Raw genomic sequence first — 72089 nt, 5'->3', positions numbered from 1 at the left:
CTTGAGTGGCATCTGGGATCAGGTTCTATGTAACACCTTGGGGTGGGGTGATGTGGGGATTCCACCGTGCTCGCCTGCCCTGACTGGTGCCTGGGCCTCGCAGGTCCTGTGGGGTCAGCCGCTGCTACTCTGCACCTGCTGATGGTGTCATTTCCTCACAGCCTTCAGTTTTCAGGATACCACCATCTGTGTCAGCCATGACCTTTCTTTCAGTCTACTGTTAATTTCCATGCCTCTCTTGGGAACTGAGAATTGTTAGATGCTTGGCCTTGTGGCTTTAGTTCTGCAGGAGACTTGGGGGACGAATCAGGCCCACCTTCCTTCTCTACCTCTGCTACACCCATTGCTCCTCCACCCTCTTGTAGTGCTGGGATCCGGGGCTTCTCTCGGAGGTTTGCAGTCTCTTTGTGCTAAACCCTGGGCAGGGAAGCTGTATCCCTTGCACCCTAGGATTCCTCTAAACTGGTCTGCCACCTGAGAGCAGGATGCGGTGGAGGAGTGCTGCAGAGGCTTGGGTGTCTGGCAGGCACACCTAACTCTTTTGCTTTACTTTTTGAGTTCTTGCCGAATCCCCTCTTCCTCCATAGCCGTAAGAGGCTTTAATCGCCTGTTAGGATGTTAAGAAAGCTGTTCTTGTGCCATCACATGTTCTTCCCTGCTTGCTGTTTTGATTTTTCCAGGTGTTGCTTTTAATCAACAGAGACATACTTTTAGAATTTCCTCAAGTCCATCAGCAACTTCCCACAGAAAAACCAAGCCACATACAAACTATATGCTCTTTCAATTGCCTGTCTCTTGTAATGGAAAGCCACTGCTTTCAAGACTATTTTGGAACAGAAATTCCCAAATTTGACACTTTTTTTCTTACTGAATTGCTATATCTTCTCTCTTCGAGGGCAATAAACCTCAGCTTTATGGTCTATGTTTTTTGTCTTGTTTTAAGCAATTTTGACATTGAACCACAACAAACATACAGAAGAGTTAAAAAAAAGCATACTTTTGCTTATTGGCTTATTACAAAATGATTATCAGTGGTCCCACCACCTATATCAAGAAATAGAACATGACTAGCACCCCAGGAACACAGCCCCCTCCCAGGGACAATTCCACCTTCAAAGTTAACCACTGATCCAACCTCTAATACTACAGACTAATTTTGCCAGTTTTCAAATTTTATGTAAATGAAATCATGGAGGAGGCATTGTTTGTGTCTGACATGTTTAGCTCAAAGTTACATCTATGAGAGTTACTCCTATTGCTGTGAATAGCAGCAGTTTGTTCATTTTCATTGCTGAATGTTCCAAATGGTGAGTATATCCCACAGGACGTTTATCAATTTCATTGTTGATGGATATTTAAGTTGTTTCCAGTGTTGCTGGCTATTGAAAACAACACTTCTAAAATCATACTTGTAAATTTCACGTGCGCTCACGGCCTGCATTCCTGTCGGGTGAATTATTTGAAGTGACAGTCTTCATCTTTTAATTGGAGTGTTGAGTCTAGATATGTTATTATTATTTTAATAGCGTCTTATCTTGTCTTCCTGCCTTCTTCTAATGCCTTCCCTGTATTATAGAGTCCTCTTTCTAAAAATCCACCAGATCCTGTCATTTATGTCTTTTAACCACTTCAATTGTATCCTGTCGCTCTGGGAATAATTTATAGACTCTTCACAAGGCCCGCAGGGCCTTCTAGGATTGGGCCCCCACTTCCTGCACCCTTCAGTCTGCTCTAGTCAACCTCACTCACCACTCCTAAATGTGCTCTTTCACGAACTGATTCCTCTGCTTTAACCCACTTTTCTGTCACCCCTTGTCCATCCCCCTCCCTACCCCTCGCCTTGATTTCATCTGGCTAACTCCTACGTATTTCTTAAGTCACAGTGTGTAATTTCTGAGATAGCACTGAGGATTGAACCGTCTGAATTGTTGAATTCAGAGCACACAGGCACTTATGACATTCAAAGGAAACATGGAAAAGTCTGAGCCCCTAAACACGACCCAAGCCTGTTCTGCTCACGTTAGATGCATCCTAGGACGTGTGACGCTCTCAGCGGTGCTTGAATGATACGCACGAAGGGAGCCTTTTCATTTATGGAACCATCTTTATATACTCCATTCATGCAGAGCTTAAGTGACATTTTCTAGTGATGTATAAATTCCACGTCTAGTTACAAGGAGCAAACTAGACAGACCATAGTTGGACCATCTCTTAGAAATGAATCCTCCCGTCCCCACTAGAAAACAACATTAGGTCTCACATTTACAAAGGGACTCGACCGTGGAAGCCCTCACTTGTATCCCCGAGAGGAAGGAAACAGGTCTCAGACTTGCCGCTGAGTCTTTCCTTTCCTGCTTCCTAGTGTAAGCGTTTCTGACCCCCTACATCCGGACAAGTGTCTCCATTAATGTTTTCATGGCTTCTTGTGTTTCTCCCATCTAAGTAATTTCTGACGTATTATAACTTCTCAGTAACTTGTTGCCTGTAACCCTCTCAATACTTTGAACTCCATTAAAGTAGGGATTATGCATATTCTGTTTACTGTTGTATGTCTGATGTCTGGCACCATTGCTGGGACATAGTAAGGTCACAACAACATTTGTGAATTGTTAACTTGTTTAAAGATATCTGCTCTTTTAAGATAAGGATTTTTGTTTACTCAGTTTGACATTGTTGGTTTTTAAGTTTGTTTGAATTAAGTTTATATATAGTTAACTTTGATGAATGATTCTGGCATAGCAGGAAGAAAAAGATTCATGGGTTTCTTCTGCAAAACTTGTCATAATAATTAAATTTTATATTCTCATCAAATATAAGGCATAATATGTCTTTGACCTTTCCAGAGATATATTATTTATTTCCAGATATATTTCCACTGACTTTGTTTTGTTTGTCTTCCTTTTTTTTGGTCATTTTCTCACTCTTCTCCATTTTTCTCCTATTTTCCATCCTAATCTGTTTCTGATTCACATTTCCTTTTTGTCTTTCTTTAAATTCTATTCCATGTCATTAGTTTTTGTCACCTCATAGAATTAAAAAAAATTAAACTTCCCTTGTATTTGAATTTAAGATGGAAATAGTAAACTTCCTGTTTGTATAATTAGTGGTTTTGATCTACCTTTGTTCTGCAAAGGTTGACCTCCCATTTATCCGCAGGTTAACTGATAAGATTATGATAAGATGGATAAGACTGAAAAGATTATAGATTCTGGCTGTTTCTTAGTTGTGCCAAAATATCTCAGTGAAAAGGCATCTATTCACTCATTTACCTGGATTCAAACAATACCTCACTTTCACATCATATATAACAATAATATTGAGTTTATGTGACAACTGACATTTTCCTGAAACTAAGGCACCATTCATGAAGAGACTGTTGTACTGACTGCTCCTGAGTTCTTTTGAATTTGACACGGGTATACTTTCTTGTGCCATGAATTGTTCAACTGTGCCAGTTCTTTTTCGCAAGCACATTTCTCTATTCAAATTACTGCCAAATCTCTATTCAAATAGCATTTATAATTCCTTTTGGTCTTCACTGAATAAGAATACATCATTTGTGCATTTAGACCACCTCTGCTCTTATCCCATTAGCCAGTGCTATTAGCTGCCACTAAAGTCATACTGCTTGGTGTTGATGTGATTATAATCATAAATGTAGATACGGGCACCGACATTACATAGCAACAGTCAGCAGTAAGGTGGTTATCTAGGGGTTTTAGAGTAAGTTTATATTAATTTATTTCAGATAACTATCAAAATAGAGACACAAAATTTAAAAATTTTATAGAGGGCTCCTGGGCTCTTGAGACTGTTTTTTGATCCCCAGATGTCCACATCTTTGAGAAATCATAGCTTCCTCATTTAATTCTTAGACCAATGGCTCCAAAATCTATCTGCAAACCAATAGCATCGTATCACCCAAGAGTTCACAGAAATGCCATTGCTGGGCTTTACCCGGAACTACTAAATCAGCAGTTTTGAACGTGGGGCCCAGAAACCTGTGATTCAGCCTTTCAAGTGATTCTGATGCAAAGTTTGAGATCACTGTCACAGACTGTGAGGAGATGCTATTTGCCCCAGGAGAGGAAGTAAAAGTAAGGCAGTGTGGCTGGGTGTGTTCTAGAACATGCCTGTGACTCGATGTACATGGAGTGACTCATTTAAGGAATAGAGTTCAATGTCAATTCTGTAGTGGGGCAAGGTTCTTATAAGTTTAATGCACTAATAGGGCAGTAATGAAAATAAAATAAAGTTATTCCTGTCTTCCCTGTAAGATAGGGAGCTAATACTCATCTAAGAAGAGCAAACTGAGCCAGGAGGGAGTGGAGGTTGGACAGTGTGTGTCACAGGGGAAAAATGTGAAATCCAAAGATTAGGAGTTCAAAATCAGTGTCTATGAACAAACCCAACTTAGGTTCTACACCAGTGGGAGATAATAATTGATGGACTCTCTGCTGCAGTATAGAGTTATCTGGACCAAATAAGACCCTGTTGCTGTGAAGGGCATATCTCTGCTATCCTTAAAGCTTTGGTGTCTTGACAATCGTGGTTTAGAGAGATACTTTCATACTGTAGCTGAATGCATGACTGTCACAATTAACTCTCGTTGAAAGAAAGGTGTTCATTTGTGCTAGCCTTCATTCTCCTAATAAACATTGGAAACCAAGTGTATGCCAGATGCTGTGTCAAAAGCTGGAGATACACAAGTGGATAGAACTTGGTGTCTGCACTTCTGTAATTCATGGTCTACAGTTTGGCCTACATGTAACAAACGACTGCAGAGCTGTGAGATAAAGGCTGAAGAAAGATGCGGCGGTGACAATCACAGTCTGGGCTGGAGAGTGAGGAGGAAAGTATATTATCTTTTTATTTGCGAGAGCTGTATGGACTGAGCTCCCTCTCAACAAATAATGTGTAAGTGTGTTCTACAGAGTGATGAAGTAGAGCCATGCTGAAAAGTCTCCCTGAGGACTAAAGTAAATGTATTGACCCCTTGGATGACCACCTGCTTATGGCCATGAACTTCCTTTCACATTTAGAGTGGGGTGCACCAAGTCAGCGGACAAAGCTATTTAAGATTCCCGAGTCCAGGTTAAAAAATTATCTTTTCCCTCAGTCACACGGAAGCTCTGCATACTCTGTAGGTGCCATATGCCCCAGAGAGAATTCCCCAGAAGGGGGAAGCTGGCGAGGATACAGGTTTGGGGGTTACTGACTCTCTTTCTGAGCTTTACAAGTGAAATTTTATACAAGTTATAGTCCTACCTATGTATATTCATGCCTCTGTATATTCCAGCCAATTTGTACGTACTACAACAGGAAAATAAAAAGAAATGAAAACAAAAAGCAATAAACAAAGACACATTCAGGTGTATCAAGGGATAAGTTACAGTAAACAAAACATCATGGTATTGACACAAAAAACAGACATATGGATCAATGGAACAGAATAGAGAGCCCAAAAATAAACCCACACACCTATGGTCAATTAATCTTCAACAAAGGAGGCAAGAATATACAACGGAGAAAAGACGGTGTCTTCAGCAAGTGATGTTGGGAAAGCAGGACAACCACAGGTAAATCAATGAAGTTAGAACACTCCCTCATACCATATACAAAGATAAACACAAAATGGCTAAATGTCCAAAATATACAAGCAGCTCATACAACTCAATAACAACAAATAAACAAACAACCCAATCAAAAAGTGGGCAGAACACCTAAATAGACATTTCTTCAAAGAAGATATACAGATCGCCAACTGGCACATGAAAAGATGCTCAACATCACTAATTATCAGAGAAGTGTAAATCAAAACTACAACGAGGTATCACCTCACACTGGTCAGAATGGCCATCATTAAAAAAAAAATCTACAAATAACAAACACTGGAGAGGGTATGGAGAAAAGGGAACCCTCTTACACTGAGTGGGAATGTAAATTGGTGCAGCCACAATGGAAAACAGTATGAAGTTTTCTTTAAAAACTAAAAATACAGTTACCATGTGATCTAGCAATCTCATTCTTGGGCATATATTCAGAGGAAACTATAATTCAGAAAGATACATACATCCCAAGGTTCATAGGAGTGCTATTTACAATAGTCAAGACATGGAAGAAACCTAATTTTCCATTGACAGATGAATGGATAAAGAAGGTATGGTATAAATATACAATGGAATACTACTCAGCCATAAAAAAGAATGAAACAATGCCATTTGCAGCAACATGGGTAGACCTAGAGATTATTATACTAACTGAAGTTAAGTTAGACAGAAAAAGAAAATACCATATGATATCATTTATATGTGGAATCTAAAATATGATACAAATGAACTTATTTACAAAACAGAAACAGACTCACAGATATAGAAAACAGACTTATGGTTACCAAAGGGGAAAGAGGGTTGGGGAGGGATAAATTAGGAGTTTGAGATTAGCAGATACAAACCACCATATACAAAATAGATAAACAACAAGGTCTTACTGTATAATTGTATAGCACAGGAAACTATATTCAATATCATGTAATTAACCATAATGGAAAAGAATATGAAAAATATATGCATATACATGTAAAATGGAGTCACTTTGCTGTACACCAGAAAGTAACACAAAATTTTAAATCAAATATACTTCAATGAAAAAAAAGAAAAGAAAAGTAAAAAAATCACCAAGAAAAAAATCCCAATGCCTGAGCCCCACTCTACATCAATTAAGTCAGAATGCTGGAAGCTGAAACCAGAGATTCTTCTCATTTTTTAAAAGTTCTATAAATGAGTCATACATGGAACAAAGTTGAGAAACAGTACTTTGATTTTCTAGATGACTTCTAGTGGTCTAGGACAGTTTTTGCCTCTGTGGCCTATATTACATTGGTGAGGGAAACTTGTTTATGGTATAAATTTCTATTGCAAGAGAATTAACATATATTCTCCAAGATTGAATCATGTCTATTACCATGCCGCACACACTGAATGCCCACTGATATAGCTGAGTGATGACCAGCCCTGAAGTCAGACGATAGGAAATTTACTCTTAATCTGTAAAATGGGGCTTTAAATAATACCTATGTCATACAGTTGTTATGAGAATTAAACGAGATAGTTTATATTAAATGCTCCAGAGAAAGCCAGATACGTAATAGGTATTCAATAAATGTAAGTTATCAATAATGTTACCATGCCAACAGGTTGTTTTGGCTTGATTAGTAACAGGATCCTTTGATGACCTAAAAGACTCCTATCACGAGAACATGCAACATCAAGGTGCTTGTTTCAGAGTTCATGCTTAGCTATTCTTTCCTGTGTATATGGAGTTTAGTCTGAGGAAATGCAGTGGATTGAGGCCAGCCACATCACAGCGTATAGAGGCAAGTTGTGAATAGTTTACTCATCCTGCCAAGCTGTCAAGACTGATGAAGAGTCTTCCAAAGCACCATCTGACTCAGTTTCTCAGACCCTCCCCTGTCAAGGAAGACGTGGCTAATTGGAAGAGAAAAAAGTTCCACAACCCTCATGCCCTGTGCACATCAACACACGCCATCTGTCACTCCTCTCCTCTCAGTCCCCACCTCGGCCAGCAAAACCTCTCCATCATCCATTGCTGTACTTACATTTGTTCCTTGGTTAGTGATCATTATTTTTTGTTGTTGTTCTGATGTCCTTCAGTTTTGATAGTAGGAAGACAGAATGGATGCTGCAGTTCATTCTTTGAGCCTCGGGTACCGCTATGATGCAGATGGATAGGTTTTTAAGCCTTAGAGGGGGATGAGGACAAAAAGAAATACAGGTATTGTTTTAAGGCATAAACAAACCATAAACTTACAGCCTTAATTTTGCAGTTTGAAATTTTAATTTCCCATTTTCCTCCAGTTGAGGGATTACTTGGCATTTTGCTAGTACCACAGAGGGGGAAAATGTTATGAATGCCTTTTGGTGGAGAATTACAAAGAACTGTGTAAATACTAATTTAATTAGAATTCAGCATGAAAGCCCAAAGCCAGAAATGATTTATCTGCCCGACACTTGGTTGACATGTTCACTTGGCACAGTGGTTCTTAACCTGGCAGTATTTCAGGATCACTTGGTGAGCTTCAATGAAATCACACTGAAACTCTGGCCCCACTTTTGACCAGTTAAATCTGAATCTTTGGGGATGGGGTCTGGGCATCATCTTTTTTCCTTTTAAATAGACTTTATTTTTTTAAAACAGTTTCAGATTCACAGCAAAACTGAGCAGAAAGTACAGAGAGTCTCCACACACCCTCTGGCCCCACCCATACAAGCTACTTCCACTCTCAACATCCTGTACCGCAGAGGTCTGGGTTTTTGTTATCACTGATGAACCTCTACTGATACATCATTATCACTTGAAGTCCACAGTTTACATTACAGTTCATTCTGTGCAATGGTGGTGTACGTTCTGTGATTTGGACAAATGTTTAATGACATGCATCCAACGTTGCAGAATCGTACATCACTGCCCTAAAAGTCCTCAGTGCTCTGATTATTTATCCCTCTCTCCCCACTATCCCCCGGCAACCGCTGATCTGCTTGCTGTCTCCATAGTTTTGCCTTTTCCAAATGTAATATAGTTGGAATCATACCATATGTAGCCTTTTCAGTTTGGCTTCTCTCACTTAGTAATATGCATTTAGAGTTTAGAACCCATTTGCATCCTCTGGGGCCCCCATCTGACCCCTGTTCACTTCTGAAACAAGAGCCCCCTAAATTACGAAGGCAGCTCTTCAGGTCAACACTATAAGGCGAGTGACTTATAAAGGAAGAGAGGGAAGGGGAACAGACAGAGGTAGAAATGTTTAATTGATAACCACCTAGAGTGAGCTATCTAGTATGAATAATCTGGATTGAGCCTGTGTGAGGTCTCTTCCTGACCCAGTAACCAGTGATCCTTAGTTACTTAAGTCAGATCACCTCACCCCTCTTCTCAGAAATCTCCAGTGGTCTCCCAGTTCACTAAGAAGAAAGTTCAAAGACCTTATCGTGGTCTCCAAGGCTGTATGGGATCTGAACCCCATTGGGTCTGCAACACCATTGCCTGCTGCTCACTGAGCTTCAACTGCATTGGCCTCCTGCTTGTTCCTGGGATGCATCAAGTGCCTTAGTTTTGTACCTGCTGTTCCCTGGGTCTGTGAGGCTCTTCTGGTGGTTGGCACGGTTCCTCCCTTCCTTAAGGGAGAGACAAGCTGACTCTTCCTTTTTACCCCTACCAGCCTCTCCCTCTCTCCTTACCCTGCTTTGTATTTCTTCTTAGTACTAATAACCACTTGACACATCATAGAGTTTTTGTTTATTGTCTTTCTCTAGAGCAGAGGCTTTGACTTGTCCATGGCTGCATTCCCAGTGCCTCGATTGGGGATTATTAGATCCACACTGGTGTCAAGTAAAGTTTCAGAACATGAGGGAAGAGATCTTTCAAATGACACCCCTTAGCAGAGATATTTTCCAGAATGCTAAGGACAGCTATTCAGCATTTCCACCTGAAATGTCTCAGCATGTTAAAAGATAGTAAGCCACAGCAGAGCAAGGACTCTGTTGTTCTGTCCACCAGTGTCTCCCTAGCATCCAAGACAATGTGAGTCTTATAGCCTGTGCTCAATATATATTTGTCAGATGAATGTCCAAAATTGATCACTCTGCCACCAGCCCAGCCACAAACCTGAGAGGCAGCCTTGACTTCTCCCTATTCTTCACCTCGTACATGAAATCATGTATCAGTCATTGTGGATTGTATCCCATTTACATCTATGAAATATATAGATCTCTCTCTAATCCTATGGTAATTAGTCTGGGCTTTGCAAATCTCTTATTTTTACATTATTATAAAGGCCTCCTATCTAATTTCTCCACCCCTAGTCTAGCTTGCCTCTAATTCACTCTTTAGTCTGCAGGTAGATTTTTTTTTTTAAGCAGTTCGGATGATATCTTTTTAAAAAATGTTTAAAATTGTTAGTGACTTCACATTGTGCTCAAGATACAGTCCAAACTCTTTACTATGACTGGCATGAGTTGCATGATTAGATCCCTGCTTTCCTCTTTCATGTCAAACCCTGCATTCCAGACATACTGGCCCCAGGCTGTGTGCCTGCCCAAAGAGGCTGCTGCTTCCACCCTTTCTGAAAGTCCTCTTGGAGTCGCTTGTGCTGTCGTTGTCTCCAAGTAGGTCTGGCAAATGAATTAATGGCTCATTGGATGGCATGATACGTTAACCTCCTGTATGAAATGACAGTTTATTTTGATGAGTGTCAGTGTCTGGTGGATCTACCTGCTACAGCAAGATCAGGGATCATCTCGTGAACTAGTTAAGGAAGATTAACATTTGCAGTCTACACACGAGTGATGATTAAGTGGCAGAATAAGGGTTCACACCCATGTCATAGAATCTCAATCCTTTTCTTTATTGATTCCCACACCACTGATCCATTCCTTTCCTGAAATCAACTTAGCGATTTTTCTGCCCATTAACATTCTTTGACATTTTCATGCTTGTTCATCTTTTGTGCTTTGCCCATAAAATTCCCTTTTCCTAAAAATGCATTTATTTAGTTTTTTTTCTCTACCTCAAGATTTTACCTATTTTAAGGACCTTCCTTAAATGTTGCCTCCTTTGTATAAGCTGTCCTGATATCTTCCGAAAGAATTTACCATGTATTCGGTCTGATTCCTAAAAACTTTGCAGACCTCTAGGTTTGCAAGCTTATTTCATTGTAGTTGTACATCTGTCAATTCACAGTTGAGGATGGGGGTGGCCATGGCCTTGCAGAGTGCCTGGCAAATTGTAGGTGCTTAATAAAAAATGATCATTTAATAAATGAGCTTTCATTATTTATATAATTCACAGGCTCCAACTGGCATGGGTCGATGACTTGGAGGCTGTGTAGTCTTAAGCTAAGTCTCAGAGGCTAACACTCGTGGACAGCTGCTGTCTAAAGGATGTATAAACTCAAGTCACTGCCTTAGATCACAAAGTCTGATTTGAAAGACTGGCCTGTGGAGTTCAACAAGCTATGCTTTAATCAGATCGCATGAATTCTTCCATTTGGAGGGATGGATTTTAGCTTGAACAATCATTTATTCAGCTCTCTGCAAAGCACAGCTTAGACCAAGATCTATGCAGGCTATTCGGTCCTCCAGGTTTAATTCTACATTTGATGCTGGAGGCTGCTGACATAGCAGAGTCCTGAATAGAAACTCAGACTGTGCACCCCTGGGGGGTTCAGGATCTCAGGCACATTCAGCTGTGTTTGAATGGCTAACAGGGTGGAATTACCGGCAATTGCTTTTCTGGAGGTGACCTAAAAGCCCCATTGTGAGCAGCTCACCCACAAAGAAGGAAAAGTTAAGGAATGAATATTGGTGTGATTACAATGGGTGAATTTGAATTGAAAAGACTGTGACTTCGGCCCAACCCTCCTGGCATCCATTAAGTTATCTGTGAACTCAGATCATAACTATTTTTCTTTTTCATGCTACTTGCATACTGATGACAAAAATAAACTTAGACTTAGAAAGTTGCTCTTCCAAGTCGCTCAAAATCTAGAGATGCCCCTGCTATTTTCTAAGTGTGTAAGCTACTTCCAGGTGGTTCTTGGTCCTTAGTTCCTCTCTTCCCTACACCCACTTCCTCAGAAAAACCATCTCCCAACATGACAGTGAAGCCGAGGACTGACAGCTAGCTGCCTGACATCCATCACCCTTTTCTCCTTCCTACCATCCTGATTTTGCTCAGGTATCTCTCCCTGCACCACAGAGCCTACACAATGAAGAGGAAACTGACACAATCCCCAGTACCAAGGGGGATAATAATTAGCCGAGAGGAATCATCATGCGGAATTCTCTTTGCAACTGTTACTGTTGCAAGAGTGGGCTTCTCACTTTATTGACTCAATCAGACTAAAGTGAAAGACTTACATTCCTTCCTTGGCAGTAATTTCTCTCTCTCTCTCTATCCTTCTAGATGTGAACAAGAGGCCGCCTTGTTATAATTGCTCCTGGCAGCCATCTTAGGACCAAACAAGAAGGACACGGGATAAAGCAAACAGTCTAGATAGCAGAGCAGAAAGATAAAAAAATCTGGATCTCTGATGTCGTAGTTTGAGCCCATGAATCAAATCACCCTGCGGTTCACTGCTGTACTTCTTGCTTTGTGAAATAAAACACAGTTCCTTATTGTTGAAGCCTGGATGAGTCATGGCTTCTGCTACTGCCATTGAAACCATACCAACAGATATATTATAGAAACAGCCAATTATGAAACTGAGAACACAAAATTGTGTGCTGTACTCAAACAAAACTTAAAGTTAACCTGACTCATTTTAGTGATTTACATAATTGTTACCACACTGCACAATAATTAGATATAAATTTTAAACAATGCACACAAGGGACTAATTTTCCAGGGAGGTGGTGGGAGATGGTGACATAGAGCAATAAAAGGCCTACCTTGTTCAGAACTGTGGATGGAAATCTTCTGTTCAGAACTGTGGATGGAAGTCTACCTACCTGCTTCTTTTTTGGGGAGGGGTCTTTTTATTCTTTTAATTCATTTTCAATTTTATTTTTTAATCAGTCTTTTTTAGGAGGGTGTAATTACGTTTTTATTTATTTATTTTAATGGAGGTAGTGGGGACTGAACCCAGGACCTCCTGCACATTAAGCATGCGCTCTACTACTGAGCTATACCCTCCCCCTCCCCTGCTTACTTCTAAGAAAAGGAGCTACACATACATTTGTGATTAATAATCAGCTCCCAATCGGGAAGGGCTGTTGCTTTACTGAGTACTTACTGGAAGCCAAGTACTGTCCTAGGCTTTTTATATAGTCGGAGTCGCGCAGTCACGATGAGCAGTAGACGTCGAATCACTCAGAAATGTTTCTGTTGGTGCAAGCCCTGCTGGATCCAGAAAAACTGAATTGAAAAAGCTGATGGGGCACGTGTCTTCCCTACTTTGCTTCATCCAGATTCTACACATGGATTCCCAAGACTACTGTTCTCTTAGTGAAATCACTCTCCACGGTGCATAGCCACTATGCCCCGTGGGGCTGCCGGTTCCAGAGGAACTTCCGAAATCAGCCACGTACAATGTCAGAATCAGCCTTTCCACATATACTCTAAGGCTGTGGTGTTAAGGCTCGCTCAAAAGCTGAACTAGCTACCCTTTTGGTCAGGATGAATTTATTTCAGGTGCCGCTTTGCTACTTCTTGTCAATAAAACCTGATTGGAGCAATCCCAGAAAGCCGCATCGGGTCTCCCTGATCTCCCAGAAGTCCCCTGGGTTCCTAGGCAAATCTTTTGAGATCACGACCTGATCAAGTTTCAAAAGTTCTGTTTCATACTAATCTAAAAGTGTTTGCTTTCCTACACTCGAACAAACAAGGGGGCTGCACAAATGATTCTTCACTTGATAAAGAGAAAGGATTGTTAAAATTTACATAAAACAACATATATTCAAATTACACACATACTATGTATATAAAAATCAGATCGTTACACAAATGTTCTTGCTTCTCAATGGTCCTGTGGAATTCCATCTATAAGAATATCATAATTTACTAAATCAATCTCTTCTAATGCTGAACTTTTAGGTTGTTTCTAATTTTTCTCTACTATAAATGTTTCCTCACAATGAACACCAAATACATAAGTTTAAATGTTCCTGGTAACATATTGAAAGAACTTTCCAAACTGAAAGACTGACATCAGGGAAATCCAAGGTTGTCGTGAAATGAATCTGGGGATGACTGTGGAACGTGTCACTACGTCTACGAGGGAGATTATGAGCTAGAACCATACAGTTGCTCCTCTTCAGGGCGAACACTCCCCATGTAATGGGCCCGCATTCCTCTTCCTTGACTGTTTCTTTGCCTTGTCATGTTGGGCTCCATTTGCCACTCACATTTCCTTCCTCAGTCTTGCGTCTCCTCATTGCTTCCCCCAGGTGACCCTTGACCAAGGCCTTGCTCCATTTCTGCCATCCAGGCACTGGAGTGCTTCAGAGAGCCCAGGCCACTGCCTCTCTGCCTTCTTCTTCAGCTTTTAAATTTTTATTTTATTTTTTATTGACGTATACAATTTACAGTGTTGTGTTTGTTTCTGGTGAACAGCAAAGCGGTTTCAGTTATACATATATAGATCCTTTTTCATATTCTTTTCCGTTATATTTTATTATAGGATATTGAATATAGTTCCCTGTGCTACTGCAGGACCTTGTTGTTTACCTATTTTATATATAGTAGTTTGTATCTGCTAATCCCAAACTCCCAATTTGTCTCTTCTTTTTTCTTTCTTCTTTGGTAACCATAAGTTTGTTTTCTATGTTTGAGAGTCTATTTCTGTTTTGTAAATAAGTTCATTTATATCATTTTTTAGATTCTACACAAGTGATATCATATAATATTCATCTGTCTGACTCACTTAGTATGATCATCTGTGGGTCCATCTATGATGCTGCAAATGGCATGACTTCATTCTTTTTTATGGCTGTCCTCAGCCTTTTTTTAGAATTGACAGCTTGCACCAGCCATGCCGTCTGTGAAGCATGACGAGGTGAACACAAGAGGGTTTTAAATTGTTACAAGTAGGGCAGGAGTTACGGGAAGGCCAGGCAGATGAAAACTTGGGGAAAACCCACTTTCAGAGCCCAGACCCCACCCTTCCCCTAGGTGCCTTTTGGCCATGATAGTCGATACTCTCCTTTACTTGCTTGTTCTGACCCAGGCTAATGTTTCAGAAACTGCACCTGAGCTGCAGGTTTCATTTATTTTTATCTTCCATTTGCAAGCGTCTGGGCTCCTATGTTTTGAGATGCATTGCTTCTGACTCTGGTTATTAGTCCTTCTAGCCCTTCTTGGAGCTCCTGGAGACCCAGGTGCTTCCCCGCATCCGCTCTGTTGGTAATGAAGAGGCTGTGCTGCTCAGTCATTTAGTCATTCATTCATATTCATAGAAGAGCATAAAGACAATTTGCTTAATTACAATACTTGATGCTGCGATGCGTCTTCCAATCTTCCGCGTGTGGCTTCATCTGTAACAGGCGCACTGCATGAATTCAACACCTTTAATTGCTGGGGAGCTTTCTCCAGAAGAAGTAATATGCAGACAGGGAAACTGACTTCCAGGATTCCATTTAAAAAAATGTTCATTTGACTCTGGCCTCATTACTGGCTTCAGGGGGCCTGGCTGAGCTGCTGCTTTGTGATCTGCATGAACAAGCAGAAATTAAGCTTCTGGTTTGCATTCCTCACTTGCTAATGAAAGTTCTGTTTTGTGTTTACCTGCAGGTGAAGATTTAGGCCTCATTCTCTCCTGAGAGCACCGTGAAAGAAGGGAATGAATCATTGGAGGGTCTCTAAAACGGGGAGAGCAGTGCTGCAGCCTTCACCATAAAATTGAATTTTGTGGAATCTATCAGTTAATGTTTACGGATTGTGGGGCAGTAGAGTGTAGACTCTGTGGCTTCCCTCCAAATGCACTGAACAAACCCAGCCGGTCTTGGTTTCTTGGGCAGAACGCTTTGTGATCTCAGTGCAGTCTATAGGATTTCAAAACAGCAGCTGAAGAGTAGAATAAACACCACGAATACATTTACTTTTAGCATACTAGCTAGATCTTCCTGTTTGATTTCAAAATTCCACTTCTATCAGATGGCCTTTGGTCAAACTAAGCAGATTTTTTCTTTCTAGTCATTTACAGTCTAATGACAGACAAATGTGTTTCATTCTGGCTTGGCCCTCACTCATCCCATCTGAATGCTCGAGGCAACTGCTGGCTGAGATGTGATCTGAAGCCATGAATGCTCGTGTCTGAAGCTGATATTCGTAATCCTTGTTTGGGTAGGATTGAACTAAGACTTGAAGTAAGCTAAGGCTCCCTTGAGTTTTTCTTCCTTTAGCATTTGTTCCTACAAAGTTCCAGAAAGAAGAAATAAACTAGCACATCGATTTTGTTCCTCAAACGGAATCTGCTTCCAGTTTGACTGTAATTTTTACTGCCCCTAAACTGGGATTTAGTCTCTGCCCTGGTGGGCCCATGTCCTTCATTATTTACACACACGAGCTGATTTGTATTAAAGGAGAAAAAGACGCCAGAGGTGGAAAGTTTTGTGATGAAGGTCTGCAAGGAGAGGTGGGGAGAGGCAGAGAATATTACGGTGCTTTCTCTTAGCCGGGCACCTGGGCTGAATCTGATCTTCCAGCCAGAGGACGTTCCCAGGTGGAGCTGAGAGCTTACTTGTATAGAAATCTTTGCTGTGCACAGAGCAGCTGCAGTGGTATACAAAACCAGGGTTATTTCAAAACACAGTATGAAATAGGGGAAAGAATGATATTTTACATGGAGCAGGGAGAGAAGTTCAGGTTTTTTAAGGTTTTTTTGTTTTGTTTTTTGGCAACTCAAAAACGTTTCATCTTTTCAAGTCACAAGAGGCATTTCCTTGGGCAAATCTACATTGTCATGATGAGAACTGGCAGCCGTGTCAGAGGGGAGATGCTTTCCTCTGGTTGTCTTGCATCAATGAAGAGACTGAAGTTGAAGACAAATTAGGACAAGTCCTGAGTAAAGTGACACACCCTCAGGCCTGCAAGAAATAACCAAAGGGGAGTCTGAGGCCTTCTTGTTAGGCAGGTGGGTTGACCATCCAGTCACATTACGTACTGATGTTACTGTGATTTCATTTATGGCCATTGACTGGTGAAGCCCGGCAAAATCCTGAATACATTTGCTTCAATTTTAGACACAAATACCTACTTGGGACACCAGATTTCAATTTACTGGGAAACAGAGGCACTGCACTCTTGCCTTAGGGCCCTCTGAGCTAATGTCAGATTATTGGCAGACAGGATCATACTTTTTGGGGCATTTCCATTAGTTCAGAATATTTGCATTTGATGTCTTTTTCTAAAATCTGATGAGAAGGATTTTTCTATTTGTGATGTGTCGTATCAAAAATAAGAGATGGTAGAAAGTGGCCTCCTCCTAGGGGTGATAAAAACAAATAGGGAAACTGCCTCTTGGCAGAGGACAGTGTATGGAATGAGCTAGTTGCCTTTTGCTAACAGAGGGCTGAGAATGGAGGATGTGGGAAGGGCAACAGATAGGAGTTTGATGAGACTTCTAGATCATGAACTTGCAATGAGAACAGTAAGAGGACAGAGTGTAACAAGAGTAACCTTAACAATTTTAAAGAAAGGATTTAAGTCACCCATTAGCAACTTCAATATTTAAATAGCTGCCTGTCTGTATGGCTGAGACAGCTATCATCTGTCCATCTATTCACCAGTACCCATCCATTCATCCATCCATCTTCCTTAAATATATGATGTCAATCCTTAGCAGAATAAGGATATTTTCCTCAGTTTATAGTACTAGAAACAGAGAAACTACAGCTTTATGTGTTTTTTATTTTAAAAGTTGTGTATTTAATTTCTGACTTATATTGCTTTTCTTTTTGGTAAAACGGTGATAAATTGAACACACTCTTAGGATCTCTTCTGGGAAATAGTCCCTCATCAGGGCCAGAAGAGTCTCATCCATGAACTCTTGCACCACACTGATGTTTTAGCACCCTGGCCTTAATCATGCTCTGTGAAGGACGACGAGGAGAATGAATGGGGAGAAAATAAGACTGAAAAGGAGAAAGAGATGGTACAGAAGGAGGCAGAGAAGAAGGAGAAGAAAGCTCGCAAGCCAGTTTTAAGCTTCGTTAACCCAGTCATTTTCAGAAGGCTTACAGATCCTGGGAGAGTTTAATGTAGCAGCTTGTCCCGGTAGTTTTGGAGCAGAGTTTGACTCAATCTGAAGAAAAAACAATCAGTAAATGACCAGTAATTTTTATTACCAAGCAATGCATGACACACACATCCATCTTTGAGTTTCATCTCTTTGAATTGTTTTCTGGGCATGAGGAGGGGGCTGGGATTGTTTGGAAGAGGAGAGAGAAACTTAAGATGGAGGGGAGGAAAAGAGTGCCTGTTAGCCACCTCATCTAGAGCAACACATAAAACCAAGAGAGAACTGCTTACTGCTTTGCTAGTCTCAAAATGCATTATCCATCACTGTTAAGCAAAGATGCTGCTTGATCTCAGAGAATGTCTTGGAATCACAAACAGTCTTCATCTCAAAAAACTTTGATTGTGACACTGGTCATACTCATTTACTTATAACCAATAAAAAGATTGGTAATAACTAGAAATTTTAATTTTGTGTTTGATAATCTCATTGGGTGATGGACAAATCTGCTATTTGTAGGCTTTTAAACTATGCTAATCTCAATTTACTAGTCACATATTAGACACTGAGGGAGGAGGAAGGGAAAAAGAAAGATACTGGACTCCAGTGTAGCTCTTGTGATTATTCCTAGACTATATAGGAAATCATCAAGTACATATCTTAATAATTCATAAATAATATACATGCATTCTATTTCTAATTCTAGTGCTCCATCCCTACTAGGTGATGGGACAGGTGGAGCAGTCATCACCAGCTGCTACACAAAGTCTAGATGAATTTTTAAGAGTTCTTTCCATCGTATTAAAATCGTACCTTCCAAACCATACGTAGTCCACAAGGGAATGACGGTTTCAGGTATGGTTTCTTACTGTCATCACCCACTTTCTTAAAGGGCATGAGCCATCTGACCTCAGCTTTTGAGGCTACTCTTCATGGTTGTCCCTCTCGGGGGCACTAGAGAACCAAAATTACCTCCTCTTTTGAATGCTGTATTCCTGTCAACCATTCCGTTCCCTTCGCCTTTTCTTTTTTAACTCAGCTGCTGGTGCCCTGGTGGACATGCTGCCTCAAAGGAAGGCAAGGTGGAAGCCTTGATGTTACTGGGGGTTTATCTGCAGGACCACCAGACTTTGAATTCTGTAAAGATAGATTTTTTTTAAGTTTATTTTGTACACCCCAAATTAGAGTTTTGATATCAGAACCGCTCCCCCCCAAATTATTTTAACTTCAGCATACATGGAAGTTTAGTTTTATCATCTAGTGTTGTTTTCACTTTGAATGACATGTGTACACGTGGAGGAAACGCTATACTCTAGTGCTCGGTGTTGCTAAAGGTTATAATGTGACCCTGGAGTCCAACTAGTCTGAGTTAGGTCCTGTCTCTGCTTCTGTGCTCAGAGCCCTTGGACACGCTGCACACAGTGTAGGCTCCTTCCTGAATGGGGATCTGAAGTCAGACTGTTGATGTGAATGATAGGTTAACTCTTGGCAAGCTGTGTGACCTTAACAAATGTACCCATATCTCTGAGCTTATGTTTTCTTATTTTTAAATGAAGGATAATGGTAAGACTTCACAGAATGGTACTGGGGATCCAAAGGACAATCCACACAAAGCCCTCAGCACAGCACCTAGCACATAATAAGTTCTCAGTTTTTTTTTCTATAATGGAATTTCTTCATTTATAAAAGAAAATATATAGTACCTATCTCCTGGGAATCTTGTGAGAATTAAGAGATAATGTGTGTAAAATACTTGGCATGATGCCTGGGATAAGATAGAAATTCAAGAAATGTTATTAATTCTCACTACTGCACATTCTTAAAACTGGGAGCTTCTTTTTGCTAATGTGTCTAAATAGAAGGCAAATAAAGAGTTTCATAAATTTCTGGTTTGGAGACAGGAGATAATGTAATTTATGAAAACATTACTGGTGAAAGGAAGTTTCTCAAATGAGTATCAGTGAATTTTCATTTGGGAGCTGTCTTTAGGGCCCTCATAACTCTCCATCCAATTCCTCTTCCCCTAAACTAAGACTATTTTCCATCAATGTGCACTGCCTGTATTATCTGACCAGCAGTGTAAATCTTCCCAGAATGTCAGGAGATCCTTAAAAGCCAGGAAAAGCAGAAAGAGCAATGAGAGAGGTGACTGCTCATTTTATTTACAAATGTTAAGTGTAATGATGATGATGATGATGATGATGATAATGGCCTACGCTGTGCCACTTACTTTCTATAGCTGATCGCTACTCTTCACAGCAGCCCTGCATGATAGATGTTATAGTCTGCACTTTCTAAATGAGGAAACTGAGCTCAGTAATTTGCTGAGGATACCCAGGTAGTAAGTGGCAGAGGGGAAATTCAAACCCAAGTGTAACTGACTCTCACTTTGCTATTGAGTGAATATTTGTGTCTCCTAAACATTCCTGTGTTAAAATCCTAACCTAATGGTAGGATTAGGTGGTATGGATTTCAACTTGTGCCCCACGGTCCAGACCTCGAATATCACATCTTGTCTTCAGCTATTATGGCAATACCTGATGGTATTAGAAGGTGGGGTGTTTGGGAGGTGACTAGCACATGAGGATGGAGCCCTCATGAATGGGATTGGTGCCCTTACAAAAGAGGTCCCAGAGAGCTCCTCCATTCCTTCTTCCATGTGAGGACACAGGGAGAAGGCTGCTCACCACCAGCCAGGAAGTGGTCCTCATCAGACGCCAGATCTGCTGGTGCCTTTATCTTGGACTTCTCTGCCTCCAGAATGGTGATAAATAAATGTTTGTTGGGCCACCTCAACTTCCTTGTCACAGTGCTTGCTACATGCAGGAAGCAGCTTTAATGTGGGGTCCCAATATCTCTGGATCTTCTAAGTGTCACTCCATTGACCATATCATGCTGGTAATAAGACATGGCCATATTAATTTTCAAAAAATACTAAATGTGTAACTGATGTAAGAAATTAAAGGATAGCAATTCATGTAAATCATGTCCATTGTTGTTTCTGGTCAGCAAGCAGAAGTACAGTCTGAGGTGTAGCCTAGATGAACAAGATGTGATGTGGGTAAACTTAGCAAATGCTCACTTTGAAAAGAAGCTGTAGTTCACTATTTGGCTATGAAAATAAGTGTTTCCACATCCTTCATATCTTAGCATTAAGAAGAATGTGTTCAATGTTCCAAGCAAAGGCCATGATTCTTCAGCTATCTCAAATCCTTCTGGTAGCCAATTACAATCTTCCCAGAGAAAATGACTGACTGAGAATGAAGTAACAGTGGTTATATTAAATACTGAATGTTAAACTCTGAAAGAACTTCTTTCAATAAATCCAACACAGAATATGATCTTTGGAAAAGTTATTTCCATTAATCATTGTTTTTTTCCCCCTTTTTGTTGTTGTTCTTATTTTTCTTCCCTTCATCTGACTTGTTGGGATAATGTCTCAAGATATTTCTGTACAACTCTGTCCAATCACAGCTAACAGGACTAAGAAGCAAAACAACCAACCAAATGTTCTGACTGTTGTAATTATAACTTATTTTTCAGCTGTTTTTTTTTCAGCTCAAGAGTTAGTCTTAGACCTTAGAAATTGCCACGTGCATGTCATTTGCCATAACAGCTGAAGACAAGATGTGATATTCGAGGTCTGGACTGTGGGGCACAAGCTGAAACCCTGTTTTAGTCATCAATGCTGGAGTTTCTCTGAGGGTAATGGCAGAGTCATTAGACACTTCTTGGAGTCAACTAGTGTCCGTTTTATAATACCTGAGAATGAGAGAAGTCATGCAGTAGCTGCGTGGTGTATTTTAATTAATGAATAGTTACGTGGATGGAGTGAAGAAAGATGTCTCTGGCTTTTAAATGATTTTATACTTCTATAAATTCTGTAATCTGAGAGTGTTTGTATGGGTGTATTTGGGGTCAGGACAGGGCTTTTCTGGTTTACACTGCTATATACCAGAAGATGAAGCTAACTGACTCAGGTGAGAGACATTCAAAAAGCTCCTTGCAAAAGAAAAAAAAAATCCCTGCACTTGAATTATTTGATAGTTATGACTTTTGCTAGTGATTTTGATAAGAAAGTTTGCCTAATTTTGCCATTTGACTAATGAAAGAAAAATATCTTAATGTCAAAATAATTTTGGGGTTTATAGGAGAAACATTCTAGATCATATTGCTGTCCTCTTGAACTTCTATTATAAACATTTTAAAAAGTAAAGTTATTATTTTGGAATAATCTAAATTTATAGACAGATTCAAAGATAATACTACTATTCTACTTACATTCTACTTATTCTAAACCAGAAACCAGCTAAGCAAAATAGGATTTGTCTTGTCTGTTTGGACCACTTTAACAGAATACCATAGATTGGGTGCTTTATAAACAAGAGAAATTGATTTCTTACAATTCTGGAGACCGGGAAGTCCAGGACCAAGGCACTGACAGATTCCAAGTCTGGTATCCAGGCAGCAGTCTGCTGGGTCCTAACATGGCAGAAGGAGAGGGGGAGCCTCTGCGGGTCTCTTTTCATAAGAGCATTAATCTCTCTCATGGAGGCTCTGTTCTCATGAGCTAATCTTCTCCCAAAGGCTTCACCTCTGAATCCCATCACCTTGGGAGTTAAGATTTCAATGCATGAATTTCTGGGAAACACAAGCATTTAATCCATAACATTATTATTATTTTCATGCCTAACCTTTTCAGGAAAATATTCTTAGTTTGACAGTAAAACACAGCCCAACTACGGGCTTTTTCAATGAGCATGACCTGAATTCAGGCTGTTACCCTGCTCTTGATATTCTACTGTAAACAGTTTTCCACAGTTTCTATCACACTCCTCTGTCTCCACACATCTTATCCCTTCTCATTTGTTGAGACATTTTTTTTTGAATGCCTTTCTCTCTGTCTACTCCCCTGCATGCCTTCTCTGCTCTTTCATATCTTACTACTATTTAACATTCTGCTCACATTCTACTGCTTCTTTAAGGTCTCATCTTGCTGGTGTAGACTGGAGTGACTTCCCTCCCTTCTGAACTTTCTTGGCAATTACTGTTTGTGTTAATAATAGGGGAACTCACCATGCACTTCCTTCTTTTCTTCTCTGGCTTCTTGAACTGCTAGTTAAATCTTGTACTGTTACCCAAAATTGTTTGTATTTGATGTCTTCAGTCAGACTGTAAGATTCCTGAGGACAATTCTTATTATCTTCTTTGGCTGATTCCAGCATCTAGCAAAGTACCTTGCACAGCATTTCTCAATATTTGTGACTTGATATGGTTGAAATTCCTCGTCTTTTGTCTGATGAATAATCGTTAGAGAATGTTAAGTGGGCTGTGTCTTGTAATTACTTGTATGTGTAATTTAATTTAATCCTCACAGTTCATGCATGGATTAGATATTTCTATCTGCATTTTACAGATGCAGTGATTATATGCTGAGTCAAATATTTATAAATCACTTAAGAGAAATTGAGGAGACAAAAAGATGAATTGAAATGACAGGATCCTACATGGAAGTATCGAGAAAAAAACTTGTTTTCTGTGATTCATCAAGTTTGTGCTATATTAGAAGAGTAATAACATATATAAATATGTGATGTCAGTTCTTTGAGACTTAGAAGGCAATCTCTGACCGGAAATACAATGAGATCTATTCTTGGCATTATTTTCTGATGATGACATTTCTGATCCACCACTGATTTACCTAAAAAGCTTGTGGACTTATGAGACTGAACATACTTTAAGATTAATATGAATAAGTACCTGGTGTTTGAGATTGAGGTCTAAGAATTTTAGTGTCTGCTTGCAGTCTAGACCCTTAGTAGTTATTATCTGTGGTAAAAAAATGCCATTCATTAAATTTAATTTTTTAATAAGCACATTCATTTACATCCATTAACAGATATTTTGAAGGGTTCATTATGTTCCAGGCAGAGTGCTAGTCACTGCACTTTCTGACCATGGTGAGCAAAAATGTGTCATCATTGGTTTTTACAGCATTTTTAGGAGATCTGGGAAAGAGTTTAATGCTATTTGGTAAAATCCCACTAAACTAATTACCTATGAGTATTGAGGAAAATTTACATTGCTGGAGGTGCTACACAGCATAATGTGAGACAAAAATGTTTTGGAAGGTAGACAGGGTTAGTGGTGGCAAGGTTGTTTTATTTTTGAATAAAGAGGATTCAAAGAATACACTCTTGTTCACTCAGTGCTGCAGTGCTTCAAATGTTACATATTTTTATTCAAGAAAAGCATTTTGTTTTACATGGCAAGATGAACTTTTATCAGATAGAGTCTGTGTACTAGAGCAGTGGCCCCAGGAATGAGCCAAAACCCCACTTACCAAGAGCTGAACTTTACAGTCTGTGTATTTTTGCTCTGCCTATTCCAGGTAAATTGGAGATTACTAGGCACTACAAAGATAATGGAGCAATTTGCTTTGCAATGATACACACAAGCATTTGGGTTTACTTTGCTGTTGTTCAAAAAGGGGCAGAGACACTTGAAATAATTACTTCAGTGTTGTCCAAACTTCAGCCACTTATCTAACCCTTACAGTTTTTTGCATATCTAATATCAACATTAAAGGAACTCATAAATACAACTGACATCATGAATTTTATGAGTCATATTTGCTCCAATACACATTAAATTTATTATTAAAATGAAAAATGTCTATCTCTGTGTTATTTATTATCATCTCAAAAAACCACAGTGGTACATGTTGGGTGCCACTGGATTAAAATGAAATGCTTCTGGGCAAGTAGTTTAGGGTCAAATTGTACCAAAAGTGAAATAATTTGGAAGACAAAGAAAACTAAAGAGCCGGTTCTTTCAGTTTGATGCTTTATTACTCACAATACACATACTGGAACAGACACAGTTTTCCACAGCAGAGCACAGAATATTGTACTTTCTTAAGGAAGAGTCCTTGTCCTACAAGGATATAGCAATTAATTCCCAAGTGATGAAATGAGTCAGCATAAAACTTTCTAAAACTGGTGGAAAGAAGCCAGCATATTCAGAAGCACATCAAAAGCAACATGCAAGTCCATGATGTTGTCACAAGGAATCTGGAGCGAATCACTACGTGCTTCCCAATTCATATTTAATCTTGAAGCTTAACTTCATGAAGGTCCCTGAGCTAGCTCTGATTTCTATGGTGAGCATAAACTGGATAAATCCAGAGTTGTTAAGGACCCCTGAATAATATACACAGGTATAAATACTTTAAAATATGTGATGATGATATAATATAGAAACAAGGATATTTATGTATACACATACACGTATTTTTCACTTCAAAAATTAAGACTATAAGAATACTTTTAGAATGATAACACTTAAGACAATCGGATACTATATTTTCTATATATAGTAAGTGAAATGTTTAGAAAATAAACATAGGTGACCTGTACTCTTTTTAACTCTCTATTCTAGTGTGTGGGTGAGTATTTCCTCTCCAAACGTTAAGTACAGGTAGGTCCTTGACTTCACTTACTTTTCCTTTGCTTGGGGTTTAATTGGCGATGACAAATATTAAAGGACTAGCTGACTTCCTTAATCTCTCATGAAATGGACTTACTTTGGACATACAGCCTTAATGTCCAGAGTCCTGCTCTAAGGTTTATTTGTGTCTCCTTGCCCTCACTTCTCTTATTTCTCCCATACACAGTGTTTTTTCTTTAACGATCTAAATCAAATGCATCCTTGGAAGAAGCCCCATATTCTCTACAAACTCCTCCTTAATAACTCCAGGTCCTAGAAATGCTCCCCTTCCTCTGAAGAGCTCAGTTGTTTACAGCCTGGAATCACACAATTTGGCTTCTAATTATGTCTTCTGTAGTTCTTGTTTCTGTGTCAGTGTTATCACTAGGTTGTAATCTCCTTGAGGGCAGAGGTGGTGTGTTAGTCTTCTTTATTTCTCATGAACAAATTAGGATGTGGCAGTGCTACTGGCATTGTCAGGCACTGTGCATATGTGAGCAATTGTTGTGACCAACACCTGGCACACTTAATGCAGTGCCTTTCGCTGAGCTGGGAGAACTGTTTAAAAAAATAAAAACCAGATAGAACTAGTTATCTTATGGTGCAGACAGATCTAGACATCATCAGATGTGCATATCAGACATCATCAGAAAATTTAAAAATGTATTCCTTAGCTTGAAATTCATCCATTTACTCCTTCATTTAACCGATACTTAGGAACATCATCCAGGTTTAGATAATTTGTGGAATACTAAGATGAAATGGACTTACTCCCAAGGAGTAAGTTTGATTATTAAGAATTACATGATGATTAAGAGCCTGCAGGCCCTACATCGGGGACCATGACTCAGTGGTTTTCAAGCTGTGGTCAGAGGGCTACAGGCATAAGCTTCCTGGTAATTCTTACGTACAGCAAAGTGGGAGTGGTTTATTATTCCTGGTTAAGGAGTAAACATTTAGCCTCCTTACTGGGGCATTTTTGCCATTTCAGGAATACAGAAACTGCTCTTATGGCTTCTGAATTCAGACCTGCGGTTAAGCAGAATCTTTTTCTACTGCCATATTTTATGTAATTTTCTTTTCTGGAAAATCTCCATCTTTATCAGTATCAGTCCATAACGTTTTTGAGAAAGTTCATACTCTCTTTTTTGCAAGTCAGAGGACAGCCATAGGCACAAACATTAAGTCCATTATCCTGTGAGGAATGACGTAATCACTTATCAGTGTTGCTTTGAGGCTCAAATAAGTCGCAACTCCATTGTTTATTCCCATTCTTTTAACTTCTGTAATTTTCAAAGTGCTTTCATTTCCAGTATTTCAGCTGAGAGCCTGTAGTATGGACTTGACCCAGATGCTCCTCCCTGAGGAGGTACAGGCAATCATTGTGTGGATTTGCTGTTTATTGGCCATAAAACTGTCTTTTGTTTTCTTGCGGGATCCAGATTTGACAGTTCTGACAATGTTCTGTCCCAGCAGTACTATTTCATCCAGCCTTTTCATTTTCTCAGACGTAATTTCCAAAATGTACATCAATCACCTCTTTTTGCATTTGCCATAAATGTACTTGGTGGAGAAAAATGTAAACAAGTCTGACAACATTGTCTACAAACATTCTCGGCAATTCTTTTCAAAGAGATTATTCGAATATTAACATCAGAACCATGTAGAATTTAGTTTATATTAGCATAGTCCATTTGGTTCTAACCACCTCACGAACAAAACTATTCCCCGATGGGCACTCTTGTAAATAAGCTTTTCTGCTGAGTGATTTGAGATTATACATAGAGACCAAACATAAAAACAAAAATACTACAGGGCTTTATTTGACCTTTTTTCCTCTGAGTGATCAATGAAGAATTAATCAATATTTCTAATTATAGTTCATAAAATAGAATGATAATACATAAATGATCTTAACTGCTTTAACACATTTCTGATGTCTCTAATTCATGTTCTAAATACTGCCAAACTGTTATATCCTGAGGTAATATCATATTGGTTTTATTTTTCTTCATTGGATTGTGAAATGCTTAAGAATGAGAAGAGACTTATTTTCTTAAACAAATTTCTGCAGTCTTTCACATATGGAGTATTATTCTTTTACTACTTTCTCAGTGAAGCTCTGAAACACCAGACCTCTACTTCATTCTGTGTGGAAAAAAAACCATATTGAGCAGCTCAACTCTACACATGACTTACCCACCATGGAAATAGGGACATAACTTAAATAGAAATTTTAGAAGCATCAGTTCTTCCACAGTTTGAACACAGTTTTATGAAAACATAAGTGTTCAGAATAACAAAATGTTTCCATATATACATACATATATTTTTATACTTAAGATAGTTCATGTCCAGGTTTAGTCTTGAAAGAAGTCAGATAATAAAACTGGCTGATCTGAGGAAAACTATGTTTGTGCAGGGAAAGGAGTTTTATGGGGGAGGTGGGGAAGGAGAGAAAAATCCATTTAATTCTACAAAGCGCTGTAAGACTTTATCATGTGTTTTACTCTAAAAACTTACAGTCACTCAGCCAAATCTTGGTTTTGATGGTTATTTACATCTGTAGTGAACAACTACAGATAAACAGAAAATCAGTTGCTAGAGATGTTCATTCTCTGCTTCTTCCAAGGAAAACATGTGATTCCAGACATCTGAAATAAATGTTCTTTGAACCTGGATTGACTGGTTGTAGATGTTCTCTCATCACATCCAGTTGTCTTACTCCATGAACAAATATTCCAACTTCTTTGTGAGTTGCAGTTGAGAGACATAAATAATGTTGAATATATTATGTATAGAATTCACAGAGCCATGGGTAAACTATTTAAAATCTCCTTTTCCTCCAAGGAATTGATCTTTCCTGTATTCCGTTATGTTTATGGATTTAACATGTTTTAGAGTGATGTAATTCTCTTCTTTAAGAGCAGTTCTCAGCTTTACTAAGACATATTGTTATTATTTTTCCAACACATGCTTCTGAAAATGAAACAATTCAAGTATCCGTTTAAGACAAAGTTACACTAACCTAAGTTTTATGGCTATAGTTTTCCTTTGATTTAACTAGATGTTTAGCTCAAATCAGCCATTTATTTTGGTCTGTTGTCAAGGGGTATTGTTTTGTGTATTTAACCTGTTTAAGAATGATTGTAGAGTTTACATTTTTCTCATTTCTCTTCAGCATTTAGAATATTTGTGTTGGAGTGAAGCTCTAGAAATATACTCATAATACTGAGGGAGAAATCTTAAGAGCAAATTTATGTTTGCTTGTTTTATTCATGATCTGTGCCCGTTACCTAATTACCTCAGGTGCAAGATCTAACTAAAGACACTCAGCAATTAATGAAATTGGAAGTAATAAAATAACTCAAGGAATTTTTTTAAGGGAGACCTTAATAACGTTACTTCACTGTGTCAGCAATTTTTAACCTAGCTCTTTCTTTTTCATTTGATGGTTTGTTTTGATTATTTGTGGCAATATTTTGTGATTTAGTACAGTGTGATAAAAAAAACCTTAAAAAGTTATATCTCTGCTGTGTAAACTCAAATATCTACTGGATATTGAATGGGAACTTTTAATTTCATAATGGCATTTGCTTTAGAGTTGAAATACTATGGACTATGTTCTTTTGAATTTCCCATGTGGTCTAAAACTAAAAGATTATTAGCAAACAACTTTTCAAACATTAAAACAGAAAAACTGAACCCACATATTAAATTTCCAAAGGTGGGAGGAGTATATTGTGCTCTGTGTTTATCATGTAAAACTGATCGTACTTTTTTCCAACATCTGATTTTGCCACTCCGGGAAGTATGTATTTTTTTTTTTTATCATTTAGCCATCTGTTGCAAGAATTTTAATTAGCATGCTGGCTTAAAAAAAAGAAAAAGAAAAAAGTGACATTTCTTCATTTTCTCTCACCAATATCCACACAATTTAGGGACTTAATCCCTGATCCCTGGTGTTATCAGAAGAGAAATGATAGCTGCAGTGAGACTGTGATGAAGATGATGTTGATTCAATATCTAACAGCAAGTCCAAGACAATGGTATCAGTTCTTTCCCTAACAAAGAAAATCTAATATAGTCCAATTCTGTTTGTTAAGCAATTTATGCACCTGTGTGTGTGTGTTTGTATGCTCCTGCCCACAGACGTGTGTGATTCAGGGTTGGGTCACTCTAGTGCTCTGTCTATATGGTTCCAAAATTAATATTTAATCCAGGATGAAAAGTCAGTTAAAATAGATTTCTTAGTGTCATGCATATAGACTTTTAGGGTATTTCCTGTAAGTATCTGCTTGAATTTGTTTGACAGGATAAGAATGTCTTCATGGAGTCAATGAGGCCAAATTTCAGCAAAGTGTTTCTGGACCGAGGTTCTGGATGGCAGAGTCTCCATGAAGCAGCAGTTAAAAACTGAAGTTTCCAAAATAGAGTGACATTTTCTTCAAAGAGAGGTTTGTGTGGGGGTACTTATCATTACCAATCAGGTTTTAGAAAAAATCTGCAAGATAAGGATATACCCCGGAGAGGGAAACTGCCAGTCTGTGGGGCACTTAAAAGTACCCAGCACTTTCTGACCTAGTCATTAAAAATCAGCTATTACTGAACCATGACCAAGGGTGGTTTTCACACTGGGAGGTACCGATCAGCCAAATCTTAGTAGATGAGTCAACCGAAAGAGATGAAAGTAGGACCTGACAGATTCACATTCACACCTCTCTAATAATCACTGGAATAGAATAGCAGCTCTAAGTCATAACGAAAAGAGATATTGAAAATGAGATAAAATCAGTTTTAGCTCTACTGAAAATAAAGCCAACAGAATTTTGCATCGCTTTGGTTTAGAATATGTAAACAAAATACTGCTAGCACTTGGAAAAAAAAAAGAACCTATAAATGACAAGCAGGCAGGCAGGAAGGAAAGACAATTGCAGACAAGTTAAAATCCATAGACTACAATGCTCAGCGGGGAGTCTTCACCTGGAAATGTGACAGTCAGACTTTGGCTGATTTAGAATAGGAATTAAACTTCCGAGGATGTTTCAGACTTGTAAGCTAGGTTCAGCTAGAAGGATTCGCTTGACATGGCTCAGTAGTTTATATACAAGAATGCTCAAAAAGGTTTTCTTCCTTAAGAGTTTCAGAGAAAAAAAGAAAACCTTATTTTAAATACTTGGTCTTGTCTTGGCTATACTTTTCAGTGTTAATTATATGTTAGGATGTATCTTCCCAGTTACTTAATCTTGATATTTCTGCTGTCTCACACATCCTTTGAAGGCTCCATGAGTGAAGAGCTGGATTTATCTAAATATCAAATCTACATGTCTTCTCAATTGGTAATTTTGGCTATTTTGAAGTTTGGCTATTTTGAAGTTTACATTAAAGTTGAATGATGACCGTCTACTTTGTAAGATATAAAAATCAACTCAGAATTTTATCAGCATTATGACTTTTTTCCATATGGTGAACATATTTGTCTGAAATCTCATTTTTCCTCAGTAAGTAAGATGTTTTTTCTGTTTTCCCCTGTAGTCCCAGATATTCATTAAATGAAATGCTAAATGCAAACATTAAATTTGCATTTTGCCAAATCACCAAACGTGTAAATAATTTGGGGGAGGGTGAGAAATTACGTTTGATAAAGTTATTGCAAATAAGGTAAACTTATGTCTAGATTTTATCTAAACTTCATAGCCCCAGAAAATACAGTGAATTTCTCAAATTAAAGGGAAAGGGCTACAGTTTCAGTTTCCACCATTTGCATCTTTCACAGATCCACTCAGTTTCTTATGATATATATTTTTTGAGAGGAGAAGAAAAAAATCATTCTCATGGGTTACAGCAACTTGGGCCAGGATTTGTTAGCACAACGGTAGACTTGATCTGCTCTGTCTTCACAGACGAGTACTGGCCGTTTCCTCTCTTGGGTTGATAAGCGCACAGATTCTCATTTACTTTGTCATCTGTTTTCTTCTATTCCATGAATCAACTTTGGCCAACGGTTTTTTCAGAAGCCAAGCAGGTGTCATCAAAAGACACTTTCGTGGCAGACAAGTAAGTGTCAGTGACAGTGATATCATCCAGCTCTGTGCTGAAACGATCGGACTCCTTGATGGCGCTGTAACTGAGGGCCACGCTGTAGTTAGCGGGTTTCTCTGTGGGCTTCTGCTTACACTTGCAGAGCTTTCTGAAGGCTGCACGGAATTTCTGGGACATGAGATTGTAAATCACGGGGTTGATGGCACTGTTGAGATAAATGCAAATTCTGCAAAAGAGCAAGAACCAGTTTTCTTGGAAAGGATTGGAGAGAAATGAGTTGACAACCACAAGAGTTCTGTAGGGCATCCATAGAAGGGCAAACAGAACGACAACCACTGCCAGCATCTTGGTGACCTATGGAGAAGCAGAAATGCAGTGCAAACACTAATGAAAACATAACCGTGCAAAAAAAAAAGGACGCTAAAATAACTCCCTCTCTCTCCTCCAACCTTTATTTCCCAAGATGTTGTCTGAGACAAGGACTTAAGTGCAGGCAGTTTATTTGGGAGATGATCCCAGGAAGCATGATTAAAGGCATGGAGAAGAGTGTGACAGAGGAGGAAAAGCCAAAATCAGGTATTTTTTTTTTGACAACTCCCACTAAGGGCAACTTTGGATCAAGGAGTGCATGTCAGGAACGTGTGCCCAGAGGGCGAGAGGCTGGAGCGTCTGTCCACTGGCTGCCATCCCCCCTTTCTTGAGGGGTGCCTGAGGGGCTTTAAATGCTCTGTACTCCTGCCTGGAAACTCCTGGGGGCTTCAGAGAGAACCTTGAGGCAGAAAAGAGGAGAGAAGGTCAGGGGACAGTGGATACCGGAAGCGGAGTGTTCTCTGCAAGCAGAGACCATCCATAGTAGCCATGGCTGAAGTCACAGTCTGGCTGACAGGATGGGACCCAGGGCACCAGGAGAGTCTGCGATAAGCACAGGGAGACCTAGGCTCTCATCCCATCTTCACGCACATTTTCTTCACATTTAAGAATAAGCTTTCAGTTATCTTTTGTCTCTCACAGAGTTTGAAAAATTTCAGCTTCCTCAGCCCAGACTTTCTAGATGTTCTGATCTTGAAAACTACCCAAGCAGAACGAACTGATTCTTCCTCCTTCATCCCTCTTAACCTCCCCTCCCCCGGCTGTTTCCCTGAAGCCCCCACCAGCAGCCTCTACAGTTCTGGCACCGAGAGGGAACCTGTTTTCACAGAGAGCTTTTAAAAGTTCTGTGGTGTAGAAATAAATAAGGATTCCATAGCTAGACACCTACTCTGTCACTAGTATCTACTATAAATTCAGCTCCCAACCTTGTATTAATCCTGATAACAGAATCCATCTTAGTCCCTGTGTTAGAATATCTTACTTTCCCTCAGCCCTCCTGCTGAGACTGGGACTCTGTCTTACCCTTAACCATTCTTTTCTACCCCAAGAACTCCCCATGAGCCCTGTGTTATGGGAGTAATGCTCCCTTTTGCTTTTTATTCTATAGTAATTGCCTCTTTCCTTGGCTCTCCAAATACCATTTACTATAAGGCTTCTCACCTACGGGCCTATGTAGCCTTTATCTCTTCTTGAGCCACTACTGTCTTCTTTTGAACAACTCCTACAACTTCGTTGCAGTGGCACCTCTTAGCTATCCACCTACTCTGCCCCCAGGACCATTTTAACACTTTGTTGAAGCTCTCCCTGCCCTCCAAAGATGTGCCCCAAGCCCCCTGTTCTCCCTCACTCACTGATCCCGAGCGGCTCTTCTGACTCAGTGCATGCAGGGTGATTACATTTTATACTTCACTTACTGGGGGAGGGAAACTGTTCAGTGGGAAGGTGTGATTTTCACACTGGTTCACATAATGCCAGATGAAACATTCCAGACATTCTGACTTCTTTCAGCTATAAGGAGGATCTACCAGTCAAGAGGTTAATGGAAGCCTGCTTTCTCCTAAGCTGACTTTTAGTTTTATGAGTAAATACTTTAATTGACCCTAGGAAATTAAAGGCTTAATTCAGTGATAAGTATTCTGAACTTTGGAAGGAGCCATAGTGATTATCGTCTTTGACGTCACCATCATCACTCACAACCCTGCCTTTGTCCCCTGCAGGTTCTCTGACGTCAGGTTGCTGCTTTACACTTGCCAACACCCTCCCACTCCTTGCCAAGGACTAAGCATCCTATATGTGAATCCCTGGCTTGATTTACAATTGGATCGTCAGCATCACATTTGAGTCTTTATTATGGCCCATCATAAAAATGGGCCATAAAGATATGTACATAAAGATATGTAAACACTTTCTTATTTAATGCTTATAATAACTCCATGTGTAAGCTAGTATTGGCTCTATTTTGCATATGAAGAAGTTGGGGTTTAGAGAGTGTGTGATTTGTCTAAAGACACAAGGCCAGTAAGTGACAGCCACGATTCAAGCTAAGTCTGCTTAAGCCAAAGCCCATGCTCTCTCCTTTATACTTTGCCCTCCCTGTGAAAGTCGCATTTTCATGATGAGATTTCTACTGTGTTATCCCCATACGGTTGCCAAAACATTTAACTTCTTTTAAGTATAATTCCAACATAATTATTGCTGCTGAATTTCTGAACTTAAAGGTTGAATTCCATCTGTCTGTCTATTATTCTCTGTAATTTTCAGGTGAAACACTGAATCCACATTTAATATCTACTACATCTTTTTACTTAATGTGAGCGGGGAGCAATTTTCATTGTCTTAAAGAAAAGCAATCTATTTTTAGGTTAATATCTCTGCCCTGCGCTTCCACAGCTCTCCATGCATACTTTGATATCACTCCCCAAACTTGTTATTGCAAAGATTATATTTGTCCACCTGTCCAAGAGATGGTGAGCTTCTTCAGGACATGAGTAAAGTTTATTCAATTCTCTTTCCTCAGAGATTTAGTATAGTATGTGACACAAGATAGGCCTCAATAAATGATAAATAAATTCAGGCAAGGAAAGAATTATTTCAAATATGTAACCATGATCCTTTCCTGGGTTTTAATTCCCCAACGTATTGTTAGAGGATTTTTAGAAACATTTAATTTTTTAATTAAAAAATCCCTTTTAAATAGATTCATTAATTAGTAAAATGAATCCTTAATACATTTCATCTTTTTGTTTGAAATATATTTTTAAAAGTATTAAGAAGGTGTGAAATGAAATAAATATAATGATACTTCTAAGACTGATCCAGAGGAAATTATGTCTCCAGTGAGATGATCAAGAAAACATTTAATCTCATTCATAATTATTTTTAGTTAATTCCAAATATCTTCGATTGAGTTTAATCGCTTTCTAAAATGTTCACACGTTTTTGGTGTAGCCATAGCTTGGAATTTAACAGTTCTTAATACAGGAGCAAACATCTAGAAAGGAAATGTCCTGGAGATTGTCTTTTATACTGAATTAACTTCACTGTTGTTGTTGAAGTTTTATTTCTGTTGTTATTCCAAATAAGTGACAAAAAACGCAAGTTTGAAAACATCTTTGGGCCATTGTTTTTAAGCACTGACATTTTTGCTGGGGAAATGACTGGGATACACAGTGAGGTGAAAGGCTGCTTCTTTACAGAAGCCTCCGCCCCAGGATGTAAAGGTCCTTGAGAAACATCAAGAAACAATCTTCAGGGGGAAATGACCTTACCATATGTTTTTGATTGGGAAGGAATTTATTTATCCATTTATTCTAGGAGGCTCATTTGCATTCCTACTGTGTACCAGTCAATGACCTGGCTCTTGAGGATTCGACAGTGGTCCAAAAGACATTGCCAATGGCTTCATGTATCTTATAATCTCGTAGGCAGTTATAATATAATGTGATAAGTGCTAAAACAGAGGGAAGTTTTGCCTATGAGAGCACCTGATCTGGACTTGGGGCCCCAAGGGCTTGCTGGTCCCAGTGACAGCTAAGTCAAAATTGGAAGATAAAGAGAGGCAGGGCAAGTGTTCCTGCAGAGATTGAAAATGTGTGACAATCTGGGGGCATGAGATAGTGGGGCACACCAGAAGTAGTTTGGTGTGCAAGTTCCACCTGCAGACCTCATAAAGAAGTGGAGATAGCTCTTTCTCTAGGAAGTTTGTGGAAACCGTTACAAAAGCCATCTTCTGTGGGGTGCTTGGCACTCGTTCTGCTCTGTCAGAAGGAAAGATGCAGCTGCCAAAGGAGATGCAGCGTGTTGAGTTTGAAAACATCAGCTCCGTGGAGCTAAAAAGTCAGTGAAGAAGCAGGCAGCCATTTCTGCAGAGTATATTGAAGGCAAGAAAAAGAGGTTGTAAAAATCAACTGATTAAAACCCAGTGTTTAGAGCGAGAACTGCCCACAGAGATGGTTGAGAAGAAGAGTGGCTTGGGAACAGGAGGATCTAAGCTGGACAGGTCTCTGTTCCTGGACCCTAGGGCGAAGAGTGATCTTTTTCATGAGGATCAGCTTCAAACTTTAAAATCAAGCCCTATTATATATATTTTACTCTTCATGGTATTTAATTATGTGGAATAAACAGCATGTAGTTCTCACAAGAGAGTTTTAACTCTGTCCTGAACACATCATTTTGTGATCTTTATAAAACATCTAGATAAAGACCCCATTCAGGGATATTTTTTTCCTTTAAAATTTTTTTTACAAGTATGCACTGGATAGATTTCTAATTGTTAGATAAGAGTACGGTTCCTTGAGTGGACGCAAGCTCAACTTTGCACATATGAGCTGCCTGTGAGAAACCAGAGGGTCACCAGATTCTCTAGGCTGCTGAGGAACCTTGTTTTACTGACTATCACTATTACTAGTACTATGATTTTTACAACAAGTTCTAAAACTATCAGCCAATGCTTGTATACTATCTTTTAAAGTATGGTGTTAGATTTATAGAAAAGTTGCAAAGATAAAACAGAGAGCTTCCAAATACCCTACGCCAAAGCCCCCCATTACTAACAGCTTACGTTAGTATGATGTATTATTAGTATGTATTATTAGTAATGATGTAACATTAGTGTGATACATTAGTATGATGCATTTGCTTGTTGCAATTAATGAACCAATAGTGACAATTCTTACACAGAATTAGCCAACTCCACACTTTCTTCAGATTTTATTAGTTTTCCCCTCGTGTGCCTTTTCTGTTCCGAGATCCCATCCGGATTATGTTTAGTCATTACATCTCCTTAGGTTTCTCTGGGCTGTCAGAGTTTATCTAACTTTATTTTTGATGGTCTTGGTAGTTTTGAGGGGTGCTGGTTAGCCATTTTATAGAATATCCCTCAACTCAATTTGAGTTGGGATGACGTTATTTTTAATATTAGAATGAAGTTATGGATTTGGGGGGAGGAACGCTACCGAGGTGAACTGCCATTCTTAACACAACACATCAAGGGTGCGGGCTATCAACCTGACTTATGACTAATGAGGCTAACCTTGTATATTGCCTTATTGAGGTATACTTTACATATAATTAAATTCACCCACTTAAAGTGTACAATTTAAGGATTTTTAGCATACCCACTGAGTTGTGCAACCTTTACCGCAATCTAATTTTAGAACATTCTCATCATCCTGAAAAGAAATTCGATGTCCATTAGTAGTCCCTCTCCACCTTCCCCCTCCTGCCCCAGCCCTAGGAAATCACAAACAGACTTTATGTCTCCATGTAGCTGCCTATCTGAACATCTCATATGAATGGAATCATGCAATCTTTAGTGTATGACTGTTGTCTTTCACTTAGCATAATGTTTTTCAGGCTCTTCCACGTTGTATCAATCAGTACTTTGTTTCTTTTTATTGGCAAATAATATTCCATCTTGTGTATGTACCCCCTTTTCTTTATCCATTTATTTGGGTAGTTTCCACTTTTTGCCTATAATGAATCCTGCTGCTATAAACATTGATGTACAAGTCTTTGTGTGTGCGCATGTTTTTCTTTTTCTTGGGTATATACCTAGAAGTTGAATTGCTGGGTTGCCTATTGCTTTTTCATGAATATTAAACATTTAACATTTGAAATAATTCTGATAATTATTACTACAGTGCCTAGTAAAAAGTACCAACTGACTTTACAGATATATTAGAACTCAAGAAAGATAAAGAGTAAAGGTAACACTAAAACATTTGGGACACACTTTAAGCCGCTCTTGAAACTTGGAGAGTAAATACAAGACAGAAAAACATGAGTAAGAAGAAGTGGGTATTTTTGGAGAAAGTTATTATTTATTTAGACTAATAAAGACTTTAATTTATGAGGCAAGCTGGTTTGGAGTGAGCTCAAGAGAAGATGGAAGAAGTGGACGGTGTTATAAACATATCTTTTGAGGGTTTTTCTAGAAAAAGGAGTAGAAAAGCAGAAGGGCTGCCAGAGAGAGATGAAGAGTTCATCTATTTTTTTCAAAAATGAGACTTTACAGCATCTTTGTTTGCTTAGGGAACACTCCCACAGAGAGGGAAAACTTTATGATCCAGGAGAAAGAGAAAGAAGACAACAGAGGAGCTATGTTCTGGAACAGGGGACAGAGTCCAATGCACAAGTGGTGTGGTTGGCCTCTTCTCAAGTGTAGACACAAAATTACTTTTTCAGTATCTGCCCCTTTTTTCTTAACCTGACATGATCTAAGAGATCAAGATAATCCAGGAGAAAATGCCACATTCTTATCAATACACTGAATTCTAAATGAGGTCCTGATAGCAGTTTAATAGTTTAATTCCTTGGATTTAAGAAAGTATTTTCATTGTCATTAAACCATTTTGTGCTCATATCCCTATAAGATCTGTTGGACAAGTGTTATTATTCCCATTTCATTGATGAATGGAAACTGAGTTCTGAGAAGCAGAGATATAAGGTCATACAACTTACAAATAAGTAGCAAAGTTAGTTATTGAACTCAAAGTCTAGTTTTCTTTCTACATAATGACAAAAATCAACATATATGGTAAGTTGAAGCCTTGTAATTGCTATAAATAATGTTTATGAAATGTTTGGAAAGGATAATATTGTTTGCAGGAACCAGTGGTAGCCCTGCAATCAGATACAATCTTTGCTCCAAACTGGAATATCATATTTAGAAAGCACTGATTTGGGAGAAGAAATTTGTCATACTCAGGCAGATAGGAATCCCTCTTGCCAGTCTATTTCCTACGGGAAAAACAAAATTTAAAGAAAATTTAAAATGCAAATTAACAAAATGGAATAAAAAATAAAATGGAAACTTCAATTTTGAGGATTATAGCCCAATTAATAGTATGCCATTTATGAGAAGTTCATGGATTCTGAGGACATTTTGACTAATTATCCGAGATTAGTTTATTAGTGTGCCTAGGAAATCATAAGGAATTGATTGATATCTCAGTACTCTGGGAGATTTAGTTGGAATACTTGTACTGATTCAAAAAATTTTTTTGAGTTTTGATTCTATGTGTGATTCAGAAAAGATTCTGTGCATGGTCATGGGTCTTGCTATTATCCAGACATTCTCCGTTGAAAGATAAGGCACAGGCCTTCTGTATGTTAGTGAGTGATAAAGTGCAGTAGGTATGGGAGAAGGAGCCAGAACTGGTGTCCAAGCATCTCGGTTTCACCATCCATCTCTGAGCTCTGAGGAGATGGGGCAGGTCACATGACCTATGTCTGAACCTCATTATTCCGAGCTAGTAAATGTACAATCTGGATTACTCTCAAAAGTCTCTCCAGTTTGAACATCCTAAGAAAATCTAACTTATATGTTACTAATGATGATACAATGTTCAGACATGTCTGTGATCATTTTCACATAATTGGGTTTTGTTATTCAGGGATTTAAGGCCAGGCAAAGAGAAATGGTACCTGGAGCATAAGTACCCATCAGGATGCTGATAAAGTTTAGGAACAGATTAAGTTCCTAATCATAGTGATTGCTGATAATCATCTTAATTGCTGCAGTCACAGAGGTGATGCAGTCTTGAAGTGTTGAAGAAATTACTAGAGTTTAATTTATTTCCTATAGCAAACTAAGAACATGGTGCACCTCTATACTCAGGACCCTGGCTTCCCGATCTACTATTATTTTTTCTTTTAAAGTTCATTATAAATGAAATGTTGTTGAAGAAATGGAGTTATGGAACGATATAGAGGTATCACTGAGAAGAAACCAAATAACTGAATCCTTTCTCAGGAGTACTGTCATTTTAAAAAGCGAATCTACAGAAGTTTTAAAAAACAATGATCAGACAAAAATTATTTAATAAGCGGTACCAATGCCTATTCAAATGTCTGGCTGTCATTTAGTGAAAGAATGGCTAAAATTTCAGGGCAATCTAAAATCGCTTTCTTAGAGCTAAAAAGGCAAAGCCGTATAACAGAAGGGGCCACCACATCAGTAAATGTATTTGAAGACTATTTATCACTTTTATAATGAATGATCATCAAGTGCATCATAGCAGGTAACTTTAAGTTGTGAAGAGGCTCTTTATCCATATCAGATCCCACATTCTATGATGCTTAAAGCTCTGTTTTTGGCTCCATGAACAAAGTAAATCAACAACTAACTTTCACAGGATCTCTGTTGCACAACAGGTTGGGAGAAGTCTCAAGTACATATGCCTGTAATGTAATACGTGTTCAATGCACAGTTAAATTACTATTGAGTAAATACTTCCTTTTTGCAAATGTTAGAATTATAACTGTGGAGGTAGGCATGGGTGTAGGGCTCTTTAAATGAGCGAAGTGCTCTACTTCTTGCACTTCTGGCTGGAATATTCCTGTTTTCAGAAGTGTACTTCCTTCTGGACACATTTTCTTGGTTAATAGATATAACAGTTAGCCTTTAATCTTCTAATGCCATCCTTTGAAGGGTAACAATATGTTCTGTGTTTGGAGCCTCTCCACGTTCTCCTGCTTTGCTGCATATTAACAAAGTGTTCTGTTACTGGGAATATTTTGCTCTCAGATGACCTGTGATCAATGTGATCGATGACCCTTTGCATTTTGTTACATTAATTGAGCCAACTGAAGGATAAACTTGACTAGACAGTTCTGAATTTAGCCACACTTCTACACTGATTGGGGGCTTGGGAATTTTCCACTTGCAGCTTGTTCTACTTTGTTTTGACCCAGTGTCTGCCCAGAAAGTTTTAAAAAGACAGTTATAATCACTGTGGGGTGCTTCATATCAGAGTGAGATCACTGATGGAGTTTAAAAAGTGAATAATGGAGCCGGAAAAGGGCTTGGAATCAACTCAAAATCAGTTAAAGTATAATAAAAGTGAATAAAGTCTGAGTGGTGATTCACGGTGAAGAGATCATGGACTGTCAGAGCCTCTGTTGTGGATTACTTGCAGATTTCTTGACAAGAAGCCACACAGGGACGCTAATGCAGGACTCTTGACTCCACCTGTCAAGGACTATATTTAAATGTTTTATTCAGAAGAGCCATTCTGGCAAGAATTCTGGAGTGTTTTCTGAGCTCTACTCTGATTTAAAAGGTCCATAAAAATATTAGCAGAGATTCACAGCAGAGAAACTGTGGTTGTATTTGGTGATACCTGAGGAAGAAGTAGGGAGTAAGTGAAAAAAGGGTGATATGAGATTTTTTTAAGTGAAAATTTTTAAGTGTGGTATGTCCAGTGAACCTGGAAAAAATGTTTCTCCACAATTCTAGGGGTGTTGAGGAAGGTAGACTCGTCAAAGAAAGCTATTTCCTGAGTGAGACATTTGTGGAGACAGGACACTGGGCTCTACATCCCGGGGAGGCTGCATATGCCAGTTGAGCCACAAGTTGGTGCTGCTTTTGGTTAAGACACAGGAGCAAGGAGGAGAACTGGAGTCACAGGACAACATATTTCTGTCTAGAACAAAATGTGACCCTTCCACTGTGACACCTCTGGTTCGCCAGAATAACCACTGAGTATCACCAAATACCAGTGTGAGTTACTTCTTACGGAAAATGGGCAGAGCTCTGTACCCAACTCTGCTGCGGGACGAACCCGCAAAGCTTGTACCTTCTTTCACCAGCAAAGGTCGAGAGAGGCAGGAATACACGAAGAATGGGGACAAGTGATGCAATGTTGAGCTGTCCCGGTGAGAAGAACCAGGTTTCAGGGCTAAATTGTACCCACGCCTCTCAGGGTAAGAGAGACCCTGAGTGCCTGTAAGCCTCGCTTTCTGAGACTCTCTGAGTCTGTGTTAGATGGGGACACTACAGTATTTCTCAACATGTTTCAACCTAGAACGAGGAAAACTGGATGAAAATGAAAGGAATTCCAATTGAGCCACATGAATTGGCAGATGAAAGAGAGAAAGAGAATTAAGATTTATGAAATGCCTACCACATACCAGGCAATGTGCTTGGTATTCTCTTCATAATGGCCCGACTTCTGCATTTTACAAAGAATAAGACGGATGCTGAGAAAAGTCACACGCTAAGAAAGAAAAGCTACACTTTAAGGACATGTATATTTGACTCCAAAGTCTCTTTATCCTCTTTACTATAATACCTTGAATTGGGGGAAGATATACTTTTTTCCTGAAGTCTGCAAAATCAGAACACAAAGCGTGTATTTCAAGGTTGGAAGTGAAGGCTTGCACGTGCAAGAGGAGAAGGGAGACTGAGAATCCAATTCTTAGTTCTACCCAAGAGTTCATGTCTCAGCACCTAACAAAGATAATCCTGGTCACACTAAGTCCTGATGCAACATCTTTTTTGAATGTTTCTGATTCAGGGTTCCCCTGCTGAGAGTAGAAAGCAGTCGTTGTGGTAGGCAACATCTGCAGTTAGACTTGAGGATTAGATGCAAAACTTGCCAGAACACTAGCAACTGCTGCCGCGTGGAGGTTTCGGTATTGATTACAGAGTCTGATAATTGTGTGTGATGAAGGGATGGCTTCCCCTCCTGTTGCTTGGATGTTTTCTTGTTCACATGAGGTGGCTATTTGGAAACATGCTGGGAAGGGAAAAGCTCAGCTGGCACAATTGGGATTCAAATTATAACAACATCTCAACTTAGAAAATAAAGTATCAGTCTGAATTCTTTTGTGAGCCCTGCTGGAACAGCGCTGCGGCTCGCCTGCTGTGGGGTGAGCGTGCTACTTAGCCTTCTCTGTGCTCCCTCTTCCAGGTAAATCATGGGCAAACGGCTAGGCACGCGGGAGAGCCGGCCTTCATGCCTCGCTTTGGTTTTCTTACCTGTGTGCCTAGGGTTTGTTTACTTCCTTTAATCATTTTTCTCACTGGAACCAGATCTTAGAAATTCTGAATGAGGCATCTTGGCTGGCTCTGAGCCGGGAATCCAGTGACTGCCTGCAACACTTCTGTGAAGATAACGATCCTTTCAGAGGGAGCTATTTCCCAATCACATCTCTCCCCTGTGCTTCCCTGGCCTCATACGGGTGACATTGCAGACTGTAATGCAGACAAGTGATCCCTCAGCTGCTCACCCAGCAGGGGATGGGAAATCAATGAGAATATTTTAAGATGTAAAATACGAATGATGGAGGGGAAGGCAGGTGATCTCTAAAGAGAAGTCAGGCTCTCAGGGCTGCCAAATTGTTGGTGGGTATTTCGTTGTCTTGCTCTAAAGGTCTTGGACAAAGCCCCTTATCACGGGGCTGAGAGCACCTGGGAAGCAGCCACCTCATTCTCTACCCGTGTCTCTCCCTGGAGAGACAGCCTGGACCATGCTTGGACCGATCTGGAGTTTCAGAGCTAATTTCCTACCTGTCCCCAAAAGAACCCCTAGAGATAGCCAAGGTGGGAGAGGGGTGTTTCTTTCCTTCAGCAAGGCTTAAATTCAGTATATTCCACTGACTTTAACTTTCTGATGTGTTAAACATGGGTCTTAGAATCAGAAGATGTGGTTTGAAATCTTAGCCTCACACTCATTACCACTCACAGCATTCTGACCCTTGGTGCCTGCATTTAATACAGGAAAACATGTTTGAAGATCAATTGCAAGGAGGATGTGAAACCACACTGCAGCATATACTCTACTTTCCTAATACAAGGGGACGTTCTATTCATTACCCTGTCCTGAAGTCTGCATCCTCGGTGAGCAGTGCTAGCTTTGTCACCCCGTGTTAGCCTAACAGCTCTGCTTTTTGCCTGTTGGACTAGAAACCCACAGGAATTGACAAAGTGTACGATGCAAACCACGGCAGACTGACCCTGTGCTGTGAGGCTTGACACTACCAATTATTAAGTCTTTAGAGTCTCTTTTCCATGATATTGCCCAGAAACTATTGGTGTAGTGGTTAGGGGAACAGGTTACAGAGCCAGACAAGCTGGATTCTGATTCTGGTTCTGCCTCTTTCTACTTTCTGGGCTTTGAGAGAGACATGTCACACCTCTAAGCCTCAATATACTCATCGTGAAATAGAAATAAGTATAAAGGACGAATGAGTAATTTATGTAAAGGACTAGTGTAGAATATGGTCCTCAATAAACAACAGCTAATTTAGAGCAGTGAGATTTCCCACCTCTTCACCATAGTACCAGGGTCTTTATTGAATTATTTTACAGTATTTATGAAGTAGGTATTCTCTTCATAGATAATGAGACAGAGATTCAGAGAAGTTAATATTTTTAGAGAGAGTGGTGGGTACTGACCCTTTTCTAAGTTAGTTTCTCTCATATTTCCCTGCTTATTTCATCTGTACTAAGAATCACATTCTGGAAGGATCCTGTTGCTTCATTTGGTTATTTGTTTATGGTCTCTCTTTTCTCTTTAGAATGATGGCCCCTGAGGATCCCTGCCCTACTTTACATGCAAGGAACAACAGGAAGGTCTGGCACCGAGCAGGTACAATAAATGTTCAGGAAAGACGAAGAAATGAGGAAATAACTTACTAATGCTATGCTAAGTTTTGCTTCCTTCATGGAATTCCACTTGGTTGTTTGATGCTTCCAGCCATAACTGCAATGACATTCTTATTTTGGGTCTGGTTTCTTTTCTGGTACCTGCAGTCTTGATGATGGGAGTGATGTGTAGTGCATATTTTTGTCTCTAGCCCCTGAAGCAGGGTTTGATATCAAAAAATGCTTGAAGTTAAAAATTAAAATCAATGTGCAAAGATTCAGTCTCCATAAGGGTCATGATAGGTCAGACTAGAATGATGCTGAAGAAAAGTTTCTGGGCAACAGTCTGTAGAGATAAGACATTGCTGGATATATCGTTACAAGGAATGCAGGAAATACAGAGAACTAAGGAGATGCTAGCTCAGTATGATTTATGCTGACTTCATTTCCCATTGCTGAATGTGGATTGATACTCTATTAATATAATATATATGAAAGTAAGGTGAGGGTTGCCTCCCAAAGATCTAAATCTCACTTTGACAGCCACTCCTGTTCTGTCTTACCTGCTGCTATCACATTTAGCCATCTGTGGCCTCTCTGTCACTCATGAAGCTGCAGAAAACTATTTCTCTAGACTCACTCTGCATCTTAAATTTGTATTTTTTGAGCCTATTGGAATCAAGGATTCTTCCATGTAATGGGCCAAGCATTTCCCTTATGGGATACAGAATCAAGATGAAGGCAGAGAATACATGGGCTGCTAACCTAGCCTTCCTGTGATAAGCTTGACCTTTCCTGTTTTGGGTAATTTTGTGGAATTCAAATGTACTTATTTAATACGTATTTACCATTTATTTTTGAGCACCTGTGCCTGAACTAAGTATATAATATTTTTGCAAATAAACTTTTAAATAGGAATAGTTCAGGGCTCAGCAATCCTTTTCTATAAAGGGCCAGATTACATTTATAAAATTGTAATAGTTTAGCCTTTGTGGGACATGTAGTCTCTATCCCAACCACTCGGCCCTCCCATGGTAATGCCAAAGAAGCCACAGGCAGCACATAATGAGCAGGCATGACTGTGACCCATTAAAAATTTATTTGGGAAAACAAGCAGTAGAACTGAGTTTGGCTGTGACCATAGTTTGCCAACCACCCGAAGAGCTGAACACTTTAAATAAAACAACAAATGGCATATAACCTATTTCAAGCCATTGTTGTGATTTATGACTAATCTTTTTCAAGTTCTTCATCTAACTGTCAACAGAGCTGATGAGAAATACGAACCAAATAATGCTGGCTCTTAGCCTGTGGACCAAAGATTTGATTTAAAATTTGATTTCTTTTATGACAGAATCATGGTTAGCATTCTCTCTCTAAAAAATATCATCTAAAAATGTAATGGTAACACTGCACTTTCAATAATCCTGGGAGCTACTTTTTTCAGGAGATATGCACTCTTATGGGTGGTTAAGTCAGGAGCGATGCAGACACCAGCACAGGAGCCAGATGGAGAAGGTGCATTTACACACTTAGGGCCCCCTTGGCCCTAAGCAAGTCAGTCCCTTGGTTTTTATGTCAAACTCTCCTAACTTACTAATGTCAAAGGCTCCTCTTTTACAGCGGTCACTCTGTGCTGGTATCCCGGCCCCCCGACCTACCAGCTATTAGACTTTGGGTCCTGCTGAGACTATTTCTGAGTCTGTTTTCTCTTCAGTGAAATGGTGAAAGAAAGTTTACCCCATCTCCCAAGGTTTTTGTGTGGACAAATGAGACGAGGTATATTGAGTCCTCATGCTGGTGCTTGGAACACCAGAAATGCTAGAAAAGCAAAAGCTATTTTTGAGACTAATGATAGAAAACACTCATGACTTACTATGCATCAAGTCCTGTTCTAAGAGTTTTGTTTACATATGAACTCATTGAATCTCGACAACAGCATCGTGAGGAAGGTATGAACGAGGGACCCTGTGTACAAATTACAAGGGGTAAAACTGGGGTTTGGGCCAGGCAGTTTGTCCCAAACTGCACTTTAACCCCTCCGGCTGCCACCAAAAAAAATGGAAGTCTCTTATCCTGTCCCTAAAAAGGAAACGTGTATTCCCTAGTTGAGAAGAAGAGATAGAGGTTGTTATACTTCCTCTTCCAAAAATGAAGATGGTATTTGGGCAAAGGAACATTTATCACAAGCCTCTCTCAATCACTGACCTACCTACAGGTCCCTGTTCCCATCGCTGAGAAATGTCTGAGTTGTGAGTTAGAATGTAGAATGCACTGCCTTCTAGAATAAGTACTATACAAGCTGATGAAATATAATTAAATAGTATCACTAATGCTATACTTCCTTATAAAAAGCCCCATGACTTATGTAGGCCAGCCTGGTGTTTTAACATTTCATCAATGGGAAAAATCCTGTCGTTTCAGGCACTGATTTATAAGTGACATTTACTAATGCCAGCATATAGAATCCAAATAACACTGCACTCGGAAAATGAGTTATCATTTGATATCCCTGACTATCCTGTTTAAAATCCTACCCCTCCAATTTCAGCATTTCATTTCTTCCTCATCAGCTTAATTTTTCTCTACAACCTGATATGTCACAATCCGATACACTACGTCTATTTGTTTACATGCTCTGTGTATTTATTGCTTGTTTCCCTTCTTCCTCCTTAGAATGTAAGCTCCATGGGATGGGCTTCTTGTCTTATTTGGTCATCAGTGTGATCTCAAGGTCTAAACAGTGCCTGGAACATTCAAACAGCTGTTCAATGCATTCTGTGGAATAAATAATCAGTGTAACTCTCACATATGTAAGAAGAAGGTCCCCTTTCCTTAGGCAGATATGGCCCATTCTGTACCTCATCTCTGAGATCCTGGTTCTGGGGGCAGGTATGTGAGGAAGTAGAACATAGCACTGCTATCGGAGGGTTTGGATTAGATGTTAGGATTAAACCCTTTGCTCTCCCATTTTTTGACTAGGACCCTGAGCTTAATGTTGCTAAATATCAAACCTCTCACCTTTAAAACTGAGATGAGAAATTATATCTATGTCATAGGCGCAGAGGAGATGATGTGTGAATGTCCCCCAGAACCACCCCTGGCTCAGTGTAGAAAGAGCTCAGTAATATTACCTACCAGGAAGGCTAATAAACCACTGACACCTAGGCAAGTGGGACACGCTACTTGCCCAGTTACATTGGTGGAAGACGAGACGAGTGACCTGGGGAATGATATTAACTGAAGAATAAGCTAGAATATTTAAACAGTGACTCTTAAACTGGGGTGGGGGGCTTTGACAAGGGTTGTAAGAATCTCTTGGAATTTTCAGAAATCTCCATGCTCCTTGGAGAGCCAACAATGTTGCCTCCTCTTTAGAATTTGTGTTGAGATGTGCTTCTGCTATTGAAGGGAAATTGTCCTGCTCCTCAGGGCTTTTGGGGTGGAAAAAAACGTTGCTAAGTTTATAATACATTACTAAGATGTAATATGTTCAAATCTTTATGATGATGGTAAACGTGGACCATCCATGAAACACAGGCTAGTTAGCACACAAGGAAATCACTACTCGTTACACAGGCTTTTGTGCAGACCGTCTCTCCTGGCATTACTACGTAACGGTTTACCAAGATGTTTTACTTCTGAAAGCAAACATTTCTATTTCTCTTTAGGGAAAATGGTTTTGTGAATTTTATCCTTGCTAATCACCATGCTTCAAGCTGTCTTTATGATAAATTATCAGTGTTTTTGAAAGAATGCTTCATCTTCCTCCATGTTGCTAAATAACTTGGCTCTATCCTTAATGCTGGAATTGTACTGGGTCAGTTTAGCTGAGGCAGAAAGTGACCTTATTGAATAAATAGCATTCTAATGATAATAGCTTTACTTTGAAAGATAGCAGCATTGTCTGGACGTGGGCTTACATTTAGGTATAAATTTGCAAAAATGAGTGTGCCTTCCTTAAATGCTACCAAGAGCAGCTTAATGGCCATTAAAAATTATTTGAGAAGATAATTCATACTGTCACAGGCCAGAAGTCTGCATTCAGACTGAGCTTAATATGACCATGAGTTTTCTTTTGGTGACTCAGTCTTCATGATTACAAAAAAAAGTTCGAGTGCTTTCTCTGTTTGTGATATATGCACGGATAAGTGTCCATTTGAAAGCATGTTTAGGATGGGGACAATAAGCCTGATGTGATTTAATAACTACTCTTGATTAATTATTCTGAGGAAATGGGTGGAGTTGGGGAGGAGCCAGCAACAGAAACTGTTATTCATTAGCTTAAAAGCCACGGTGAAGAACAACAGTTTTCCACCTGTCTGAATTTTGGGTCTGCACTGGATTTTGAGTGGCTGGCACAGACTTCTTGAGATATGAGAGCTTCCCTAAGGAATAAACAAACATTCTGCATGATGCTGAATTGTGAAGAGTGGCACTGATTTAAAAAAAAAAGTGTCATTACGTGGAGCCTCTCTGGCTTTTGCCTTTAGCATCTCAAGGGTCTCGGTGAGGCACAAGAACCCAGTATGCTTGTGTATTAATGAGAAGTGTCAAGCACCCTCGATCGTGTTGACCCCTGTTTATTAAGGATGTTCGCACCTCATGATACCCCTCTCTCTGAGATAAAGTCAATAGCAAAGTCGAGTCAAGGACTGTGTGCAAAATGGAGTGTGTTGCTTTTGTCCCAAGGCTAATTGCTTTTAAGTGTGTTTCCAAAATCCTTTAAAGATAAAGTGGAAAGAGCCAAGACATTTGAGGGGAAGGAAAAACAGACTGAACAGTAAGCATGTGAGCTGAAGATGCTGATAAAGAAAAGATCTGGCTCTAGATGGTGAGGAAGGGGTTATTGCCCATGAGCCAGTCCTGTTCACAATGTTTTTGAGTCAGGGATTTACTGAGGAACCTGGCCCCTACCAATCTGGAGGCAGGGCTTCAGAAGGGAATTTTGGCAGGTGTAGCAATCCCTGCCCTGTGGCAATGCATCAAATCTGATTTGACTGGCCCCTGTTATATTTGCCTCAGTGAGGAGGAATAAAGCGCTATATGTGAAATTACACCGGTTGTGGGTGTGTCACTCGCTGCAACAGAAAGAGAAGCAACCTTGAGGACAATGAAATGGCTCATCTAAATGGACACCACGCGTAAAGACCTTCAGGATCAGGGCCTCTGATTGTCAACCAAGAGATGAATTTTCCTAATTTGCTGGGGAAGGTGTTTATTGGGAGTAAGTCCCAGGAGAGGCTCACGGCAAAGTAGTATTTAGATGTCACTAAGAAACTCAGACTCTGTTTCCTGGTCCCCCCGCTCCCCCGCCCCCCGCCTGTAACTTACTACTGTTTTTCTAAACAGGAACGTTATCATTCTACCTGTCATCTCCCTTTCCCACTTCCCACAATGAACTGCCACGTCCCCTCCCTCTTCCGTTGCCTTTTCATTCTCAGTTGATGACTTTCCTTTCTATTTTCCTGAGAAAACAGATTAGCTTGTGAGAACTCACCACTTCCCGCCCCGGAACTTAAAACTGATCGGCAACACGCTCATCCTTATCTCTTGTCCTTGTAGCGTATTCACTCCTTCTTTAATTCACTCACTTATTCATTTATTCATTTCACAAGCATTTATTGGCTACGTCCTTGCACCAGGCACTATGCTAGGTACTGTAAATGGGTCTGTGAGTTAGACACAAACCCTGATGACAGGGAGAAGAAATGCCCCCTTCGCCCTCCAAGGCTGGCAGCCTCACCTACGCCCTTCCCGGCATCCCTTCTCGCATCCTCAGGAACCGCGCTCTCTCAACACTGAGTCTTGCTTGTGCATCTACAAAGAGTTCCTCCCACTCTACCAGCTCCTCCCCATCAGGATTTAAACAGACTCAGGTTTCTTCATCGTAAGAGATAAAATGCAAGTAAAACAAACATAAATACCCTGCCTTATTTCTCTCTGTCATTACTGTTGTCTCTCATAATCAAGTTTGTTAAAAGAGCTATTTACCTTTAACTCTCTTTCCAGTTTTTTTCCCCCATCAATTCATTCACCGACTCTGTGAAATCTGATTTATTGCCCCAACACTCTATGGAAATGCTACTCACAAAGGTTACTGTTTTGGGTGCTTTTTCAGTTCTTGTCTTTGCTTCTTTATTGACCGCTATTGAAAGTCTCTTCCCTTGGCTTGGTGACTCTACTTTCTCCCATTATTTTTCCTTCCTCCCTGGCAATTCCTTCTATTTATTTCATATGCCCTCCATCCCAATCTCCCACAATTCTAGCAACTCCAGGGTTTCCTTTCTATTCTACAAAATTTCCTCCTGTAATCTACTTACTCCAGATTCTTCCACAAACCTTATTTGTTCTCAGATCTATATCTCCAGGACAGATGCTTCTTCTGAACTCTAATTCTGTATTTCTAACTGCACCCTTCTATTCTGTTGACACATCTAGTACACCATGGGCAAATCTGAATTGAACATGCTCACCCCCCCGGAAATATGTTCCTCCACTAATTGTCTTCATTCAGGCAAATTACACTATCCAATTAATAATAACATTCATTATTTCCATGTTCCAGGCATCATGCCTAGGACTTTATATGAATTTCTGCACTAAATCCTAATAATTACTTTGAGATATAGATCCTCTTATTAGAGTCCTTTACACAGACATGCAAACTGAGTCAAATTAACTTGCTCACATCACAAAGTCAGTGGTCAACCCTTGCTCTGACCCCAGGGCAGATTCTAGAATGTAGGCTCTTTCTTTCTCAGTGGTTCAAGCGTTCAACTCCTTTCTCTCCCTCTTTCTACACATCTGCATACAGCAAATCTATTGATTCTATTCCATGTGTATCTATTTCTTTCTATTCTTACTGCTGTTTACATCACCATGTTAGGCCTTTGCAGAATTATTCAGGTTCTCTCACCCATATTGTTGTAGCACTCTCCTCACTAATGCCCCTGACTTTGGTCTAATCCTTTGCCTATGTTGAAAACAGTGATCGTCCTCAAGCATAAATCTAATTATAATACACCTTCCCTTGCAGTCTTCCAATGACTTTTCATCACCTTTAGAATATTGTCCAAATCTTCAATCTCCTAGATTAAGACTCTGTTTCCTGGTCCCCACCGCTTACCTCGTCTGTCTCCTCTTGTTGCTGAGTCTTAGTGAACTATCTGCATTTCTTTGACCGTGTTCTTCCTGGCCTTCACCTATATAGTGCCCTCTGCATAAACCATCTGCCTTCCCTTCTCCACCTACAAAGCTTCTATTAACTTGCAAGGCTCAGGTTAGTAGGCTTCTTCTCCAGAAGGCCTTTTTGAGGCCCACCTTTCCCCAAGCCAAGTAGGTCAGGTGACACTGATCTGTGCTTTTTCCTATGATAACACTTTTTCCTCTTTGGCTTTCATGATCAGTTTACGTTCATATTTTTCCTATTAGACTGTGACCATTCTGTAAGCAGGAGCTCTGACTTGTTCATTTTTGCATTCTAGTGCCTAACACGGTGCCTGATAAATGAATAGGTGCAACTCTGTCCTTACTTCCACTGTTTTCCCATTCCATATAATAATGCACTGGAAGGGACTGTAATAATTGAACAAGACAATCCTTAATTCCAAGATAATACCTCCACTGTGCACTGCAGTTGGTTTATACAAAAGTATTGATCTGATTGCTCTTAACTTATTCAGAGACATGTCTAATTGATTTGTAAAGAAATTCCTAGAGGTCTATTCTAGCATTTTATAATCTCCAGTTAAATATTTCTCCTGTAAATTTACCCTGAATCTGAGCCCATTTCTATCTTTCCAGAGACTATCTCAGTGCACCCTTTTCTCTCACTCTTCCCACCCAAATTTCCTGTGTATATAGTCTTTTAAATGTTTGCCAAGGAGAATCAGTGGCAGAGCTTATCAGAGGGAGCACGGCAGGGTGTCAGTCCTGCACGTGGAGGCTCTAGTCACTTGACTTTACAAACGATCTTTAAAAACTCATGGTGCGCTCGGCATTTACCCTGCCTCTTTCCTCTCACACTCTTGTGACGGTGCCACCTCTCTCTCTGAGTCACTTTCTTATTTTCCAAGCTAAGAGCTGCAGCCTGCAGAAGAGATGCCGAGTTCTCCCATTGTCACAAATACCCATAAAATTCAAACAACAAAGGCATGGAGTGGAGAGGCACAGGATGCTTTACTTACTTGAAGCTACCATATAATTATGTTGAGGAAGTCTATTCAGGGGCTATAGCCAGAAGTCATCAGGGCTGTTTATAAAGCTTGCAGTATTTTCTTTTCCAAAATAATATTCTATTTTTATTTCAATTAAATATGGATATCAGGTGATTTACATTATTCATCTTATTCCACGTGCACATGTATTTAGCCTTGTTGAATTTTCAGAGCTAATTTAATTTTTAGTTTATTCAAGTTCTTTTCAGGTACCTCTCATGCAGCTCTGAAGAGCTGTGTTTGATTCTAGTGGCTAAGCCATGACTTCTCAGTTTTAGATAAATCCACTTATTCATTTAACTGAACCTTCTCTCTCTCCTTGGCTCATTCTCCTTTCTTTACTTTCCCTCCTAACTGGGATCATCCACTAAAACTATGTCTTTGGCATTCCAAGAGGGGAAAAGAGATAAAAGGCACCCAAATAATTGGAAAGAAAGAATTAAAACTGCCACTGTTTGCAGAAGACATGATAGTACACATAGAAAACCCTAAGGACTTCACCCCAAAACTATTATAATAAATGAATTCAATAAAGTTGCAGGATATATAATCAAGACACAGAAATATGTTGCATTTCTATGCACTAATAACAAACTATCAGAAGAGAAACTAAGGAAACACTCCCATTTACAATTGCATCAAAAAGAATAAAATACATAGGAATAAATTTAACCACGGAGGTGAAAACTATGAGACACTGATAAAAGAAATTAAAGATGATATGAACAGATGGAAAGATACATTGGGTTCGTGGATAGGACTAATTAATATTGTTAAAATGTACAAAGCAGTCTACAGGTTAAATGCAATTTCTATCAATATATCAATGGTATTTTTCATAGAACTAAAATTTGTATGGATTCCAGCAGAATCCGGATAGCCAAAGCAATCTTCAGAAATGAGAAGAAAGCTGGAGGTATCACAATCCCTGACTTCCAGATTTGCAAATACTAACTAATATATATAAAATAGGTAAACAACAAGTTTACACCATATAGCACAGGGAACTATATTCAATGTCTTGTAGTAACTTGCGGTGAAAAAGAATATAAAAATGGATATATGTATGTTCATTTATGACTGAAACATTATGCTTTTCGCTAGAAATTGACACAACATTGTAAACTGACTATACTTCAAATATATATATATATATACATATACATATGTATGTATATATATATATATACACACACACACACACACATACACACACACACACACACACACACACACACAAAAGTATACTACAAATCTATAGTAATCAAGAATGTATGGTACTGGCACAAAAACAGACACATAGACTAGTGGAACAAAATAGAGAGCCCAGAAGCGCACCCACACTCATGTGATTAATTAATCTACGACAAAGGAGTGAAGGTCAGCTTCCTGGTCTACAGTGCAGACAGTTATGATGAGGCTGAAATTGAGGAAAGAGCAACAGAGGGGAGAGGTTGGATGCTGGGGGAATTGCAGAGAAAATAATTCCAGGTGTAATGACTTGAGGAGAGTAGAAAGTTTTGAAATAAGGATTTAAGGCATAAAAAGAGGGAAGTGGTGATGGTCCTGTTAAATGGATAGACAGAAGTGAACGAGGGGCATTGGAATGGGAACTCCAAGGCTGCAGCACCCACACCCCATAGAATGTGGTGCCCTCTGGCATTGCTCAACAGTGTGCGAGGGACCTGGGAATGCAGCTGATGGTGGTGGGCCTGCTAGGCTAACCTCATTACTATTCCTCAGACGGAACATGTTTTTGAAAATTCTGGGCTTTTTTGTCCTATTAATAATATGGACATATCCTTCCCATCTCCCTCATCTGGAACAACCTCTCTTCTCTCAGTCTCTTAACCTTGCTCAAACCTCTAGACCCCTTTCATCCTACCAGGTCCAGGGAACTTCCTTTAACGCTACCCACCCACCCCAATCTCACCTTGATCTGATTTTCTGTCACCCTGTGGTTGAAATGGAGCAGATGTGCTGGGTTAAAATCCTGGCTTTACCACAACTAGCAGGTCACTTTGGCTCATTCCTATGACTCCAGATCCTCTTCTATAACTAGTTCCTACTTCTCAGGATTGTTGTGAAGATAAATTGAGTTAGTTCATACAAACTTAATAGGCTTCATGTATTTCTCTCTGGGCACATAGCAGGAGCTCAGGAAATACTTACTAAATTGATCTTCTGAATATGCTGTTAGATGAACCTGGAAGATTCACCTCTGTTATGTCCCCTGAACTCTTGTCTTCAGGAAAGAATTACCAGTCTATATTTTTTGCTATTTCATGATTAAAGTGGGGTAAATAATATTTTAAAATATAACATTTAATTTAAATATACTAACTAAGAATTATTGAATGCTTATTATGTACTGGGCATTTCCTCCCAGTAACCCTGTGAGCAGGTATCATTTAGGTAAGAACAAACTGAAGTATCCAGAAGTAAAATAACCTAACCAGAGATATAGGAAGTAGAAGACCCAGGACTTGAACATGTGTTTTTCTGACTCTTGAGCCCACAGTCATCTGCCATCAGTAGACGTCCCATGTTTGAGACCCCTGCGTCTAACAGCAGCCTAAGCTAGGAACTTGAGTTTTTCAGAGAGGTATGAAGTGTCAGGAGTGAGGAGGGCTTTACAGGTGGGAAAAATTATAGGAGCAAGGTTGAAAGTGTAAACGAGCTTAGCATATATAGGAGACTCCTGTGCAATGCGCCTGCATCTACCGGGAAGGAACAAATACAGGCAAGACCACTCTTCCCTTGCACCCTGTGCCATGCGTGCTGACTGCCTGTCTGGTCACCACAGCTGAGACTCCGGGACTCCCTGTAGAGCCTTCTCTCTTTTCATTTGCCAAATTAGTATTTAAACCCCTCTGTTTTGACTCTTATACATCCTTACTAGCCTTCCCTACTGTCACACTTAAGTCAAGCCTTCTTTGCTTCTTGCTTGGATTGCAAAAGCCTCATTTCAGTTTCCCTCGTTCTGGGCAGGCTTCCTTGTAAAATTTTATGAGTAATGGTCCCAGAAGCCAAATCCTGTTTGCCACTGTCCCTGTTAGTCCTTCAATGATTCCCTGGTGCCTTAGAGTCAAATTTAGATGCCTTCAGTGATACACAGGGACTTCCGAGGTGTCACCCTGGGCTGCACTTGGCTACACACATGACGACTTCTGCTGGTTTCGCTGCTGAACGTCTACTCATTTTTCAAAAGTGGAAGTGACTCTTCTCTGTTAGTGGCCTGATCTCCAGCCTTACGTACACTGTTCACCCATTCCTTGCTGCCTCTTCTGCACACTGTACATCGTAAACTTGTATTTTCCACTGTTTTTTCCAACTTTTTAAAACACTGAAGTATACCTGATGTACAATATATATGTTACAGGTATACAATATAGTGATTCACAATTTTTAAAGGTTATACTCCACTTACAGTTATTATAAATTATTGGCTATATTCCCTGTGCTGTACAATGTATCGTTGCAGATTAGTTATTTTATACCTAGCAGTTTGTACCTCTTAATCCCCAACTCTAATTTGCCGCTCCCCCTCCCTCTCCCTACTGATAACCACTAGTTTGTTCTCTGTATCTGTGAGTCTGTTTCTTTTTGTTATATTCATTAGTTTATTTTATTTTTAAGATTCCACATATAAGTAATATTACACATATTTGTATTTCTCTCTGACTTATTCACTTAGTGTAATATCCTCCAAATCCAACCATGTTGTTGCAAATGGAAAATTTTCATTCTTTTTTATGGTTGTCTAGTATTTCATTGTGTATATATACCAAATCTTCTTTAGCCATTCATCTGTTGATGGACACTTAGGTTGCTTCCATATTTAGGCAATTGTAAATAATGCTGTTATGAACATTGGGGTGCATGTATCTTTTCAAATTAGTGTTTTTGTTTTTTCACACCTGTCAGAATGGCTATCATCAAAAAGACCACAAATAACAAATGCTGGCAAGGATATGGAGGAAAGGGAACCCTTGTACACTGTTGGTGGGAATGTAAGTTGGTGCAGCCAACAACTTATACTGCTGTGGAAAACAGTATGGAGGTTTCTCAACAAACTAAAACTAGAGCTACCATATGACCCAGCAATTCCACTCCTCTGAGTATATATCTGAAAAAAAACAAAGACATTAATCTGACTATTTTTGAATGGCCATCTTTCATATTTTACAGAAAGTTCCATAAGATGGTGATTATGATTGGCTCTACAGAGTAATGCTTGGCATGAAACTAGTGCTCAATAATTGTTTATTGATTTAAAGAAATAATAGATGAAGAGGTCAGGTTTTAGAGGGCTTTGAAAGCCAGTCAGGGTAGATTGGGGAGATTTCTTTTGAAAGAAGATGATGTGTGCAAACTGCTTTAGGAAAATTAGTCACAGAGGAGCACTCAGACAGATTTATCCATCTTAATACTTCTGCTCACATTGTTTTCCTTCTCTAAGTTGCTGTCCCTCTGCATCTCTGCCCATTCTGTCCAGTGTAGCTCTCTCATTGTCGAGGGTATTTGAAAGGCTCACTGGAAAGCCAATAGGATTTTGTATAAAAAGTAAATTATGATCTGAGTCTGCCATGTTTCTAGGTCAGCCTGTTCTACCTGGAAGGGAGAAATCCTCCTCAAAAGTCATATCTGCTAACAAACTCACCATCATACTAGCTAGTTACTAGTTTTGCTGTTTTGGAATTCAAAAGGCATTCAATAAAAGACAAGACATTTTAATTAAAATCAGAGGAGAATGTGGCCTAAATAAACAATAATTTTTCAGGGAGCAAAATAGAGTGATGGAATTGACTGAGCCCCCAAGTACACATGCATGTACTCTTCACACTTTCATTTCTTATATGTAAAATTATGTATGATACACACACACAGACAAAAGTGTACTGATCAAAATTTAACAGTTGGCTCTCCACAAAAAAAGGAGGGGCCCTGAAATGTCATATTTGCTGATTTATGCAGTGTTAGTACTCCAACCATGACCAAGTTTAAGCAACCAGTGTGATGTCACTGAACACAGATTTGGAAAGAAATGCTAGCCACCTGCTCCTGCGAAGCCTGTATTCTTTGGCTGCAGCACACAACTGTCTAAATACACTTTGGGGAGCCTGTAATGAGCCAAATTCAGTGCTGAGGGCACTAGGGATACAGGCCCTACTCTTACGAATGTGAGTAGCAATGGAAGGCCAACAGGTGACAATTATGATACATAAGAATTACTAAAGCAGAAGGATGTGCAAAGTACTGTGGGAATATAGGTAGAACCCCTAACACACACAGTTATAGCTGGGCATTCAGTTTCATAAGCCTGCCTGAGAAATTCAGGGAAGGCTTGACGGCGTGCATGGGGGGCATCATTTGATCTGAGACTTGGAAGATAATTAGGATTTCGCCAGATGAATGGTGTTCCAGATGAGAGAACATAGCCAGTTCCGAGAACTACAAATAATTCAGTATCACTGGAGCATAAAGTGTACATTAGGAGAGCCACAGGCGATGAAGCTGAAAACGTATTAAGGAGCCGGGATCTCATCTGTTATGCTAAGATGTTTAAACTCTAGGCCTCAGGAAACTATAAAAAGTATTTTGATAACATACCTGTTTGTTAGGAAACCCCTTAGTGAGCCATGAGTAGAATGATTTGGGGGGCAATGGAATGGGAGTCAGAGAGGCTTGGTGAGGTTTGTCCTGAAGTTGAGCAGGTGAGAAATGGTGAACTAGGACATGTAGATGATGGAGTAGGTCGAATCTGGGAAGTCTGAGCTCAAATCACTAGCACTTGGCTATGACTTGATTTGGGGGGGGGGTGGGTATATAGGACAGAAAGGTACTTAGAAGGACTCCTAGATTTGTGGCTTGGAAACCTAAATTGAAAGAAGGAAAGAAAGGAAAGAAAGGAAAGAAAGAAAGAAAGGAAGGAAGGAAGGAAGGAAGGAAGGAAGGAAGGAAGTTAGTTTATGAGGGAAAATAATGGGTCTAGTTTTAGACATATTGGATTTGCTGTACTTACATGATGTCCAAAACCCAATGAGGTATATGGGTCAGGAGATGCCTTTGCTAGAGCTGTGTACTGAAGACTCACAGGTGGGAGCTGTAATCATGGATGTGAATGTAAGTAGGGAGAATGACAAAGGTCAGGGCTGGGGAGAGATGGGAGATAGATGTAGCAGGACTACAACTGGGTTCAGACTAACCTTGTTAGACAATTCACTTTCACTGCCCCACTTCAATGACCCAAGATTAATCTCTCCCTGCATGTGCCAAATTCTCTCCTATCTACTCCTCTCCTTCTGATGAACTTTCTTCATTTTCTCCCTGTGTCCTTGCTGCTGCTTTTAGACATCCTGCCCATCTTTACAGGCACAGATCAATGCCGTGCACTCCACAAAGCCCTCCTCCTTTCTCTCCCATTTCCTTCTCCCCTCTTGCATGCTGTGTTCTCTCCTGTAGAACACAGTGTTCCGCTCAGGATTATTTGTGTCCATGGCCAACAGCGAGCTCCTCGAAGGTGAAGAGTTTGTCTTTATCCTGGTAGCCTCTATACCTAGGAGAGTGTTAGGTGCTTTGTGGGTTGTGAGTGAACGTTTCATTAAATTGAGGAGGATATTGACTATAAAATGACCTATTGCAAAATTCTGCTTAATGTTTACTTAGCTCTAGCCTAACACTTTTCACTCTTCCTCCAACTCAGAAAAAAAGTGCAGGAGACTCAGAACATGGGTATAGCCTGGCCTTCATCTGTCTGGAACTTGGGATATCTGTTTGCAATCTGAAGAATTCACAAGAGGCTATATACAAGAAATATAGAGTTAGTTTGTCATTTTAAAGGTTAGCTGATCTTAAGATGTGTTTTGCTATGTGGTCAAATTGAGGATTCTGTACGACAGGTTTTTTCCTTTTTGTAGGCATAAAGGAAAATTTATTTTTCTCTACTGGTGAAATTATGTCTCAAAGCTGCAAGTATACAATTGGGAGTAAACAATGTGCATTCATCTAACCTAAGGACACAAAACATGTAACGGCAGGGTACTTCCACTGAGGCAATTTATGGCATATACAGTATGTGAATTGGAAAATGGAAAGCTTTTCTTTGATAATAAAGTAAGATGGTACGCTTAGATATCTGTGTGCTAATGACAAATATCGCACTTTTTTTTCCATCTAAGAGATCTCTGTGCTATTGAGGATATATAGCTGAACCCAAAAAAATGGAACCAATAAAATAATTAGAAATGAAAGATGGATCTGTGAAAACACTACAAAAACAGTCCCAGTAAACTTGAGAAAACTGATTGAGTATCTTAATCCTGAAGACTTTATATCACTAATTCGCCTTTTAAGGTTAGTCATTGATTGAGCTACCCACACAACTTAACGGACTTTATGTTTCCAAATGTCAGCCCTACTGCTGATATTCTACCATATGTCTCCCTTCCTTTGTATCTTCAGTGTTTCCCCTCGTTTGAGATTTCTTCTTTAAAAAGTAAATAACAAGGGAGGCATGGGGAGAAGAGAAAAGACAGTTAAGCTGCTTCTTTATCCTAGTTTTTCATTTTCCATGAATACATCCTTCTACTGAAGACTTAAGAGAGAGTTAGAGTCAAGAGGCTGCCTCGGGGGATGGAGGTACCCAGAAGGACAGGAGTAAGGGAAGGATAGCTGATGGTACAGGTAGGAGGAGAGGCAAAAAGATGAATTTTGTCTGATGCATCTCATTTGATTTGAATAACTCTATGAGGAATTGTTATTCTCAGTTTATTGATGAGAGCACTGAGGCTGAGAAAAACTAACTCACAATTTTATCCATTTTCTTTTACTCAGTGCTATTCTTGAGACTATCAATTTCAACATTTTGTATAAAAGCAGCATATAAAATTATATATCTATATTGATCTATAGATATTATATATTATATATTATATATCTATATTGAATATAATGATATAAAGAAGATAAAGTGAAAATATAAGAAAAAGAATATAACTAAATGCTACTAAATTGTGGTTTCTGCAAGGTAGGGTAAAGGAGGCCTTTTTTCTTATTCCTAGATTTCTGTGTTTTCCAGAATACACATGATTGCTTTTCCATCATCAGCAGAAGTAGCAGCGATAATAGCAACAAATAAATGGTGTGCATTGCCTTAAAAGGAAAGCTACTTTTGCTTCTTGGGCTGCCAGCATTCCTCTGGTAAGGTAGAAGGCTTTTAAGAAATTCGTGGAAACAAAGACTGTGTAGTATTTTAAAGGCTTGGTAAGTCAAATAAAACTCATAATGAAAATTTTGCCCTTAATTCTTGGAGTTTTTATTTGGACTATGTTACACAGTTCCCCTATCAGTTATACTGTTAAAAAAAAAAGTATGTTACCGTGACTCAACTAAAAATGAAACTGGTAGCCTGGTCTGCAAAATATTCTCATACCCCTGCATTCTGTGGAAAGCAAATAACTGAATTGAAGGTGTTTGTCCACAGTGCAGTCCTTTACCAAAATATTTCCATGCCTCCAACATACTAAGGATCCAATCAGTTCCTTTGAAAGATCCAGTTAATAATAGAGATGCTTTATCTACACAATGCTGGACACCTGAATTGATAGAACTGAGAGATCTTTTGTGTAAAGATCTTTTGTGTAGAGAGATCATTGTGTAGACAGAGCTGAAATGTGACACGTGATCATGTAAACCGTGTCTCCTCAATATCAGAACAACTGATTGTAAAGCAAAAGATTTAGTCAATCGGATAATTCTTTTGTCTACACAATTCCAAGCCATTATTCTGAGTAATTTGCTTCATTGAATTTACCAAATATTTGGTTGGTTTCCTAAAATATAATTGAATCTGAATAATGAGAAGAAAAAAGATTCTGGCCTGGATTTTCTGCTTAGGGAATATAAGTTAAAAGCAAACAAAGCAACAAACTAAGAACTTACATTTGTTCCTTACACAAAAATCCTCTTTTATTTCCTCTTAAAATGTAGTTCTTTTAGACTATACACGTTTTTTCTTTAATACCTTGGTTAGAAAGACCTCGTCCAGAGAGAATGTTTGTTAAAATGTAAATTAAACTTGCCTGAAAGAAAGAAAATGCAGAGAAAATATTAGAATAAAAGTCCTTGGGTTATAGGGGGTGGAGGTTAGAATCTTTCCAAAATTTAACAAAAGAACCATTTCAGAAGGGGAAAAAGCCTGATCAAAGGGTCATTGATCTTGGACAAAACTGACTCCCCTTCATGGCTCTCATTCCATTCATCAGAGGCACCACTGTTTTTCCAGACTCAGAACCCTGATGCCACACTGAACGGTCCTCTCTTGGTCCTTTGTATCTGATATGTTCACATCTCACCTTCTCTTCCTTTGAAACATCTCTCTGGCTCACACTTTATTTTAAATTCTCCTGATAGAGAGTATTGCTACTTCGTGCCTGAATTATTACCAACAACTTCCAAAGTGGTCCCTCTGCCACCAGTCTCTCAACTCCAAATCTGCCTCATCCACAGCTGTCAGATTTATGGTCCCCAAACACCCCTTTCCTCGTTGCTGCCCCCTGCCCACCACTCACCTTCTTTGTTGCCCCTGCACTAAGTTCACACTCCTTTCTCTGTCTAATAGTTGGGATCCTCCACAGCCCTTTCATCCCCCCGCCTACCCCTTTATCTCTCCTACACACTCTGTCAATCCAATCTTACCTTTTGCTGTTTCCTCAAAGACATCATTTGTTTTAGTCAACCAAATCACTACACCATAAAAATCACCCGCTATATACCCTCTCCCGGCCCCCTCTCCAAATCTATACCATTCTCACCCCGGCCCTGTCCTTTCTGTGCTGTCTTTCTTGGCTTTTACTTTTCAAATTATCCTCATCCTTCCAGAGTCTTCTCAAATGCCACCTCTTCCATGAAGGCTTCTCTGATCCCTCTAGCCCCATAATTTCCTTCCTTTTCTCTGAATCCCTCCTATCTATAATCAAGGTGGAATTAGATGACATATTACTTAAATGCACTTCTATTGATTTAAGTAGCATCCCTTGTTTCTCAAGGAGGGTGTTATTGCCATTAGTAACAGGGCACTTCATTGTGCAGAACTGTCTAACACATTTCACGACATTTGGCATCCCCAGCTCCTGATGCTAAGTGACAGCGATGTTATTGTGACATCAAAACCCAAATGCTCCAAATACAGTCCCAAATGCCCTAATGATTAAAAAGTTCCTTAGAGAAGTTACTATATACACACATGTTCAACAAATGATCTTTGTTCAAATGGTGAATGTGTATTTTAAAGAATAAATCCCTATGTCCCTTACAGTTGCCAACATATTTAAAAAAACAAAACAAAACTCAGAAGGAGGCTAATTAACAGGTGACCCAACACTCCATCTTAGGTGTCTTTCCTAAGTTTATTTCACTGAACCCTCACACCAAGCCTGGTTGCTATTTCCCCTTATCCTTAAAGGTGAGGAAACTGAGGTTCAGAGAGTTCTGCTTATTCAAGGTCATATATCCAAGCTTGATTAGAACCCCGGCATTTTAAAACCCAGGGTTGTCTGGAGCCAAATCTTTGGCTTTTTCTTCTACCTCTCAGACTCTATAAGGACAGCCTATCTGTAACAGCTTTGAAATAAGAGTGTGAACATGTAACACAATTAGCAACTTAAAGGACATATTACTGCTGATAGGTACTAATGACTGTAATTGAAAGGAAGGACATCCAACCAGACAAACAATTTTTTAGAATTTATCAGAAGAATATTAATTAGAGTCTAATGAATGAATATACTCCCTGACCTTCTTTGCTGCAGACATTAACCCATGTTTAGTCTCTAATTGAGATGTACACATTCTTTACTCTCTTACTGTATTTGTTAATGTTTGTCTTGGCAGATGGCCAACAGATCTCTCTAAATTTCCCTTAATCAAGTTTTGGGTAATAGATGGTCGAATATGCCTCGTATGAGGTAGCACTGCTAGACCCAAGTAACAGAAATCTAAGAGCTGGCTTTAGTTGCTGAAATCTTCCCTTTTCATCATCTAGGCATCTTTAATAATAAATGTTACATAAAGTATCATGGCTTCATTTAAAATGTTGTATATACTTCTTTTTAGTGACAGTTCATTATTCATTTCATGCATGTCTAAAACACCTACATTTATAAGTAATATTTCACTGTGTTCCCAATGTCCACTCACAATTCTTCATATATCAGCTAATCTAAAGTTTAGGAGTGACAGTATGGATGATTCACATGCATACTTCAAAAAGTACACTCAGTTTCTATGTACAGAGGAAGAACCATATTCTTACAGGATAAAAAAAGAGAGAGAAAATTCAACCCCTTTGAAAAAGCCAGTATTGTTGATTTTAAGTTTTTCTTTTCAGCTCTGAGAATATTTACCATCTGTTTATTCTGTTTAACAAAGAAGGGAAGGGAACTGAAAGGTAAATTCATAAATAACTCAGAGTAATTGTGTAAATACAGATAAACGTGCATATGGTATAAAAGTATGTTACTCCTCTATTGTCTTATAAACCATATCTACTGAAACAAATTTGCACTTCATTCATGTAAAACCACTATTCAATGTAACCACCTGTGCATTCAGGTGATCTGAAACATAAAGGGATTTTTAGTTAGGTTTGGCAGGAAAAATAAACATATAAAACATTCAATCATTCTTTGTAGCAAATTGAGCTTGGTGTTAGCCTTTTTATTAGAACATTTCCTGAGCAAAGTGCATTTTGTGCTTCTGTATGCTAGGATACTTTGCAGGGAGCTACAGGAAGAGGTGATAGAATCTTTCTCCACTAAACTAAAGGTAAAAATAAAAAGTCCAGGAACCCTTCTCAGTTTCCTTATTACTTTGACTTATCTTTACTCAAATTATTTTCTCAAATCTTTGTCAGACAATAGAATTCTTAAAAATATCCAGCTGCTCCCTACAGAAGCCAGAAGTGGTCTAAATATTTTATAACATTTCTTAGAGAGGCACAAACATTTTAAAGGTGGAATTCCAGGGTTTCTGTTTCTGTTTCTTTTTATCTTAATAGCACCTGAACTAGTACCTGCTGATGTGCTATCATGTTTTCCCCATCTATTTTTACAGCTTCAGCTGTTTGAGAGACGGATTTAATATGTAAAGCAGAAGCTTCCACTGTAAAACACTTGCATGATTGTATTTTGGTTTCGCCATCAGCTAAGTAGGGCAAAGTTGATCCCATCTCACAAGGAACTCTCTCCCACACTTCCCCTGTGGACTTAGAGGTTCAGATTTGCTTACCTGCTTCCTCGAAGATACCGTGCTGTTGAAATATCTATTAGAAGTCTTTGAATTCAAATTCTTGTTCTGATGGATTGAGCCATTTTTCCATGTCTTAGAGTTTTCTTTAGGATCTGAAGGAATGGGATTTAAGAAGAGGATCCTAGCTATGAATCCATAGAGGACAGTGGCCAGGATCATCGGCACAACATAAAAAACACCGAAGTCCATTATGTAAATAGGTGAGTAGTAATTCCTGGAGATCTTGTAGCCACAGGACACCACAGTAGCATCTTTATAGGTGCTAATATTGAGATCCAGCAAGAAGAACCAGAGCATACAGTAAATGGATGTGAAAGCCCAGACAAAGATGATGATCTTTTTGGCTCTGGAAAATGTGCAGAGAAACTGGGCTTTGATGGGGTGACATATCGCTATGTACCTCTCGATGGTAAAGGCCGTGATTGAACAAGAGGATGCATTAATGCCCAAGTACTGGAGGTAAGTAATGCAGAGGCAGCCGACATAGCCATAGACCCAGGAACCGTAGATACTGTCCGTGATGTTGGGCAGGCCTGCAGCCACCAGGACCATGAGATCAGCTACTGCTAGACTCACCAGGTAGCAGTTTGTGGGGGTCCTCATGTGCTTGGTTCTCATGACCACCAGGACTACCATGATGTTGCCCACGATGCCCAGACCGCAGATAATGAGCACGAGTAAGATGGTGACCACCTGGTATTCTAGGGCCACCACTGCTCGCGGCTGAAGCTGTGTTTGGTTCAGTTCACTTACTGTCTCGTTTTCCATCTTTAGTGGCTGGAGGTATTTCTGAAACACTTCTCAACACATCCTCTTTCCAGTGCCCTGCCTTTATCACCGTGGTTCTCTCCCCCTGTGAAGAGTTACAGTCCACATTCACTCACAGTGCCGCCTTTCAGATCAAGTCACAGTCACTTACATGTAATTCTCACATCCTCTTCTTTCACCTCCCATTTTTCTACAGTAATAGGGCTCAGATGTACTTCTGAAAACTCCTTTTATTGCAACTCTAGTGTAGGCTGGAGTAACTGTTTTGACCAGCTTACAATAAAAGGGACTGTTTTCCTTTTAATGGAGAAAAATGATCAAGAAAAGAGATACAGAAAACACTCCCTGTTTTGAAAGAGTGCTCAGTGGAAAAAACTAAACAATATCTGAAAAATAAATATGAAGAAACCTCTCAGATGCTTGGGAAAAGTAGAATAAAGAAGAAAAAGATACTGGGGGTGAATAAGCCGAGAGGCTCAATGATAGAGCTTGGCAGAAAATTAGCATTTGCCTCCTTTGCCCTCAGAGGGTGAGACCCCTTTAGCTACAAAACAGCAAGCCTTTCAGCGTACATCTCCCCATGCCCCCCACCCTGCAGACCCAACAGAGACCAACTGCTTCTCTTACCTTTTCCTCTGTAGTGCTGCCTGCTTATTAAGATAGATGAAGCAGTAATAAGTGCGAGTTTCCAGTCCTGCAGAAACGCTTGTCTACTTTGTTTGACAGGGAGACCACTTAGCAGTGCTCCGTCTTCAGAACTGCGGTTCCTCTAAACCCTCGCAGCCTTTCCAACTGATGACAGACCATACAGACGCAGCAGGAGCAGCAGCAGGAGCAGCAGCAGAGACGCTGTCAAATCATAGATCGTCCCCTAATGAGAACACGCTCGCTCTCTCTCTCCCCTTCCTCCTCCCTCTCTGTCACCCTCACACACACATTCACACTCACAAATGCCTGTCAGTCCTCACTGATTCATAATCTTCTCCCCTTGAAGGATTTACTTCTAAATGCACTAATGATACGGTTCTCAGTCTGGGAGGCTGGAATTACAAGCAAGGGGTCCAGAAGTAGCTGGTCCTGTAGTTGTTCATAGCCCAAGTTCTACAGAAACTCCAGTACCTGAGCAGCCCTGACATATATTTACACTCCCTGTTTGACAGGACTTTGAGGAGAACAAACCCTTCTCAGTCCAGACACAGCCCTTGAAGCTTGAAATATCTTTCTGAACCGACATCAACTTCTTTCTGTACTCTGTACATCCTCAGACTATTTCTCCAGTGAACCAGGGAAATTGGCTCCCTCCTCTCATAGCATATGAATGGGAAATGGGTTAAAATTGATTTTAAACCACTTCAGCTGCAATCTTCTGAGCTGATAAAGATTTTTTTCCCAAAAACTGTTTGAGCTAAGGACATCAATTTAAACCTACATATGATCTGTAAATTTTTCCACTCTGGCTCTGCCTCACTTACTAGAATCTTTCTAACTGCCCTGGATGCCTCTCTCTTCACCCAGCCTCTGGGCATCCAATCACACGTACCACCCAGCAATGTTTTATGTCAGTTTATTTCTAAGAGGAAAACACATCCAGTGGAAATCTAAACCAGGGCCACTCTGGTATCACACAAAACTTTCCAAACTATCTTTTTAAGAAGAGTGTAATTCAGCCTGATTTTTATTTTTCTAAAGTAGCCCATGGGCCAATCTTTATACTTTTTATGGAATCTCAGAAAACATGTCTTTCTTCTCTAGGCACCAAATGAATATACCAAATGTTAATGTTTGTCTACTTCTGTTTAAGATGAAAAACAGCCCTTAATTTAGTTCCCTATACAGTGAACGGGTTGATTCTCTATCTTTAGAAGTCTAGATGTTCTTTTTTCTAGAAGATGTCAATGGAAGATTAGATTTTGAGTAGATGGGACCATGGGGGTATCAACGGGATGAAGCTCTGGATCACACTGAGTGAATTCCACCCTCTGAACTGTTGAGGGCTCCTTGAGTGTCTCATGTGCCACTTGGCTAGCATCAGTGAAAATGAGCATCTCACTTACAGGCTCCTTTGTAAGAATGCCGGGACTTTTTTTTTTTGATCTGGCCTTGGACTTGACCCTTGAGCTTGAGGAAGGATTTAACACTTCTGCTTCCCACCCTTGGCATTCCCAACCTAACAGCTTGCTCTAGGTACCTGGCTTTCCCTTCCCTGGCTTCCCTAGGAAACCGTTTGCTTGGCCAAGTCTCTGTCCCTGGGACCCAGGGGCCGACATGATTTCATACCTGCTGCGTTCTGCACAAGAGGAATTCTACAAGAATTTCACACAAGAATTCTACACGAGAGAAATTAGGGAAAGCCCTACCCTTGTCTCTGAAGATGATCTGAGCTGTCTAGGTAATAAGTGGCTGTCCACTGGTTGTCATCAACCCATTAGTTGATTTATTTATGCGTTCAGCATTTCTCAAGCATTAGCATGCTTCTGGATCTCCTGAAGAGCTTGTTAAAATCTGGATAAAACTGTCCCCAGATTTCTGTTTCAGTGGCTCTAGGGTGGGACCCGAATGTGCGCATTTCCTGTAAACTCCAGCTGATGCTGATGCTGCTTGTCTGTGGACCACACTTTGAGTAACCGTGTACTGTATGATCTAGCTGAGCGGTTCTGGTGTGGGCGGTGGGGAATAATGAGGAATTAAAATCACCTGGAGAAAGGTTCTACAATGCACATATCAGCCTAGCCCTCCTAGGTATTTTGGGTTTTAGTGTATTTCCTCAGACTGGACTAGAGCCTGAGAAAGAGATTGGGGTTCTGGACAAATGGCAATTGACTTGATCTTGTCCTCTGTATATGTCACTCCCTGTCTGTGCTGTCATGCCTGGTGCTTGGCTTGGCAGGTGGGGGACTGTTGGAAAAGAGAACATCTGTGCTAAGGTCAAATGACACTGGGGTCAGAGACAGTGTGGAGCACCCAGCTAGCTCAGGGGTTTGCAGGACCCAGACCAGGGTGAGGAGGGGGCAAAATTTCAGGGGCTGCCAAAAACCTCAGTAATTAATATCAATATTTTGTAATGTTTTTAAAAATCAAAGTTCATGCAAAAAAGTCTATGATGAAGAAAACATCAACATTTTAAATGAAGACAGCATCAGTATGATGAATTTTCCTTTTACCTTGGGTTCCAAGTACTGATTCTTTACTTAAAATTTTGATCTTTTGTTTATGATGGATTATTTTGCATTAGTTTTGACTTTTAAAAAATATTGCATTAAAGTTATTTCTTGATTATCAGTTTATTTTGAGTCCCCTGAAATTTCGAATTCTCCCTTGCCTCCCTCTATTCACCTCCTGGTTGAATTTCAGAATCATCTGGAGAGTTTTAAAAAAATACAGATACTTAGGTCCTTTTCCCAGATATTCTTATTTAATTAGCCAGGGAGTTAAGTCTGTTGGCATGTACAGAGATAGGTAAGAGCCACTGGGCTACACCAACAAATGCGGGTCTCTGGAGACGAGGGAATGGTGGTAGGTGGGGGTCCAGGCTGTGGGAGGGCCAGGGAGGTGAAGTCAACTAGATGCAAGTAGCCCACCAAGGACTGGAAAGAAGACAACAGAAAACGCTGGAAGCAGAACACCGCACAAGACTCTGGTTCCTGAGAGAAACTGTATAACTAGGCAGTGTTTTAGGTTTCGAAGTACAGCACATCATGTGGTCTAACAAGTTAAAATTCAAAAACAGAAACCACAGAAAAGACTTGGTCACTGGAATTGGGAGACAAGGTCTGGGTTCTCGAAGGAGCAGATGAAGTCAGTCCTGGATTTGACACTGAATCACCTAGATACTGAACTAAGGATGCTTCAGTTTCCTCTGTTCAGGTTTAAGCCTCATCACAGAGCCTGGAGTCGAAGAAAGCATTTGGCAAACTTTATAGAAGAAATGTCAAAATCCATTTTTGCTAAAATTTGAGTATTAGCTAGAGAAAATTATTGGCTGTTGATCCACGAAGGAAAATACTTCATGTAAGGGGATTATGAAGTTGTGTGCTTATTGGTAAAGGCATAGAATCTGAAAGGTGAAATAAGTTACATGGTAATATTGTATATTTTGAGCACAAGTTGCCCTTTCTTACTATTTCTCAATCATATACACTGTTATATTTCCATTCCCACGTGTCCACAAAATAGGATCTTAGGTTTTAAAACGAAGTACAGCAGAACTAAACCTAAAAGTATCTTTAAATGAAAAGCATAAACACACACACACACACACACACCCACACCCACCCCTCCTTCCCCTCTGTAGTCTGTCCCACTTGTTACCTGTGAAGTGTGTTCAGGAAGAGTTAACATCAGTTACAAAAGTTTCTGCAGAGGGTCACTTGGGATATGACCTGCACAAAAGATGAAAGAGTAAGAATTTTAATCAAAACCTCTGAGCTTGTGTTTATCTTGATTTATTACATGTTTTATGGAACACTATTTCAGGTTATTTTTAAAAATTCATATAATTTTTAAAAGTTACTGTAATTAAATTATCATAAAATTCCATTTTGCAAGCTGAACATGGCTTATTCTGGCTGCTAGGAATCTCAAGTCCAAATTTATAGCCTTACATAAATAGTTATGTAAGACTTTACCAATAAAAGGTGCTGTTTTGCTGACAAATCTATCAACTTAGAATTTGGCCTTCAGTTGCTCCTGTTCTTATTCATTATGTCAGACACACAAATTCAGACACATAACACTGCTTCCCAGATATGTATATATTATTTAAAAATCAATTTCATTGAGGTACAATTTGCATAAAATAAAAATAAGTCACTTTAAGTGTGGAGCTTTATTAATTCTAGCAAATACATAAAACTTGTAGCCACCACCATAATCAAGACACAGAAAACTTCCAGCGTCCTAAAGTGTTTCCTATTTTCCTTTCCAGTCAGTTCTCTGCCCCTGAGCAATTCTGTGTTTAGGTTCATGGTGTTCAGCTTTCTCTCTCTAGACTATAACTTTTGAAGAGTTTTATGTAAGTGGAATTGTATAATACGTACTCCAGTTTCTTTAAATCGGCCTAACATGTTTTATATTTATACATTTTGTTGCATGAATCCATGGTTTGTTCCCTTTTATTGCTGCATAACGTTCCACGATAGGCTATGTGGCTGTATTGTATTTCATCCAATCACCTGTTGGTGGATATTTCAATTATTTTCCAGTTTTGGTTATTATGAATAAAACTTCTATTAATAGGCATGCAATGTTTGTGGAAATATTTTGTCATTTTTCTTGGTTAAGAATGACCAAATTCCAAGAGTTAAGTTGTTGGGACATAAATTTAGTATATGTTTACATGTTTAAGAAATCACCAGAATTTTTTCCAAAATGATCATACCATTTCCATATGAATTTACATAATATTTTGTTTTTATAGAAATCTACATAATGGCTACATGTAAAAAATTCAAGGAAGAAAGTAATCCTACGTGTTTAGGGTGAACTCTGCTTTATGCATTTGTGTATCCCCCAGCAGGTAGCAAGAGATATACACAGAGGATACAGAAAAGGCAGTTCATGTACAAGTTTGTTGTATAAATGAGTGAATTAATTTTCCTGAATGATTGACTTCAAATATAATTCATAGAACAGATGTGATGAGCAAATGGCATCATATATATCAAGCACTCAGTCCAGCACTTGACACAAAAGTCTAGTATACTTACTATTCTATAAACAAAATGTGTTCACGGAAAATAAAACCGGTATTAAATTTGCTAAAACACCACATGCCACCTTGAAAATTTGTAAGTTATAAAATACATCTTGCTGTATCCAATGGGGTTTTTTCATGGCTTGGCTAAGATACATCGCTATGGAGATCCTAGTGCCATCTCGCTCTTATTCTTTGGAAACTGAGTAAACGTGAAATATAACATTAAGCATTTTCATGCCTCCATGATTTTATTAACCAATTAGCAAAATGCAAGCATTTGTTCATTCACCATAATTATGTTCATAACAAATGCGGGAATTTGTAGAATTGAAATTCTTACTGATGCCTTTGAAATGATAATGTTTGTGACAGAAAACCTTGAGAAGAATGGTTTGTTTTAGTTGTCAGGAATTGTTGGCTGACATAGTATGCGAAGACAGAAAATAGGGCACGGAATACTGAAACCGTATGTAATGTTTTTAAAAAAGGAAAGGAAGACAGTAGTGAGGACTAAAACCCGGTAACTTAATCATTAGGTTGTTAGTCGCAGCTGGGTATTTGGTGTTCCTGATGGAATCATCCTGGCACTTATGTGCAGAAGGGACCACACCTCCACCAGGATATGTTTTCTGACACTCCCATAGGTGGCTCAAACCTTTGGAGAAGGCAGGTGGGGCTTGTGGGGAGTGATGGTGATAGGAAAGAGGGGTTTGTCTGAAGGAGGTAAGATCTGCCAAAGTCAAAAGTAGAGCATCTTACAGAATCCAAAGCCACTTCACTACCAGAAGTGATTTTTTTAAAAATAAAAGAGGCATTCATGAGGAACAAATTTTCAGTTTGTGAAATCATCATAGTAATTTCCTCTAAGGCGAGACATTTCTGAAGCATTTTATTATAATTTTTCTTAAACTTTCCAGTCTTCTGGGAAATCCTGTTAAAAGAAGAATGGCAGGAAAGAAGTGTGGTGAATGAAATAAGTGATGACAGCACCGAGTGATTTCTCGCCTTCAGTGTAGAGGTTCATTTGTCCATCCACCTACTCATCCGTTCACACTTGTTAAATGCTCCCTTATC

At 39.4% G+C, this 72089-nt stretch overlaps 1 protein-coding gene across 1 annotated transcript; it reads right to left on the bottom strand.

Moving 5' to 3' along the window:
• Positions 1-31106: 31106 nt before the first annotated feature.
• TRHR (thyrotropin releasing hormone receptor) lies at positions 31107-66205 on the bottom strand. Its single transcript, XM_006211572.4, has 3 exons — positions 65948-66205; positions 64532-65405; positions 31107-31636 (listed from the first exon to the last, which is right to left on the bottom strand). The coding sequence occupies exons 2-3, from the start codon at positions 65318-65320 to the stop codon at positions 31229-31231; spliced, it is 1197 nt and encodes a 398-aa protein (XP_006211634.1). The 5' UTR covers positions 65321-65405; positions 65948-66205; the 3' UTR covers positions 31107-31228.
• Between the last annotated feature and the right edge of the window lie 5884 nt (positions 66206-72089).

This window comes from Vicugna pacos, chromosome 25, assembly GCF_048564905.1.
Source record: "Vicugna pacos chromosome 25, VicPac4, whole genome shotgun sequence".
Taxonomy (NCBI): Eukaryota; Metazoa; Chordata; class Mammalia; order Artiodactyla; family Camelidae; genus Vicugna; species Vicugna pacos.
Note: the sequence above shows the minus strand (reverse complement) of the source record. Positions and strands in the feature narration are given on the sequence as shown.

What these genes read in the sequence shown, in the direction of transcription:
- TRHR (XM_006211572.4), bottom strand. Translation starts at nt 65,320, where the DNA reads ATGGAAAACGAGACAGTAAGTGAACTGAACCAAACACAGCTTCAGCCG. An exon ending in CGGTATCTTCGAGGAAGCAG is followed by an intron (nt 31,637 to 64,531) that starts GTAAGCAAATCT and finishes GCTTCTCCATAG; the next exon opens with GTCACCAAGATGCTGGCAGT.